General features: G+C 37.3%; 7 protein-coding genes, 1 long non-coding RNA gene and 1 pseudogene across 11 annotated transcripts; all 9 read right to left on the bottom strand.

Annotated features, from left to right (window-relative positions):
- The window catches only part of LOC110753213 (serine/threonine-protein kinase 52-like), a 1,616-nt pseudogene extending 1,103 nt beyond the window's left edge, over positions 1-513 (bottom strand).
- Positions 514-17,954: 17,441 nt separating this feature from the next.
- LOC110753222 (uncharacterized) lies at positions 17,955-23,859 on the bottom strand. 4 transcript variants are annotated; one of them, XM_021954073.2, is made up of 19 exons: positions 23,536-23,853; positions 22,250-22,287; positions 22,134-22,156; positions 21,699-21,805; positions 21,560-21,611; positions 21,388-21,472; positions 21,012-21,102; positions 20,576-20,614; positions 20,352-20,419; positions 20,176-20,238; positions 19,893-19,948; positions 19,733-19,806; positions 19,538-19,630; positions 19,349-19,456; positions 19,109-19,189; positions 18,889-18,980; positions 18,737-18,752; positions 18,386-18,496; positions 17,955-18,296 (listed from the first exon to the last, which is right to left on the bottom strand). In XM_021954073.2, exons 1-19 carry the CDS (start codon positions 23,626-23,628, stop codon positions 18,186-18,188), a joined length of 1,401 nt encoding a protein of 466 aa, XP_021809765.1. In that variant the 5' UTR covers positions 23,629-23,853; the 3' UTR covers positions 17,955-18,185. The 4 variants fall into 4 exon arrangements, 2 of the variants coding, with proteins under 2 accessions (XP_021809765.1, XP_021809764.1); XM_021954072.2 differs by having other exon boundaries at positions 19,100-19,189; positions 23,536-23,851; XR_015832821.1 differs by lacking the exon at positions 18,737-18,752 and having other exon boundaries at positions 23,536-23,859.
- Positions 23,860-24,230: 371 nt separating this feature from the next.
- Positions 24,231-27,206, bottom strand: LOC110753223 (Radical SAM superfamily protein). Its single transcript, XM_021954074.2, has 9 exons — positions 26,887-27,206; positions 26,711-26,787; positions 26,522-26,624; positions 26,314-26,411; positions 26,000-26,130; positions 25,793-25,901; positions 25,383-25,574; positions 25,146-25,282; positions 24,231-24,917 (listed from the first exon to the last, which is right to left on the bottom strand). Exons 1-9 carry the CDS (start codon positions 27,128-27,130, stop codon positions 24,629-24,631), a joined length of 1,380 nt encoding a protein of 459 aa, XP_021809766.1. The 5' UTR covers positions 27,131-27,206; the 3' UTR covers positions 24,231-24,628.
- A 517-nt stretch (positions 27,207-27,723) lies between these two features.
- Positions 27,724-31,448, bottom strand: LOC110753216 (Transducin/WD40 repeat-like superfamily protein). The gene is made up of 2 exons (XM_021954060.2): positions 29,530-31,448; positions 27,724-28,014 (listed from the first exon to the last, which is right to left on the bottom strand). Exons 1-2 carry the CDS (start codon positions 31,293-31,295, stop codon positions 28,008-28,010), a joined length of 1,773 nt encoding a protein of 590 aa, XP_021809752.1. The 5' UTR covers positions 31,296-31,448; the 3' UTR covers positions 27,724-28,007.
- A 376-nt stretch (positions 31,449-31,824) lies between these two features.
- Positions 31,825-34,444, bottom strand: LOC110753188 (protein CORTICAL MICROTUBULE DISORDERING 4-like). The gene is made up of 4 exons (XM_021954022.2): positions 33,354-34,444; positions 33,017-33,220; positions 32,837-32,928; positions 31,825-32,750 (listed from the first exon to the last, which is right to left on the bottom strand). Exons 1-4 carry the CDS (start codon positions 34,122-34,124, stop codon positions 32,024-32,026), a joined length of 1,794 nt encoding a protein of 597 aa, XP_021809714.1. The 5' UTR covers positions 34,125-34,444; the 3' UTR covers positions 31,825-32,023.
- A 665-nt stretch (positions 34,445-35,109) lies between these two features.
- Positions 35,110-37,579, bottom strand: LOC110753181 (uncharacterized). Its single transcript, XM_021954013.2, has 3 exons — positions 37,333-37,579; positions 36,627-36,745; positions 35,110-35,486 (listed from the first exon to the last, which is right to left on the bottom strand). The coding sequence occupies exons 1-3, from the start codon at positions 37,506-37,508 to the stop codon at positions 35,467-35,469; spliced, it is 315 nt and encodes a 104-aa protein (XP_021809705.1). The 5' UTR covers positions 37,509-37,579; the 3' UTR covers positions 35,110-35,466.
- Positions 37,580-39,898: 2,319 nt separating this feature from the next.
- LOC110753191 (polygalacturonase 1 beta-like protein 2) lies at positions 39,899-42,389 on the bottom strand. Its single transcript, XM_021954027.2, has 2 exons — positions 42,191-42,389; positions 39,899-41,895 (listed from the first exon to the last, which is right to left on the bottom strand). Exons 1-2 carry the CDS (start codon positions 42,263-42,265, stop codon positions 40,111-40,113), a joined length of 1,860 nt encoding a protein of 619 aa, XP_021809719.1. The 5' UTR covers positions 42,266-42,389; the 3' UTR covers positions 39,899-40,110.
- A 4,397-nt stretch (positions 42,390-46,786) lies between these two features.
- Positions 46,787-48,209, bottom strand: LOC148297807 (uncharacterized). Its single transcript, XR_015832099.1, has 2 exons — positions 47,489-48,209; positions 46,787-47,077 (listed from the first exon to the last, which is right to left on the bottom strand). It is a non-coding gene; the product is annotated as an uncharacterized LOC148297807 (long non-coding RNA).
- A 704-nt stretch (positions 48,210-48,913) lies between these two features.
- LOC110753170 (polygalacturonase 1 beta-like protein 2) lies at positions 48,914-51,287 on the bottom strand. The gene is made up of 2 exons (XM_021953994.2): positions 51,130-51,287; positions 48,914-50,992 (listed from the first exon to the last, which is right to left on the bottom strand). The coding sequence occupies exons 1-2, from the start codon at positions 51,199-51,201 to the stop codon at positions 49,166-49,168; spliced, it is 1,899 nt and encodes a 632-aa protein (XP_021809686.2). The 5' UTR covers positions 51,202-51,287; the 3' UTR covers positions 48,914-49,165.
- Between the last annotated feature and the right edge of the window lie 2,836 nt (positions 51,288-54,123).

Below are 54,123 nucleotides of genomic sequence, written 5' to 3'. Positions count from 1 at the left end.
TAGTACCTTAGTAATGTTAGGATGATCAAGCTTATGCCAAATAGAAACCTCCTGCCTAAAATCTTTCTTCAAAGAAGCTATTTCAGATTTTGTTCGGACGTCTTCTCCCCACTCCATCACTTTGACTGTATAATCAAGAAAAAAAATAAAAGATACACCTTCAGTGAATTTTGACAAAATTATGTACACAGATATATATACAAATGAATTTGCGCGTGTAAACATAGATATAATTACCGTACCTGCAACTTCTTGTCCATCATAGATGCCTTTATGCACAGACCCGAAGCCTCCACTGGCAAAAACTTGTTTCACGACAAGTTTTTCTCGAATGATCATTTTCCATTCTTCTTGAGGAGCTTCTTTGGCCGCCACGGCTCTCATGTAGTTGATGACTTCGTAGCTTTCTTTGTCATGCAACTCTTTCTTCTTCTTGATAGAGTACAGTCGGTGGAGATTCTCTAACTTTTCGTCCAAACTTTTCACGTCAATCTTGGTTGCCAATGCCATTTCTTTAGTATGAGAGTTGAAGAGAGGTTTGAATTCGAGTTTGTGGTGTGTTGTAGTTGTGTATATATAGTCGAGCCACAAGCCTATTCCCTTTCTAATAGTAATCCTTGTAAAAACTGTTTTCATTCACCTAGCATTAGAACTATTTATTTATACAGACCCCCAAAATATCAAAAAGGGTCCTTTATATTACATTGTCTTTCCGACTAGATCCCTACAACTAAGCGATTTATCACATTTGTGTTCGGCCCATCAATGATGCGTACAAAAGTAAAATTTATTTATTATTTAAGAAGATAATCCAGCCCAAAATTTACAAAATTTTGAAAAAAAAAAATATTACCACACCATTTGCTGTTTGGATTGGTGCGTGGTATCTTTTTTCCATAAAATAAAAATAAAAATAAAAAACGTAAATATACATCTTATTAAGCTAATAGGAAAAAAAAATAGTGGAACCATACAACTCACGACATCTCTTGCACCCTTGGCTTAAGGCTTAAGCTTCGCTTCTCACATACATATGAGTAATCTAATTGTATATATCATCGAAAACAGGGGAAAACTCATGATCTTGGAAACCCTAATTCCTACTTTCACCAATAAAAGCTCATGTTTTTTGACACTATTATTTAAACTATCGGATTAAGTAAGTTTCTGTCTAACACTATTTAAACCATCGACTAGGATTGCATTTGTATGGATTATTGACGAGAGTTTACACACACACACACACCCTCAAAACGTTTCCAACGAATTCCCCATTGAAAAGAGTTTTGTAGCTTAACTATTTTCTTCTTCATAACATTTGGTTGCTGAAAAAATACAAAAAATATTAGGGCCCAGAGAATTTAATGATTTCAAGGAGTGAAGGAAATAAAGATTTGCCCGTGGCGGTCCTACCCTAATTTTTCCCAAAAAAATATTTACCCGTATACAATCAAATCTATCCTACCCAAACTAACCCCAACTCTGTTTTATGCATTGTTATTTGATAAGATATATGAATTAATAAGCTTCTTTAACACGTGGGGCTCTACACATCAGCCAAATCCCGTGTTTACTTTCCTCGAAATAATTAAAAAATAAATATAAAAACATACACAGCCGGTCCAGTTTGGTTCAGTTCGATGCCAATTTGTTGACTTTTTAGTCCACACAGATTTTTTTCGAGTTTTTCTATCCGGTGCGACTCGGTGTTCCGGTTTTCCGATCTTGATACCCACCCTTAATGCAAGGCATATGGAGTGGATCCTACAAGCTTATTTGAGGGATCTCTCAACTGAAACTCTTTACCTTGTAGTCATATAAACCTTTAAATTTGGAATCACATCATTCAAATGGAATCTAGATTACATTGGCGAGTTGTTTTTTACGGGTTGGGATCTGTTGTCCTCAAATTTCATATCCCCTTTTGTACCTTATGTAAAATTTTGACACATGTCCCTTTACTTATCTGAAGCTAAACTATGTTAACTCTTATAAATAAATACAAATACAAATTTACACCATATTATCTCCTCGGTCCTTTCGTCTTCTGTCCACCATGGCAAATGATTGTTTTTCAAATCCTTCTATATGTTGTAAATCTCTTTAGAGCATCTTGAAGGAGATGTCAAATCCAATGTTGAAGCCAAATTAGCTGTAAAAAATAGCAAAAAACACTCCAACATCTAGGTGGAATGTCGTCGCCCTTCACGTCGTCAAAATTAACGCTCCAAACTCCAGGCATTATTTACATTAATTTCTAACATTTTAAACCAAAGGGCCCACCAAGTAATTCTTTGGGCTTTGTTACTAGGAGTGGGATCGGTTTGGGTTGGTTCGGTTTTGGGTTCAACTCGAACACCGAATCGTAGGTCTCGGTTTGGCTATTTTGGAAACCGAAACCAAACCATAGTGAATGAAAACCGACCACTTCGGTTAACCGGACTTAGTGGGTTGGTTTGGTTGGGTTTGGATTTTTTGGCTTTCTTAGAGAGAGAGAGAGATAGAAGAAATAAAAGTGATGGAGAGAGGAAAGAGGGAGAGATGGAGAGGAGAAGAAGAAAAAAAAAAGAGGGAGAGATAGAGAAGAAGAAGAAGAAGAAGAAGGAAAAAAAATTGAAACTATGTATTTTCTATATATATATCAGTCCTGATCTCTTGGACCACAGGAGTCCAAGAGATTATGGTCACCCACCATTGGATATTAATCTAATGGTTCAAAAAAGTTTCTTAAAAGGAGTGTAAGAGTAAGTGAACCGTTGGATGTAAACGGTGAGTGACCACAAATCTCTTGGACCCATGTAGTCCAAGAGATCAGGACTGCTATATATATATTTCTTGTAATAAAATATATATATATTATTTTTTTAATACCATCGGTTTGGTTTGGTTAAACCGTGATTTTGAATTTTGCAAATCGTAAACCGAACCATATATTTCGGTTTGGTTTGGGTTCAAACCGATGACCAAAAAAAGTTTGAAAAAAAACCAAACTAACCCGTCGGTTTGGTTTGGGCGGTTTGACTGGGTTATTGGTTTGAATGCCCAGCCCTATTTGTTACGGTGTGCTTTTTATTTTTAATTATTAAATTTGTTACATGAGCACCAATAGAGAATGCCACTATCTATAATTTACTATTATTTTACTCATGCTTTTCTCCTTCTTCATTTACTATTGCTTATTTTATTAAATACAAAAAATATATCGGTTGGAAGGAAAATGAGTAATATATGTCAAATTGCCACATAAGCTATCAAATTTCAATTTTACATTTTACATTTTTTATTTCCCTTTGAGATGCTTTTGTGATTTTGAACGTTTTCTTTCTCTTTTTTCCTCCATCCAAGAAATCCAAGCAGAGTAATGCTGCTTAATAATGGTGAAGTGCAGCCCATAATCCTACTATAGCCGATCTCAAAAATAGAAAAGGAAAATTGGGAATGAGAAACAAGAGTTTGATGATGATATAAATATGAATTTAGGAATAATTATAATCATGGACCAAAATATTTTAAAACATATCCCTACAGTTATCGTCTATTTATCGATATTTTCAGCAATAATTTCGGGATAATTTCTAGGGCAATATTATCGATAATATCACGATATGGACCTAAATCGAAAAAGAATGAAAATTGCTGAAGCTTGCATGCACACAGGGTGTTTCCAACTTTGTTTGAGCGGCTTATCCACCACATTGCTGGTTATTTTCGTAATTATATGCTACACCATGTAATATTTATATTGTCTCTACAAGCTGTTTTTTCAAAGAAATATAATTTCATATGACTTTATTTAGGTTTTATTATCCCATATTATTACTTAATTACTTAAATTCCTATAATTATTTTATTTACTTCCTATTTAACTTCCTTAGGATAACTTTATTTAGGTTCCCTTGGATAATCAGTACAGTACTGCTATTTTTTTTAACATTATAAACCTTTCTATTCGTATTAATGAAAATTTACCGTCGTTTAGCCAAAAAAATAAAAGTACCTAATTTCCATAACAAATTAATATAGGAACTTTTAAGATGTCTAGTGGAGGAAATAGACGTGACCTATTTGGGAACATTGAGACCCACTACATGGAAACAAACATGGCACGATTTGCAAATATTGTGGTAAATTTCCATAAATAAATTATTATAGTGTGTTTAATCTTCTTTCATTACTTACTATATATTTTCTAAAATTACAGTTTTGTCAACTTGCTATATAATCAACTTAAATCACTCAAACCCACAATGCAATACATTTCTTTCCAATTTTTTGTGATAAAATCATAGAGAATTGATTAGATAAACATACTATAAAGTTTCAATAAAAATTTCCAAGTTTTTCTCACAATTTCCATAGTTTTTATACAAATTTTACCGATATCGATTTTTTCCCGAAATTTCCGTGTTTTTGGATCACCAATATTTCCAAAACTCCCACTACTAAAAAAAGGACTAAAAGAGACTGAGGCTAATCAGTCCCTTTTACATTCTTTAGGGACTGAAAACAGTATCTAATGTAGTAATAGGCACTGATTTATAACAGTGTCTTTTATAGGGGTCCTCTATTGCTAATATGGCACGGATTGCAAATCTCCGTGACTTATTTTCCCAATGGGTCCCACATTCTGTCCAACCAATACGCGTACATGCATTCCAAATACATCCGTGCCTAATAGAATTAAAAGGTATAGAATGCTTATCAGTCCCTAAAAACATAAACCTTTTTTTTATTATAAAAATATCTGATTGTCCCATAGCGATTTTGTTGTTTTAATATGTTTTTTCTTGGGTCAAAGTTGTTTCAATATGTTGAAACATCGGTTCTTTAAACCATTCATTGGTTTTCTCTTTCCCGTTCGGTTTGCAAACTGTCACTCTTGTAAACCTTGTACTCTGTCAAGCTTAGAGAACCTCCTCCCCAAGAAGAATTTTTTCCGACCATGGATTATGGAGATACACCGGAAGAGTCTTTGCATGTTGAACTGAAGGAGAGAGCTCATCTTCTTGAAAAGCAATAAATATCTAAGATTTAGGACTAAAAATTGACCATTTCAAAAAAAGAAAAGAAAATTAGTGTTGAAAAAGGAGTAGAAATTCACCTCTGCCCCCGAGAGCATTAAGGGTATGTTTGGTATGCTTCACTGGACTGGACTAGGCTAAATAGCACTCGAAACCCATGTTTGGTAACAGACGGGACTAACTTAAATGAGACTATATAGTCCAATAGTGAAAAAAAGGCCTCACTCGCCCATCTAATATAGTGAGCCCGAAAAGTGGTTCTCTAAATAGCACGTTCCTAAATAGAACACGCTAATCCAACTCCTCTCTTTAAAAAATATTAGGATTTTATTTGTTTTCTTTTTATTATTGTTTTAAATTTTTAATTGGGATTTTTAGCATTTATTTATTTATTATGTCAAAATCCGTATTTAAATTTAAATATTACAAGAATTATTTTGATATTGCATTTGACCACATTTGTATTTGGAAAATCAAACTATAATAATTGACAAATGCTTGATATTCTTTTTATATTGAAACAAGTTTAATAATTCATGATGTGCTGGAAAATCAAACTATAATAATTGACAAATGCTTGATATTCTTTTTATATTGAAACAAGTTTAATAATTCATGATGTGCTGCTTTCTTTATCGCAAGCAATTATTACCTTGTCAAATTATATTTTTCAGTTTAAAGTCAAAAGTCAAAAATACAAAAATTATACATATATTCTTTTTTTAAATTATTTTTTACTTGGTCTTCCATGAAAGACGTAGAATTATATAGAGTGAGTTTAGCTCCTTAGTAATGTTTCGACCAACAAAAAATAGAAGATTTGTAGTAGTCTTGGGGCAAGGCTAAGGAGCAACTAAGATAAATCTTGAGAAGCCAAAAAAAAAAAAATCAGAATTTTATTCTTCATAAACAATCATAATTTTATTTGTTTTATTGTTTTAAATCTTTGAATTGTGTTTCTTTGTAGCATTTACTTATTTTTAGGTCAAAATCCCAAAATAAATTTAAATATTACAAGAATTATTTTTTTGTCCGACACAGCACCAAACATAGGTCTTCACTATTTTTACAATCCAGCTTCTTAGTTCGACGCATCACCAAACGTAGATTAGAAATTAATCCAGCTTAGTCCAATCCGAGCTAATCCAAGACAGTCCCAGGATTTAGTCCAGTCCATGACAGTCCGCCGTACCAAACGACCCCTAAGCCTATTAACCGCATCTGCACTACCATAAACATAAACACAAATAAATCCTCAAAATTCAGAAACACAAATACCCACTAAAAAATACAAATAAATTTATGATTTTGACAGAGAGTGAATTCATTGATGAACAAGAGAAATTTCATTAAATTACCTTTCAAAAAGATTCAATATGCCATCAACAACAGCAAGAACTTGTCCCATACGTTTTATTTCTACAACCAGTCAAACAAAAACCATGAGTCGCTAAGCAAAACTCATTCAAATGAAAGATTTGTAAGAGACATAACACAGATCTAGCCCAAACCGGACAATGGGTTAGATTTACAAACACAATACCAAGAATTAAATTTAAAACTAGACCAAGAAATCCAGACACAACACAATACCAAGAAAAATACGAGAATTAGAAAAGAAAAAAAAAATAGACAAAAGGGGTGCGTATAGATTTGAAGGAGAGAAAAAGAGAAGTTTCAAGAAAGTTGTTAAGAAAATATAAGAGAGAGAGAGAGAGAGAGAGAGAGAGAGTAATGGAAGGAAAAGAGGAGGAAAAGGAGGAAACCGTAGCAATCTTGGGAAGTAAAACGAGAGTGTGGTTATGAAAATAATAATTGAAGAGAGAGAGAGAGAGAGAGAGAGAGAGAGAGAGTAAGCAGAGAGAGGTAGGACTCTTGGGATCAGAAAAAGGAGGAAAGTCATTTTGGTATACGTATAATTTCACTTAGTTGGTATAATGAGTCTTTTATTTATATATTTTTAAAATTTTAATTAAGTTTTTGTGTTGATTCGTGCCCGCTACTGGAAATGGTGGACAACTTAGGCACTGATTAATTTGACAGTGCCTTATTTTCTAATATATATCTGACATGAAAGTATTATATATAATTTCTTTAATACTGAAGGCACGGATTTCCGAGTTTTTAAATTTATTAGTCATGGAAAATTATTGAATCAGTCCCTTTTATCATTTTATAGAGACTATTTCTATTATCAGTCCCTAATAGCAATCTATTGAGACTGTTTTTATTTTAGTCTCCGATAAAAGGGTCCCTGTTGAGCGTTTTTCTAGTAGTGTCCCGATATTTTAGACCTTGGTCCTAACCCATTAAATTAAAGTTGAAATTTGAAGAGACAATAGATATAGTTGTGTGTTTTGATCGCCATTGGTTGATGACAATGGAGAAAATGGTTCAATTTTGCAGAGTTTTTCCATGATTGAAAGAAGATGAAGCGGCGACCAAGTGTAAAGTTTGTTTCTTAAAAGACTTATATAAAAAGACATTTGTGATTCTTAAAAAAAATGACATTTGTGTAAATTTACACTCGGTCGTCGCTTACACATTTTGTTTCTTATTATCGACTAGATCTCTATAATAATGGGCATTTGGTTCATGGGAAATCAAATATTCAGTAAGTTTCAGCATGGAAAATGGTTACCTAACACATGGAAAAATAAGGAGGAAAATGAAACTGTCCTCCCCTCTTAGGTTTCATTTTCCATTCCCATGGGAAACTATGGGAAAATGAGCTAGCATTAAATGCACATTTCTCATAACAATTTTGTCCCCATTGACAATTTAGAATGAGTGCTGCTAATTACCCACCCACCTTATCTTCTCACCCACCATGTAAATTTGAAAAAACACAATCTTATCTTTTCACCCACAATTATTTTTAAAATACCCACCTTATCTTATCTTCCTATCTTTCCACACAATCCTATCTCTCAATTTTCCAGTTTCATGAGGCTCTTCCCCAATATATATGCTACACACATAGAGTTCAACAATATGCTGAAGTTCTTGAACATTCAAACTACTAAAAAACCAGTTTTTCAGACACATCAACCAGTAGAGAGCTTAATTAGCACATCATGGACCCACCATGTTCTACCGATTCAAGCATGGGATTCTATTAGCACATCAACCAGTTGATAAATGATTTCATCATAAACATAAAAACCCTTGATTTGACAAACTTCATGCAATAATGCCAATCAGGTAGCATCACATGCATGATAAGTTCTACGATGCCACAAGTATATTCCTTCGTTCATGTCTCTTCTCAGCAACACATCCTGAACTGCTCAATGGGTTATCCAGACTGGATTAGACCTTACGGCCATGTTTGGTATGCCTCACTGAACTGGACTGTGTTAAATAACATTTGGGACCCATATTTGGCAAGGGAGAGGTAACTTAAATGAGACTGTGTAGTCCAACAGTTAAAATAAACAAGGACTCGCGTGTCTAATATAGAGAGCTCGAAATTGGGTTCGCAAAATTGTGAGCGTGTTATTTTGAACACGCGAGTCCGGCTAGATTTCCTTATGGCTTGAATCAAAAACCCATCACCAGAGACCCAACGTCCATTTAATTCTATAACAAAAACGAAAATTGTGAGAAAAATATGGAAGTTTTTAATGAAATTTTATAAGATGTTCATTTAGCCAATTACCTATTGTTTTGACATAAAAGAATTGAATAAAATGTAATGCATAGTGAGTTTGAGTAATTTCAAGTGACTATGTTAGTTGCTGACAAATATTGTGACTTAGAAATGTGTATTAATTAATATATAAAAAATATTAAACACATTCTAATTTTATTTATAATAATTTAGTATAACATTTTACACTTTATACGTTGCATGGTAAATTACATAAGTTGATTAGCTATTAATTATCATAATTTAAAAAAACAATAATAAATAAAATACTAAGAATGTTTTTTTAACTAGGGGGGTGTATTCAATTAGGATTCTAAAGCGTTTAAAAAGATTTTAAAAATTCGGGTGTATTCAATTTGGATTTAGACAAACTTTTAAAAAGTCTATAACAGTTTGGGTGTATTCAATCTAGACTTGTTTGAACGTTTAAAATGTCTATCTAAATGTGGGTGTATTCAATTAGGACTTGAAAAAAGTCCAAATAAATTTACCTGTATTCAAAAGGAGATAGATTTGGAAGGATTTAATTAAGTGTTGGAGTTTGGAGAATTTGTAGGGTTTAGGTATAAATAATAAAGGCCAGCATAAGTCCAACCTCCACCCCAAAGATTTCAGACGACATATTTTTTTCTCTCTCTGCAGAAGACGAACCACTCTCCAAAGGTACACTCTCTCAATATTCTTGTTGGTTTTCCTTCTTCTTCCATGGTTTTTCTTGTTTGTTACTGTTCGTTGATGATTATTGGTTGATGTTTTTCTTGTTTTTATAGAGGTTTTGCTTGTTATTAGAGTGTAGCTTGTTTTTAGGGTTTATCTTGGGGTTAGGGTTTATTATACCTCCAACTATTTGTCTTATGTTATAAATATTTACTGAAAATATGTTAAATTTTTATAGTTGTTTGGTTTCTGCACTTTATGTAATATTGCTTAATGGGTCTCGTTATTTTTTGTCTGGTTATATGGATGCATACGTAAACAGCTACTTATAAAATTTTCTTTTTTTGTTGGCTTGGTTTTTATGTGTTGGTATATCGTAATGAGTCTGTTGCTATCCTTGTTTGTATAACTAACAATAATTTTGCTATCGTAATGAGTACATAATTCATTACTAATAATTATTATTTAATTGCTGTTTTGTAGTCCCACCCAACCCACAGGCATATTCAAACAAAAACTTGTGAGGACTATGAGGATTTGCAAATTGTCATTGGGAATGCAACTGCTATTAGAAAAAACTCATTAGGATTGGGTGATGGTACTGATGCAAGAACTTTTGGGGTGGAAGATAGACAAGTTGGAATAGAGGACTTTGTTTATGATAATGACACTCAGGCCTTTGTACCAAATAATAATGAAGCATCACACCAAGGTCCACCACTCGGACATTCTTCTTCATCCTTACCTTTTCAGGCCATTATTTGGACAGGTCCCTCAGAAAGCTCAAGCTAGAGAGAACGAACTAGACAAGAGCATGAAGGGAATGGTAGCCAATATGACACATGTATGGACAGAATTAGTTTTAGCATTGATTCAATTGCTACCGACTTCAAGGGAGTCCATAGCCTATTGGAAAAAAGGGAAAAAGACAGGGAGAGGCAGAGTTATATATGGGAAGCTATTAAGGAGACCCCAAATGTGGATGAATGTGCTCGTTATAAAGCCCTTTCTTTGTTGAATACTACTACAAAGAAGGAAGCATTTTTGTTGATGTCCCCTGAAGAGCGCTCAAGTTGGATATCTTACAATTTGGAATGAGTGGTTTTTGGGAATGAGTGGGTTTTGGGGATGAGTGGTTTTTTGCTTGATAATGCTTTAGGATTTATCAAACAGTATGTTTAATTTTTTTTTTTTTTTTTTTTTGCGTATGACATATTGAGAATTTTTATTAAATTGATGATGAACTAGTTTATATTATATTGATAATGAAATATCTTTGCTTGGTTATTGTTTTTATTCCAAGTTCTAAATTACGCTCTGGTTGATTTTTTTAATGTCTTTGTTTGTAGTACTTGTTATTCCAGGTGGTCGAATATCAATATATATAATGGAGGAAGAACAAATCGAAAGGCAAGAAATTGAGAGAGAAGAACTTTATGAAATCATTAGGTATTTATTAATGGCGATCCAAGCAGTAGCTCATGCGTTGAATGAGTTTATGATTATCATGCGTAGTGAAAATGTTGAACGTCCATTAACTCGGCAAACAGTTACTAGGAAAGGATATAACTATTGATCGGTTCATAATTGTATATCATTTTGTACCCTTCTAGCTTATGATTTGGTTATGTTATTGAGTTAAACTTGTGCTTTTAATCCATTTTCTGTTTCGATAAGTCCATAATTTCATACACTTGCTTGTCTTCTTTACTTAGTGATTTTGCTTAGTTTCTCTTTATTTTGAGTCACTTACCTATGTTTGTGTGTTTTGTAGGTTAAGATAGCAAGAGATCACATTTGATGCAATCCATGCATGTTAAGGGCTGATTGGGATAAGAGCAAGAGCTTAAAGACAAAACCAAAGTTGGGCCACACTTCTTGTCAGTCCAGTTTCGTAAGTCACCTTGCAGGTCTCATTTCAGCAATCTACACAACTCGGATGAGGAGACATTCTTCATAGACGTTGTTCAATTGGGTGTCTAGTATAACATATCCAAAATTCAGCCCAATTGAACATATGTGGAGTCCTTAGCCCGTCCAACACTGAACCATGCTCAGGAGGATTTGCAGCTGCCAGCTTTGAGCCTTGTCTCCTCCTTTAAGCTATGTGCCTCACCCATGCTGCAACTGACTTTGGATCCAACATAATGAGTGAAGTGGGGAGGCATTCCAGCTATGAAAGTCTAAAGGATCAAGTTGGTACATGCTGGAGTTATTATAGAGAAAGCATGTGCATGCATGTGAAGCAAAAAGAAAGAAATGAAATGAAATGAAGTCAATTCCAGTCTCTGTTCGGCAGCCAACTTGCAAGGCCCAAAACGCACACTTCTACTGCTCCGATGGGAATACTTTCTTCATAGAAGTTGTTCCAATGGGTGTCTAGTATAACATATCCAAATTTGAGCCCCATTGGATACGTTTTGAAACCTCTGTTTAGGAACAACTTCTATGAAGAAAGTATTCCCATCGGAGCAGTAGAAGTGTGCGTTTTGGGCCTTGCAAGTTGGCTGCCGAACAGAGACTGGAATTGACTTCATTTCATTTCATTTCTTTCTTTTTGCTTCACATGCATGCACATGCTTTCTCTATAATAACTCCAGCATGTACCAACTTGATCCTTTAGACTTTCATAGCTGGAATGCCTCCCCACTTCACTCATTATGTTGGATCCAAAGTCAGTTGCAGCATGGGTGAGGCACATGGCTTAAAGGAGGAGACAAGGCTCAAAGCTGGCAGCTGCAAATCCTCCTGAGCATGGTTCAGTGTTGGACGGGCTAAGGACTCCACATATGTTCAATTGGGCTGAATTTTGGATATGTTATACTAGACACCCAATTGAACAACGTCTATGAAGAATGTCTCCTCATCCGAGTTGTGTAGATTGCTGAAATGAGACCTGCAAGGTGACTTACGAAACTGGACTGACAAGAAGTGTGGCCCAACTTTGGTTTTGTCTTTAAGCTCTTGCTCTTATCCCAATCAGCCCTTAACATGCATGGATTGCATCAAATGTGATCTCTTGCTATCTTAACCTACAAAACACACAAACATAGGTAAGTGACTCAAAATAAAGAGAAACTAAGCAAAATCACTAAGTAAAGAAGGCAAGCAAGTGTATGAAATTATGGACTTATCGAAACAGAAAATGGATTAAAAGCACAAGTTTAACTCAATAACATAACCAAATCATAAGCTAGAAGGGTACAAAATGATATACAATTATGAACCGATCAACTATATACATAATGCTTTGAGTGAGGATCCTGAGCATTTCCGACAAATGTATAGAATGTATCCAAATATGTTTCACAAGTTGTGCAGTATTATTAGAGAAAAAACACTGTTACAAGATACAAGGTTCATTTGTGTAGAAGAAATGCTTGCGACATTTTTGCGTGTAGTGGGTCAAAATAACAGATTTTCTGTAATACGTGACACATTTATGTAATACGTGGATTTCCAAATCGACGTCAATTTTTGGCTCCATTTCGGGGTGTTCGATATCATCTCCAAGAGTATGCAGGTCAAGGTCGTGACCCTACAAATGAAGTTGAGTTGTTCTATCTTCGTCATGCGTCCTTGAGGAATGTCATTGAGAGGATCTTTGGCATATTTAAATCACGATTTACAATTTTCAAGTCCGCACCTCCATTCCCATATAGGACACAAACAGAGCTAGTGTTAGCTTGTGCTGGACTACACAACTTTCTTCAAAAAGAATGTCGATCAGATGAGTTTCCTATTGAATTGGAGAACGAATCTTCTTCATCTTCATCATTACCAATTAATGAAGGGGATCCTGAACTAGTTTTCCAAACACAAGAACAACAACGAGCACATGCTAATGAATGGAGAGTTGGTATAGCTTTGAATATGTGGAGAGATGTTGGCCACAATGACAACAATGAGAATTAACGATATCGAATGAATGTTGCACATTTTTCTTTCAACATTGCTTTCAAAGAAGTTATAAATTTGTCACTATACTTTCATGAACGCCAGTTACTTTGAATTTCTTATAATATTTGCTTTTCGTGAATTTGTGGTGGGTGTCTTTGAATTTCTTATAATATGCATCCTCATATACAGAGAATAGTGTTAGAAAATTTTCTACCGTTTGACAAAACAATGCACTAAGCCATGCACTGACCTTGGGTGGTTACAAGCCTCCTGTATTAGGCAAACCTCCTCGTGGAATTCCTCAAATTACAGTGCTGTTGGTAGACTAGTGGAAGTGGCAATTCCAAGATCATGATATCTATTTTCATCCAAAACATCCTCAAGTTTCGAAGGGACAAGCCGGTTGAGGAGAGAAAAGTATAACAAAAGAGTGATAAAGTCTATGCAAATAGATCACTCTATAACAAAAGTTCATACAAAAGTATGGAAGTCTATAATTAAAGTCTATACAAGTTTATTAAAAATCAGGGTAAAACCTATAGGAGTTATACAATTTCAGGAAATCTGTCACTTAAAAAAAATCTTTCAAAATCGTACACAATCCTAATTGAATACAACCCCCTAAGTGCATGAAAATATTTAAAATAAATAAATAACATTAAAAGAATTAAACATGAAAGAGAGAAAATAATAAAAGGAATTCAAATAATTAATTAACAGTAATAACAACAGCCCATGATTCACATAAGTAGGAAGCTTTTGGAACAAATACACAAATGAGACTTCAGTGTATTGGTTAAGGTGCAAAAGACAAGGAGAGGGGGTAGGAGTTTGAATTCCCCTGTTTTAGACAAATTATTCACTTTGGAAAGCAGCCACAACACATCACTTTGAGTCTTTCACAGAACTCATTTTCATTGATTTTTTATCCAAAGATTGATGATTTTATACCCAAAAAAAAATTTATACAAATGGCAAAGTTGGCATTTGAGATTGGATTGCATATGCTTTATTGAAGTTAATTTTGTCATTTGCATAAGTTTTTTTTTTCAATGAAATCATCAAATTTTGGACAAACAATTAACAAAAAAGGGTTTTGTGAAAACAAACTGAAACCTTAGAGGGTGTTCATGTAATTTTTGTGACTTAAGGGGGTTTTGTGAAAACACAAGAAATCTCAGAGGGTGTTAGTGTAAATAATCCAGTAAAATCACAAAATGAAACATATTGAGAACTAAATGGTAAGAAACGCATTCGTTTTTTCAAAAAAAAAAAAAAAAACAAGATGAAAAAACGTGGATACATAAAAAAGAAAGGCTTAAGTGCTACAGTGCTCCCTGATACATTTGTCAATTCCCACTAAAAGTTAAAGTAACCAACTTTGCCCCCTTGACCGATGTTTTGTGTCTCACTTTGCCCTTCACCGTCAAGTCTGTTAAAAATTCCGTTAAAAATGCTGACGTGACACCAATAGGACCCACTATTTTGCTAAACTACGTGCCATGTGTGAAGAAAAAAATTAAAAATTAAAAATTGTATTTAAAAAAACTTAATTTAACTATCAAAAATATAAAAAAAATACTTTAAAACCAAAAAATCCGACCCTTACATATAAAAAAACATAGAAGGGATCAAACGGTTATGCTACCATATACGCATATACAGGCATATATAATACCATCTTTCAGTTCATCTAAACTGTCAACAACAAAAAAAAAAAAAAAAAAAAACCGAAAGAAATATCCCAAAAAAATTTTAAAAATTATATCAAAATTTTTTTGGCTCATTTTCCATGACAGAAGCCAAACCAGTCACCATCTTAACCCCAGTCTGAGATCTCTTGGGCTTCAACTCCGGCGATTTCCATTCCTTCGCCACTATCGTCTTCTCTTCCTCACCCAAACTGTGATCGTCTTCTCTTCCTCACCCAAACTGTGAAACCCTGTATTTTAAATATGTAACAAAATATTTAATTTCCCAAAATATAATATATATATATATATATATATATATATTATATTTTGGGAAATTAAATATTTTGTTACATATTTAGTTTATAACTTATATAATATATATAATTGTCTTGGTATGTCTTATATTTTCAAAAATTTATCTTATTAGTTATTAAAAATAGTAATATTTATATGTACTGTTTTTGACAGCTTTATCTCTTTGTTTTTTGCTGACCAAGTTCAATAGCCTAGTTGTTATCCAAAACATACTTTAGACTCCAAGTGTCATTGTACCTAGATGAGTAAGCTCTATTTGAGCAGGAGGTGTTGGCACTCCAGTAACAGCTATCTAAACTTGGAGCCAAACCTTATCAACTGCCATACATTGTTCCAATTGAAGGAAAGTAGTTGCCACCTATGTAGTAGTATAAATAGGAATCATTTCCTATTATTGTTTTCATAGCATGCGTAGTAGTACATGGAGATAGGTAGATTGGTTGTCTTGCCAATTTATTTTAAGGGGTCTCATTATCGAGGTGAGTGGTTTATGTAATATGTTCTAAAAGTTCTTATTTGTGATAAAATATGAAAACCATGAATTATCGTGGATTTGTTCTATTTACAAATATCTCTCTATTTCAAGTCAAGCATGTCTAATTTGGTGCAATCTTTTACACTATATATACATTGTTTGGAATATTTGTGAAGTATGTATTATTCATGGAACATGAGAACTTCAATGTTGGAGTATCCGAGGGATAGATGTACCACACGGGGACATAGGGCAGTGAGGCCAATAAGAGTCACGTGGTTGGTTACATGCTATGAATGATAACCGAGATATGAAGGGATGATGTGATATGATATGGATTGGTGCATCTTTTCATGATATTTTCTAGAGTGTAAAACGGCATTGCTTGACTAGCATATTACATAATCTACTCATTGAGCGGTGGTTGCTCATCCCTCACCCTATAATTTTTCAGATGAAGTAATGGGCAAGACAAGGAGTAAACCAGTTGAGGCGGAATTAAATGAGAGTGATAGAGCTTGATTTATTTATTGTAAAGTTGTAAAGATTTTGGAATTATTTTTATAAGAGAAGTTTATTTTAAATCCAGGTTTCAGTTCCTTTTCTTTTTTTTTTCTCACGCACTAGGCGCGGAATTTCCACCAACCCCTGGGTTCAGGGCGTGACACAAACTTTCCAACAGCTCAAATACCGACTCGTCGAACTCAGTCTCAACCGCAGAGATCGTGTGAGGAGATAGCCACTTGGCCTTAATGTACTATGTTTGGATCTAACATCCACCCAATGCCCTGCGCTAGTGGATCTAGGTGGAGGTTATGGGGGGAGGGTGGGTTGGGGGTTGGGGGTTGGGGAAGACGAGATGGGGGTGGCGTTTTCTGGGTTTGGTTTGATCTTGTTCTTGTTTTTACTTTTTTCAATTTTTTGTTATTTATTCTTTAAGATATATTTGTTAGAGTTTTTCTGTTTAAACCCCACATTTTTCTTTGTTCACCCTAATACTTAAATCATTAAGCTTTTAAGTTTTATTATTGTGTAAAAAGACAAAAAAAGTCATCTAACTTAATACTTAACCCTAGTACTGCAGTACATCTATACACACACCCCACCTTTCTTAAATTGCGTTGATATGAAAAAGAAACATATGAGACTAGATCAAGAAAGATCATTGAGTAAATTGTAACCTTATAAATCATTGTCACAAACACTGGAGCAGCAAGCCCAAGTACTGTTAGAAATTCTTCAGGTGAGGGAAAAGAGATGGCATAGGCATCGACCAAAAAAAAAAAAAAAAAAAGAGATGGCATAGGCATTGTATCCTTTCTTGTTTAGAGCTTCAGTCATCATATATCCTGCAACAACCTAAAGTCATACCAGTCAATAGTAATGGAAAAGTTAATTGATGTGTCAAGGACATATGACAAACAAAATTCAAACCTTATGTGATATATGTTAATATGTTTAGGTTGTGTACATCTAACAGACACCCTAGTTGTGAGGGGCAAGATAGTGGGGTGTGGGATGTTGGGTGTAAGGTTGATGAGTTTTTTTTTTTTTTTTTTTTTTTTTCTGCTGGTGTGTATTTAGGGGTAGTTTAGGAAGATACTAGGGTTCTCTTAGAATTATGAAATTTTGAATTATGAGTTGGGGTGAACTTAGAATATAAGGTGAACAAAGAGAAGTGCAGGGTTTAAATAGAAAAACTCTATTTGTTATTGTTCTTGTTTTTTGTTTTAAATTTTTGGGTTGTTTGGAGGTTGCAATGTGGTGGAATTGGTTTTGGCTGGGTTTTTTTTTTTTTTTTTTTTTCAATTTGAAGATTTTATCTTTAAAATGAATGAATTTTTAAAATAATTTATTGATCAAATTACCCCTTCACAACTAACAGAAGTTTAAAAAAAATGACAGAAATTAAGGATTGCCCTTGAATTGCTTCAAATTGAAACTACAGGGACAAAATTGACCAAATTGAAACGACAATGACTAAAGTGATAAAAATGGCAAACTACAGGGACCAAAAATGACTTTTTGCCAATTTTTAAAATTTTTTTTACATATGGCACTTAGTTTAGCAAAATTGTGGGTCCCATTAGTAGCAGTGCCACGTCAACATTTTTAACGGAGTTTTTAGTAGACTTAACGATAAGAGGCAAAGTGAGACAGAAAACATCGGTCAAGCTGTATTTGTTACCAAAAAGGTGGGAAAACTCATGATTTTGGAACCAATTCCAAACTTCCACCAATTAAAAAAAAAATTGTAAACAAGCTTCGTCAAACCATCATTGACCATATCCATGTCGAGAGAGATACACGATTATATGGATTTATGCATTTTCTCATGGCTTCCAGATATATTCATACGTACATTTACAAAGTTGCTGATATCCAAAATAATATGCGGTAGGATGTTTACGTTTCTTTACAGTCAGATATATGGATATACACAGTGGTTACTGACGGTCATTTTGATATTGCTATTCCAGTTGTTTGCGTGCCTTCTTTTTGTCAGGAGTTGCATGTACCTGGGCTTTACATCCATATGTCTCCACCTGATAGTTCTCAAAGGCCTCAGCAACTGCTTCCACCTGAATGATTATAACTCATCAGTCATATATGCTTCAATTAAGTTTATGATTTAATGACAACAAGGACAACATGTATTAAGCGCACGAACCAGTTCCGGCTTCTTTGCGTACACCCTCACTATCCTATCTTGGAAAAATCTGGGAAGCAAGTGACTTATGCGATCATCTGGGATTCGAAATTTCTCAGAGCTATCATAATCCTGATAAAAACCAACCTGTCTGTCAATTCAACATGCACTACTATGAAGATATAGTAAATGAACAATTGAATATCAGCAGTGTCATCGAATTTTAAACTATAATCAGGTTAAATTTGATGATTTGCTAAATGAAAATAATCTTATTCCAAATAATCAATCTTTTGGTAGCTGTTCTGTTTCCCACTATGTCACAGAGGGCTGATAAGATATTAGCATCTAAGCCATAGAGGAGAATTGTACCTTGAAAAAATTGATTCTGGATGCGCAGGGTACAGGCATGAAAAAGATAAACTTATTTGTCAAATTAAATTACTAAAAGCAAATTCAATCAATACTATAGGAATACAAACAGTGGCTCGATAATGATCATTATTTGATTTGGTTTCAGGTACCGTTCAAGAGGGTTCATCCTTCCATGAGTCAAATCAATTTTGACAGTGCTCACAGCAACATCTTCTTCCTTCAGTGTAACACCACCAGATTTCTGGATGGAAAATTATACATCAGGTATAATGTGTCTACTTGCTAAGCATAAGGAGAGAGAGAGAGAGAGAGAGAGAGAGAGAGAGAGAGAGAGAGAGAGAGAGAGAGAGCTTATAATACATTTTGAACCTGTGAACAAATTATATCTTGGGGTGTGATGTCTTTGAAATTCTCTAGCTTGTCCTTTGGAACAGAAAACTGATTGCAGTACTGCCAAGCAGATAAAATTGTTACAAATCGGATTGCCTTCAGTCTTCAGCTTGTATTAGCAAAACAATGAATCACACTAGGACAAGCTAAGATTCTGAGACACTTGAATCGTTTAAAATATCATGCCCCATTTCTTGTAAGGTGAACATATTAGGATACCTGGTACAGATCCCTTTTACGGATGCGTTGGATTAAATTCCTAGCTTCCTTGAGGCTAGGGCTATCAGAATCAGAGGTTTCGATCCATTTCAAAATTGAGTCATCCAACTGCACTTTAAGATGGATACATTAGTGCTATAATGATAAAAGCCTTAATCAAAATCTCTTAATTAATAAAGATCTTAAAACCTTCCAAAATTCAGATGGTTTTTGAACTGAAGCTGCAATGCCAAGATCAGCATTTGCATAGCACAGAGCATCAACAACCATGAGTTCAATAGCCTGAGAAAGAATTTGATGTTCGGAGGCATATCAGAGAAGTCCAAATATGGTACCATTATAATTCAGATGTTTCAACTAAAAATTATTGGTTCTATCTAGGACCTTCACTTTTGGATGTGTGTACACAGTCCGATGAAGATCAGCACGAGTGGCAAATAGCTTGTGGAGTGTCAGATCTGACCAAGATATCGAATAAAATTTACAGAACCATAACTACTATGTTGCAAGAGTGATGGGAGGACAATATTCAAGATATACTGACAGTCATTAGCGCGATAACATATCTCATCCTCCATCACTCTCATTGTTTCCATCAGCCTGCAAGTATGAACAACGAACAAGGTTCTGTCAAAAGCCACAGTATGGATATGGAAAAGTATAGTTTCCTAAAAGTATGTGCAAATAACACAATACACCAAGTTCAAAATTCTGCAGAAATGGAAATGTCACAAATTTTAGTGTACCGGACAGAGGAGTCGACCAAAGCAATAACCATAGATCTTCACTGAATTTATGCCCTCTGGAAATTATTAATTTATAAATACCTTTCAAATTGAAAACCAGAACCAATACCGCATGCTCGGGAGTCACGCACAATGTAATCAAACCTGTATACAATTGGCATATGTATCACTTAGTATTGTCAGATAACAAGTAGCAATTTATAGAATATCCACATGGAATGCCAAACAAAAATATAAAAAGAAATCAAGTGACCTACTTGTCAACATCTATTTCAGTTCGCCCATTTGCAACAATATCATACAAGAAACGCTTTTCTGTCATGCTCTACATTTTAAGAAAATTGCAAAAGGGGCTAAGAATAAATGACTAAAGGAGTCCAATATAGAGTACAAACATTAAGGGGAAAAATAAGTTTGTAAGATGTTCTGAGGTACTTGAAGAATTCTCAAAAATTTAACCTTAAGCATTATGATAACTTACTTTTTGTGGCCCATGTTCAGAGCTGGCAAGGATCATTTCCTGTAAAGATACATAACAGTCCCAAAATATTAAATCCTAATTCATTCTTATTATTGTACAAACGTCCCCCATCATTCAAGTTTGCACATATTGAGCCAACAAAGACACTTTGAGAAGGTGAAGTGATCTCAGCAGTTAAAAGTTGCAAAGAAATGAAAACATCAATGAGGATACAAGGAAGGATGCCAGAATGCAATCAAAGCTGAAAGAATTCATCCCAGCCTTAAACAAGTGAAAAAAAAAATGCTCCTGCTATTTTTTTCCCTTCAAGTGGCAGAAAGTTCGAAAATGTTGCATCTTTTCTGCCTAGATGATGGGATTTGAGTGACTTCTTCTCAGAGTATTGACAGTTGGAAGAAAAACAGCTAAAGATAACGTTGATGGAAGACAATCTAACCTTCGCAGTCTTGAGGATTGCAGAATCAATATCAATACAGTGCTTGTCGACAATGTAGTCTATCATCTTCACAGACATATCCTCATGAGACCTAGAAAGTACAAAAAATTCAACCCCAAAACTGTACTAGATATCCTAACTAGAGCAGATACGATTTACAGCCACCAAACAAACATAAAGCTCCCTGTACTGAGTTGCACAATATGTTCTTAAGTCTCACCTAAAGAATAAGGACATGTTGCATGTGAATGTCATAAATGCAACAGAACATCAGTAATATTAGTTTCAGAAAGGTTTAAATCCGTGTAGAATGCAATCTTCTTTCTACTATAGAGAAAAAATGGAGCTAAATTCACTTGAAGAATGTAAGAATCACCATTCGTAACCATCAAGAACCCGAGGAAGAAACTCGCGCTCAAACATGTGGCTGAAAGGGCCATGGCCAATATCATGCAGTAGTCCTAGAAAGAGATTTGACAAAAGAATAGATATGTGGGACAATCTTACTTAAAGGAAAGCATTTATTATGGCAGGTACAGTCTGATTACCAGCAAGTTTTACTGTGTTCCTGTCAAACTCCTCAATTCCAAGCTCCTGGCCCTACAAGGATGGCAGATGAAATAGGAAAGAGTTCTTGTTCATAGGTTTCATAATGGGAATGACTAGGCCGTGATGAAAAATTCCTACTTGGTAAAAATTAATTTTATTGACAGCTTCACCAGCCAGCCAATACACTCCCAGTGAATGCTCAAATCGAGAATGTGCAGCCCCAGGGTAAACCATGTGTGTCAGACCTGGATCGGAAGTAACATTAAAATCAAACCTGATGTTTGTGTGATGAACAACAATAGATATACATAAGTAGAACAACTACTGAGATAAATGTAGAAGGTGATCTAAGACTGAAGATATAAATAGATAAAGTACATTTAATGCCTATGTATGTGCATACACACATAGACACAAATGCACACCCATTGGTCACAATCAAAATGAAACTGGTACCCGTTATTAGGCTATGTCAGAATATCTACAACAATCAATATCTAGAAATTTGGTGTCCTAGTTACTTATAAATCTAATATTTGTTATTGATAATTCACTTAGTGAAGTTCAACTCACCAAGTTGCTTAAGATCACGAAGCCTGCAATAGGCAGTAAATTTATCAGATAAAAAAGAAACACCAAAATTTACTCAATGGCAAAATGACCGTTGCATAGAGTTTTATCAAACTTGCCTCTGAAACTGTTCAGTGTCAATGAACTGCAAGAATAGCTGCAACAAACCATACAAAGATTCATTTGATACGATTGTATAATGTAACAAAAATCCCATGAACAATAGAGAATATTTTAAGTTAAATGCAATGCACTTCTGAAAGGAATCCATACTGCACGTAAAGTGCAGAAGTAAATCTGAAAGGAATACATCTTTAGAAACTTCCCTAGAGAATTTTAAAATTAAAAATCACATCAAACATGAGATCTCAAATTATTAGCCCTAATAAATCATTGAGCTGCTGATCTCAAATCCAACCCCATCTTCTTTTCGAAACTTTTCCAATATTCCGTTTCCTTATTAACTAAAATTCAGTAAAAGACACTCTGTTCCAGATCTGCTACGATTTAGTGACTTCCGTCATATATCAAAAGTTCAATTTCACTTGTTAATTTATTAATCTGAGAATTTAAGCTGCTTCTTCTTCTTTGAGCTTTATCATTAAACAATTTCAATGCTCTGTATGAACTTTGACTTGACATCCTTCATGGAATTAAACGAAGAAATCCAGCCTTAGGTCCTCAAATTGTCAAGTAAAGGTTCTATCATTCATGAGAAACTATTCAAAAAATTTGAATGGCTATGCAGCTCCTTTATTCAACTTTTCAAGACCAAACTACTCAAATCCCCTGACGAATTATCAATCTGAGAATATCAAATCTTCACTTGCAGTTTTTTACCAAAGCATCTGAACTTACAAATTCCCCCGAACAATTCTACATCTGTCTGATCTTTAAACAAAAGCAGAAAACAACTTTCTGACAAAATAAAAATTACATTACGTATAACTCGATCAAAAACAAAATAAAAACCTCGATTCACAAGCTCGAGCTGATATCCAGTATTAATTCACCAAACGACTTCCTAATACTCTGAGACAGGAACCAAACAAAGCACAAATCAGCGCTCTCTATTATAGCGATTTCTGAATCGCCGGCGCATATTTATCTCTTTAAAGTTAAAATAGCAATTAAACAGCTCTAAATATATGAAAATAAGATTAATTATACAATATGCGTTTCTATGAACTACTAGCCGAAGCAAACAGTTCACGAGGCGAAATTGCAACGTTTCACCTCACTAAATTCAACCACGAATTTAGAGCTCGAAAACAAATAGACTTGATAATTTAAACTACGATTCTACATTTCTAGGAGCGAGGAACAAATTCAAAGCAGGAAACGGAAACAGAAACGATATTGCGAATTCGCAAGAGAAGTTAAACGGTGAAATCGATTCTCATACCGGCTCGAGGTAGATGTATCCATGAACGTTGTCCAGAACATGCTTCATCGATCTCCGATCCCGATAGATCCCATTGTTCGTAGTAGCTCTCATTGTTGGCTCACAACTGAACTTGGAACGCTGACAGAGAAAAAGTAGAGCAATGGAGCTCGGAGACTAAAATCTAACGATTTCGACTCTGGATAGCTAGCAAGGGTTTGAGAAACGGAGAGGGAGAGTTGGTTACAATGATGATACAAAATTACAGAGGGAAAGGGCTGGAGTAGCTTTATATAGCTGCAAAAATTTTGGAGTGGTGGTGGTGAGGGAAGAGATGCCGCCAAAAAGTGTTTCGTGTCTCTACCGGCTTTCTTCGGCGCGTGGCTGTAACGATCCAATTATGAATTTAAACTGTATTCGCCAGCTGGCCCGTTTGCCTCTACTTAAATATTCGAAAGGTATTTTTTATTGTCTTTTCCAAGAGGAAAAGGGAAATGAAGCGTGCTGTGGCGATTATCTCTCAGCCTTGACTAACGAACTTCTTTGCTTAAGTTTGAAAATTGATTAACGAACTTTTCTTTACGTTAAACAGGGATTAACGAACTTCTTACCATGTAGGAACGTTGACTTCAAACTTGAATTTACCATATCAAATTGTTGATCATTGTTTTGCCTTTTTTGGCCTTTATCATATCATGTATCATGGGTTAATTGAATTTGGCCCAAAAAAAAACACGATGAATTAATTAAGGCTTTAATGTTTAAAGACTCATAAATGGGGAATTTCGCATCTCCCGATACAGAAGCTACATTTACCGTATGCAGAAGACATCAAATATTATTCCTAGCCAGGCTTTTCTACTTAGTTTGGTAACAGACCCGCTGATACAGCAATGAGGTGGATGCATACAAGAGAAAGCTAAGATTGAACATGCACGCCATGGTGATACGAGGCGGGAGGGAAGATAGGAATCCCAAAAAGGCCAGATACCCCAAGTTTGTTCGATGCGACGCCAATGCACCACAGGAGACAGCTCCAAGGCTAGTAATAAAATTAACGCATAGCTTCTGCTTCATTTATAGGCTTTGGGAACATAATGTTGAGATGATCGGATCACACAGACACTTCCATTGCCATTTTGAATTGCTCTGGCACACGGAGCAAGGGAGCCTGGATTGCACCAGGATTTCCAAGCTGACCACAAGCAGCCATCTGATCATCACCTCTACTCGACCGCATGAAGACAACACACCCTGCTTCTGCCAAAAGATTGCGAAATTCAATCATCTTCTCGTCACTGGTTGGTCTGAATTGGGATCCGCCATGAGGATTAAATGAGAGAAGATTGATCTTGCATGGAATTCCCTGAACGAGATCAGCAAGCCTCCTTGCATCCTCAATGCTGTAACATGCAAAGAATAAATTCATGACCAGAAAGGGAAAAGGAATCCCTAATTGGGAGCAAACAAATATTGCTTCGAACAAATCCTAATCAAATAATTTGAGCTTGCATGGCATTAGATTTACAAAATAATAGCATGCAACAGCATTCCATGAAATACTGCAACAAAAGAAACTTCAGAAATGACATATTCAAGTCAAACAACATGAAGTATGAAACTTCATTTACCTATCATTAATTCCTGCAAGCATTACATATTCAAAAAGAACTTTGTAGTTATTCTTGAAGCGAAGTTCCTCCCTAAGGGTCTGAAGAAGCAAGCCTATGTTATATTTCCGGTTAATTGGCATGATCCAGTTTCTGACCTGCGAATCCAATGTTTGTGTAAGGAAGGTCATACCACTGTGCGGTTCTAATTTCACGGACATATTGTTCACAAGTTCAAATATAACTGAACAGAAATACCTCATCAGTCGTTGCATTCAAACTAACAGCTAAAGCACAATTAGATTCTTTGAGGAAACGCCTCAGCTGGGGGACAAGCCCACTTGTTGAAACAGTGATCTTGCGAGGACTGAAATGAAGGCCTTGATCGTGTAGCATTATGTCTGTAGCTTTAAGAACATTGTCAATGTTCTGAAGTGGTTCTCCCATTCCCTAGAAATATAAATTTAAGCCTATTATCAGAGAGGAAGAAAGTATCTGTTATCAGATCAAAGCTATATTTTAGTGACCTAAATCAGCACAAGCTGTGGTAGTACAGGTTCAGCAAGTTACTTGGGTCTAGTTGACAGAAAAGGGAACTAGGATTTTCTGAATCTAATTAAAGAAAAAACTCAAATCCATTTGAAATGTATCCCGAACTGCTAACCTACCATAAATACAACATTTGTAATGTCACCAACTTCACTTGTAAGCAGGCACCGTGCAAAGACAGCCTGCTCCACAATCTCAGCAGCAGTCAGATGTCTTCTTAAACCCATCCTGCAAAATGGAATGATTTTGAACTAACATTCAGATTATCCGGCCTAATTGAAATACCATAGAATTCTTAGCTTAATTACAGAGCATGAAAAACTTGCCTGCCAGTGTAGCAGAACTGACAATTCATGGCACAGCCCACTTGACTTGAAACACAAACAGTATTCCTGCAACTATCGGAAGGTATGACAACAGTTTCTATCACCAATCCATCTTCCAAAGTGAACAAAATCTGAAACCTCCTGTGAGTTTCATAATCAATGAGAAGGTTCTCAAAGAAATACAAGGAACGACCTAAAGCCATATATGATATATCCCAAAGTAGTTTTACACTGAGTATAGTAGCCCGTGTATGAAGATAGTTAAAAGATGATAGTTAAGCAATACAGAAACATAAGGAAATGATTTCATGTACCTTCCTAGTTCCATCAGCGGCAGTAATAACTTGTTTCAAAGACAATGCCTTGAATTCAGCATTCTCACTCAACATCTTCTTAAAATCTTTATTCAAGCCTGCATATCGAGAGAGAATGAAACATAAACCAATTTGCTTACTAAAAATGATTGTATTGGGGAAGCGTGGAATTGGGTTAAGAGAAATAAGGCAAAGTAGGAGGAGAAACCTTCCAGCTGATCACTATGATGCGCCCAGATACCGTTCCCATAGAGACGTTTCCATATCATTAAAGCCTGGCCAGGCCTGTAGCCATGAGACTGAACCCATTTCTGTCAAAGCATTACAATTATAAGCAACATATTTCAGTTAACAAGCAAAAGTACGAAGCCAGTTTGGCGAGATAAAAAACAATTACTTCAAGCTCATCGTATGTCATGCCCTTGAGAAGAACCTTCAAGCCCTTGTTTGAAGTTCCAACGCCGTCATCTCCTCCTAACCACAAGGCAGCCAAAATCAGAATAAAGAAGAGGAACCCAGAGTAGAAAAATCAGAAATCAGCGACCTTGATCAGTGAAACAAACGAATGCTCACCAAAATGGGAAGAAATTCCATCGAGGGAAACGAGAGGATCCGGAAGAGAAAAAGCTGTTGCTGTTGAAAGAGAGCGACGGTGGGACGAGGCAAGAGGAGCGAAAGTTGGTGGTGATGGTTTCAGAAAGGGAGAGGAGATGGGCTTTTGGGGTGTCGCAGGCGTTAACAAGCAGGCCATGGGAGGCTTCAGCAGAGGTAGAGAGTTTTGTCTGAGTAGGATCCGTCTCATCCACATACGACCCATATCTCGCGACACGACAGTGGTGACCAGTAAGGTCCAGGGATGGAAGAGGCTTAAGGTCGCTAACTAGGTTAAAAACGACATCGTTTCGAGGACTAGTCACTGGTCTATGTTGTTTGCTGAGTGCTAATTATATTTTGGTCTGGAAATATTGATGACTAGAATTCTTTTTTTTTTATACAGCCAAATCGGCTAGGTATAAATCAAGCCTAATATCTCGGGAGTATAAGTAAATATTATTATTACTTGTATGCATCGGGCGTATAAGTCAATATTATTTTCACTTGAATGCATCGGGTATATAGGTAAGTATTCTTATCACTTGTATGCATCGGACCTAGTACCTTGGATGCAAGGGAAACTATGCAAATTGTCTTTAGAAAGAGTAATTAATATAGCTTCTAAACTGCCATGAAGGTTTCAACAAGTATATCTCCAACATGTTATGGCACCAAATGCAACGTTGCTGCTAGAGAGCAAAATTTAAGATAGGTTAGGTGACCATACAGATCCATCAATGCCCAAATAAGACGGAAGAAGACTATCCATGAAGCTGTCAATTTCTCTGAGTCTTCTGAACTACAAGTACACCAGACTTTTGCAAAAATATTACCCTTGTTAAACTTCTAAAAGTCTTCAAAAATACAATTACAGAGCGACAAAAAACAAGAACTTGGGTTACAAGTACATATCCAGCATGACTGGATGACATTGGTGATTGTAAGATAAAGATATAAGTAGAGCTTGTCCTGCAATCTTATAAGTATCCTTGTGTCCGGCCAAATCCCCAACATCAGACGATAATGGTGCCATACCCGTACTGAGCAGAAAAGGGTGCATCAAATTATAGTACCCTTGTCCAAACCGAACTAAAATGTAGCTAGTCCCTGCATCCAGACAAGAAGATTAGTCAGACTCACCAAATTCAATATCAAAAGGAGAATGCAAAACATATTGTGTGTTTGTGTAAGCAACTGCAACAGTTCTCCACGAACTATGAAGAGCAAGTAAGAATCTTGGTTTTGTGAAAAATATCCCTCCATGTAATATAACTCAAATGTGTGAAACCAATGGATCAATTGCAAGATGGCATCGACCATTAATTTTGATGGTCACACTTTGCTTGCTGACCCCTATCTAGATTGGTGAGGGGAAAGGTGAAGTACTCCCCTGTATTAGCCTAGTATTTGTCCCATACGGGGGGAAAAGAAGGAACAACTTTCTGAACTTTTTTGTGCAGAGATAGCACCATAAATAGAAAGAAGAAAAGCCAAAATGGAAGTTCAGTTAAACTACCAAACATGAGATGTGGCAAACTTGTTTCGTGCAATACGTTGCATGCTAAAAGAAATATGCTCCATTCAGCTTGGTACCCTTCATCCATTTGGGTTTCATAAAATAAAGACATTAAATCAAAGACAAACACACATGCACAAACACAAAAGAAAGAGAGTTAATTGATGCCAAGTCATTAGGGCATAATTAGGTAGGAAAGGGATGCGAAAGACTAGAACTTGTCTTCTAATAGTTACCATGCTACTTCTTATCAGACCAGAAGTCTCCTAAAATTCTTCAACCAGAAGTTATGAAGATTCGAGCGTTTATAGGCCTACGAAACAGCTGGTAACCATTAATAAATAAAAAAGTATACATAACTACAAGTTCCTTGTGAAGTCTAAGTCAAAGATGGAAAAGTAAGGAAAAAGGACAGTGTACATTTTCCCTCTCTAATCCAGCCCCATAAGAAAAGATTTCAATTCCTACATTGTAAGGAAAAAGGACAGTGTAAGTCCTCCCATCCCTACAACCATATTTAAAAAGAAAAGGGAGAACTCCATTTTACTAAAATGTGTCCTAAGAGGAGCAAATTTTTTCTTTCTAATCCAACCCCATAAGAAAAGATTTCAATTCTTAGTACACAAATTTGCTCCTAAAATGTGTAGGAATTGACGTGGATAGACTTGCTGACTGACATATTTCAATTTTTTCTTTCTAATCCACCTCAATTCCTAAAATGTGTCCTATATATTCATGAGGTGGATAGAGGAAAGGAAGTTTCTTCTGGAGGGGAAAAACACAAATATGTCAGTCAGGAATCCTACATTTCTGGTTCCCAAACATAATGGAGCTTATGTGAACACGGTCAAGTATGCAATCTAGCTAATTCGCTAAATACATGAAATACGTTAGCTTCATACTACTTTATAAGCTACACTAGGCTATATCAGATACCAAGTACAAAAGTCGGCATTGGCAATTGCAAGAGTTTAGCAGAGATGAACAAATAGGCACATCCTTTAGCATCAAGTAAATGAAACTACTCAAACAAATAAAAACTAAACACTGCACATACAAATGATTACAGAGTAGCATAAAGTGTTATCAAATGAAGCTTTACTTACCAATACTTAATCAAGCCATCCCAGCCGCATGTTGCAACTTTACTCTGCTCTAAGGGATGCCACGCAGCCCCAATGCATACCCCCTCATGACATTTGAGAGTTCTGAAGACTTTGCATGTCTTCCAATCCCAAAACCAGCATCGACCTTCACCATCACCCGACATAACAAACCGTCCATCTGGTGAGAAATTGACTTGGCAAGCATACCCAGCAACGACATGCCCAGCAAACCTTTTCTTCTTATTCAGCTGAAACTTCTCTCTAGTGCTATAAATCAGAATCTGATTGTCCATACTTTGTGCTGCAAGCCAATTTGAATTGGGGTGCAGTGAAATTGATGGCATAGAATGCATGTGAGGCTCACTAATATACTTAATAACCACAGGGATCCCAAACTCCCATACTCGAAGCGATTTGTCATCACTGGAAGTAACAAACCTCCGGTTATTATCAACAAATGTAATCGTATTCACAGCACCCAAATGTTGATCATACTCTTGATTGATCTTTCCCTCGTTCATATCCCACTGAACAATCTTCTTATCACTCATCCCAGCTAACAACACATTCTGCTTATCCTCATCCGGGTTAAGCTTAACCACATATGGAACCTTCCCGGTCGAGAATGTAGATATCACTTGCCCGGTTTCTGTATCCCAGTACTTAATATTCTTATCATAACTAGCAGTCAGAAATTTACTCCCATCATTATTGAAACATATATCCCGAACTGCCTTAGAATGACCCATGTAAGTCCTCATACACTTACCAGTATTGAAAACATCCCAAATTTTCACCTTGGTATCCATCCCAGCAGAGAGAATCAAATGCCCGTAATTAGGGAAGAATCTAATAGCAGATACACCCTTTGTGTGTCCACTCCAAGTGTGCACCAACCTCTTTGGAATATAACAGTGATCATTAGATGCCTTAGCATCTCTAGGGGGCGCAATCCAAGACCTACCCTGATAATCCCTCTCTTCTTTCCCATGAAATGTAGTTTTTTCAACCACAACCTCACCCTTATCACCACCACCTCTCTCTTCACCTTTCTTCTTCGCATACTCCTCGGCATACTTCTTCTGCTCCTCTGTGAGCTCCGTTGGCGGACCGTCCTTCTTGCCCGCCCATGGGCTCTTCTTATTCTTCATCAACCACACATCACTGGCCGGGTTTTGGACCTCCTCTGGGTCCATATCGTCATCCACACCCTCATCTTCCTCTAATTCCTTCCTCTTTTCTATCTTCCGCTTCTTCTGCTCGTGCTGGGGTATGTTATATACCGAAACGGCATCATTCTTCTGCAAGGCCTCAAAATCACCAACGTAATTATACCCAGCAGAGGCTGATGGGTCGGCCGCGTAGCCATACTTGTGAAAAGTATTGTACTGCTCATCGAAGACGAAGGGTTCAATAGAGGCGTCCTCAACGAAGCCGAGCTTGTGGTTGCGCATGCCCTGGGCGATGCCGTCCTTGGCGTAGGGATGAGATGGGCCGTAGATTGGGGCCCATAGTTGGTCGTAGGTGGGGTTGAAGCCGACGATATGTTGGGTCGGGTCAATTGGCCGACTCAAAGACCGATGGCCATCAGCCACCGTCAGGGCCAGCATCGTGTCGTCGACATTGGGCGCGGCGGACTTGGCGGGGAGGAGCCGAGGAGGTGAAGCGTCTGGGGACGATGTTGTTGAACTAGGGTTTTGGTTTTGCTGCTCTGGCTCGTTCAATTCTTCGTCGTTTTGATCAGAGTAGGCTCGGAGAAGATCCATTCATAGAAAAAAGGGATAACCCTAAACCCCAAATTTGGTCCTTGTGTTGAAAATTTGAGACTTTATTCGTGAATTCGAAAGGCAAGCACCAAAAATAACAAATCACTCGTTTGAGGAACAATGAGATTGGGATCTGAAAGCTACTCACCGAATTTAAATCTCTTGCTTGGCACGGGTTTATTTTTCGGACTTCAATATTTATGGGTTTTCCAGGGTTTTCGTTTGTGTTCGAAGAGGGCGAGAGGGAAATTATCGACTTCGTATAGGAGAACGATATCTTTTTTTTATTTTGGTCGAAAATTATAGGAGGAGGATATCTTTTTTCAGAACGAGCTAGTACTGTATAGGAGAAGGATATCATAGTAGCTGTCGTTTTGAAAAAAAGACTGAGGGTATTATCGGTATTTCCAGCCTCATCAAATTGTTTTTTTTATGACCATTTTATCCCTCACAAATTTTCTCACCCCTAATCAACTTTAAGCCTTTACGAAGTTTAAACTTTTGATTTGAGTACATGCTGAGATTCATAAGAGATTCAACAAATGCGTAGAGCTTTTAACAATAGAATTAGAGCCTAATTATATCACTAGTACACGCTGACAAGAGATTCAAATGCAACAACAGAATCTCCAAAAAATGGTAAAAATTTCACAACATAACAGCAATGCCTGCCATAAGAAGTTCTCCTAACTAAGCAAAATACAAGTCCTGGTGGGTTGTTCAACAGTTCAAGGATTCTTCATCTTGATCCTCAACTTTCGAGCTACATGTGCAGCTTTTGGATGAACTGGCCGCTTACTGCTATCGCTTTGTTCTACTTCCACCCAATTAATCACCTTAAGTATGAGAGACTGAGGTACTTTCCTTGCATCCCCATCTGTTGTTGTGCCTTTGGTTTTCTTCATGCCTGTCTCCAGAGCCTTCTCTATAAACTCCATGAACCAGTTCCCAGCTTCTGTTTCAATCTGCTTGCCCAATTTGATTGTATTGGTTATGCTGCTAAAACTGGTTGAAGCTGGTTTCTTGTTTTCATCATTCTCACCAATGGTTGCAAGACTCAGCTTTCCAAGTGGAGTGGATGGTGCTTTTCTTTCTGAAGTTGCCTTTTGATTTATAGAGCTTCTCAGGAGCTTCTCAAAAGTCGTCTTCTGCTCGTTTCTTTCTGGAATGGCTGCAACTGACTTGTACAAGGCGCACCTTCTCTTGGATAAGGTTAATTTTGAGTTCATGGAGTTGTGAACGATTTCGTTTAAGACTGAAGAGTCTTCATCTTGATCTTCGTCTTTCTGCTGCTTAACATTTGGAGTCTGAGTCAACTCAGAAGCTGAAGTAGCTGCTTGAATTGAGACCATACCAGTCACTTCTTGGACAATTTGGTGATGGAATTCCAGAAATTTATCAAAGCAGGTTGCCGGGGCATCTGCTCTAGCTGTTCTGCACAGGTTGGAAAACATCCTACAAAAGCAACCATATTGGTCTTAGCAATTGAGCAGACAAATATTATATGTACTAAAACAACAAAAGTGAGGAATTGGCCATACTTGAGAGATCTAACTAAGGTTTCGGTAGCTTTAGCATCTCTTAGCGCATTAAGGGCAATCTTTTGAGCAGTCTCTCTCTGCTGCACAGCTTCCTGCAGAAAACATAATATCAGCTCAAGGAACAAAACAAATTGGTTTTGGTTAAAACCTAAAAGGCACACTTGGAGATGTAGGACTTACTTTGCCAAGCATGCTGAGCCGTCCTGGCAAATTCATGGGGAGGCTAGTGCTGTTTTCATTGCCCAAATTACCAGGCTGGGGTTGTGGCTGGGAAGCTGTGTCCTTTGAGTTGGAGGATTTTTGTGCATCTCCAGCCACATTGAGTGAAGTTGCCACTCTTGCATTTCGTAATCGCGGTGGTGGAGTCGAGCTTTTCTTTTTTTCCTGCAACATGAATTTGAATTCTCAGAAAACAAAATCCAACAGTCTTCAACAAAGAAAAAGGCTGATTTTATTAGGGAAAATCAATTTCTGCAGCAGAGTAAAATCACTAAACAAAGAGGAGCAATGTACCTACAGCTGAGTTGAAGGGACTAATAGGGATCTTTGGCTCTCTGTCACACACACTTCTGCTCCTTGGAAACTTAGACATAGAGGGCGTAGCACAACTTTTTCTCAGTGCAGGACTTTCACCTCCCTTTGAACCCGCCATCTTTGCCAAGAGTCCACCACCAAACGAACTCCGAATTCCGCCATTAAAGCCTCCATCTCTTCCCACTCGCCCCCTAATCATTGGAGACATGGACCCATTTCTACCACCACGCTCCTTAATCGGAGTACACTGATCAAAATCCAAAGGAACAGGCTTTAACACCATGGGAGATGAAACACCGTCATCAACCCCATTTTGCCCTGTGCCCCAAGACCCCCTTCTAGAAGTCTTTGAATTGGACATTGTCTCACTTCTCTCTCCCTTCTTTCTGAGACCCATTAAAGGTTCCGGAGTACCCATCAGAGGGTGCCGGCCGGGAAGTGGTTTTGCGCCTTTAACGACCGGTACCGGAGACCCGGGCTCCAATCTGTCGACGTAGATGAACTGACCCAGTTGCATTTTGTTGCTGAGAACAAAGTCATTGTGTTCAGAGGGAAGGCTGACATAGATTGAGTGAGAAGAATCGGAGACTTTTATGTAGAAGCCCTGCGTGGGCCAGAGGCTTTTCTCGTCAAGGTCTGCAGGGACAATGTCTGTGACCTGCAAAAGCGAGTTTCGGTGCTCGCTTGTGGGCTTGACCCCTGTGTTCATTCCATTCACAAGCTTCAATAGAATTCCCGGTGCCAAAGCCGCCATGCCTGGCCTTTTCGATGTTGAAGAATTAGGCAAAACGACGATCGAACTTGGAAATTGAATACCCAGGTGACGATTTTGGCAGAAAACCCCCCAATTCGACCAAGATCTCAATCAAGATTGTTGAAGATAGTTCTTAGTTCTGATGGAGGAGGGTTTTTCTCTGTTGTTGGGGACTAAGAAGCGGATGATGTTTAAGTTGACCGTTGGCAACGGGACGTAGGTACCAAAAGGTAACTTTTTCAAATTTTAGAAATTTCGAACGTTGCGGCAACGGTCACATTTATGTTGGTGCGTCACGTAATGATCCTGAATTATTGGCGTATAAGAAACATTCAATAAATGTTTTTTCTCAAAATAAAAAATAATATTTGACAGCACCAAAATGAAAACCACCACGACTTGCTCGTGCCATGTGATTCAAATTTCGCTTCATCCGATTCTCAGAAAATCCTTTATCACTACACTTCAAAAATAAAATAAAAAATGTTGGAAGAAGTTAATCTTTATATTTGTTTGATTTTTGTTTGGAATTGATTTGAATTCTCGTCCAGAATATTAAATGTTTTTTTTTTTTGGGTCTGAATCATGAGGTGGTCCTGAATGGGTCCCAACTATGAGTGGCACCTTTAAGCCTTAACCACAACCCAGACTAATCCACACTCACACCGGGTCGGCCCGTAAGGGGTAAAGTATTGGCCAAAGTAGTGACTCCGTACGAGAGCAGGGATCGAACCCCTGACCTCTCTTAAGGAATGAGAGTGCCGAACCACTCACACCAACCACCTTGGTTTATAATATTAAATGTTTGAGTGCTAAATGGCAAGGACTAATAATTGATAAAATTTAATATATTACATGGGAAGAATTAAGGGTTTGAAAATGTGTTCAAAACAATCCTTGGTCCATCAAGAATCCTTTTATGTTCTTGGCGGTAGTCTTCTTTTAGCTGTGAAAATTGCATCCTATAAAGCTTGCAATAATGTGATACAAAAAATTGGAGGTTTTATTCATCAAGATACAATAACGTACTGCAAATTTATTGCCGATGAAACCAATAAGCATCAAACCCGATTTACCAATTGTCTCAAAACCACCATTGAGCTAACTCCAGAGTTTATATCACGATAGTCGCGATCTCTTGTGTGTAAAATTTCTAACCAGGGATTATGCAGAATTTCAGGTTATCATAACTAGAGTCTGAAAAACCTTGAGAAACAATGAAACGATCATCTACTTTTTCAGGTTACAATAAAGTTCAAATGCAATCAGAAACCTGCAAAAGAAACAAAATCCGCTATTCATGATCTCGCTTGTACCTAGAAACAGCAGCTCACTGGCCATGCTATAGAGGAGTTGCAAAACCTGCATACAGGTGCAATGTACAAGGTGAGACATTGAAGGGAACCTAGAGGATAGAGTCATGATTTGACAAGCCTCAGTGAGATGGTATTATCGACAATCTCTGTTCGCAATCACCCGTCAGTGACAAACCCAGTTATTAATGGGGCAATATGAGAGAATGAACCACTGGAAAAGTAAAAGTTGCAAGGAGTTTTCATGAAGGAAATTCCAACACCATGAATAAGCAGAAAAAAAAAAGTATATGAATTAAATCAATTGGCATGTCAGTCTACCTATACATAACATAACAACCTCCAGATATTTCTCTCTCTTCCTCCCCAAGTCACCTGATTATCTGTGAAGAATTCTAAAAACACTGCATTCTTAGATATTTCTTTTGGTGTAGCAATTTTTCAACACAAGGCATTCTGCTGAACCCAATGCACTAGAGAATTATTTTTCCCTCTCCATTAGAGAGATTTAGGGAGATCTAAGAATTTGAACACGCATGAAAGATGCTTTCTGGTGAAAGAAATGATGTTGATATTCTGGTCTCATCTAGGTATTTAAATTAAGTGATAACATCTCTCACATTTAGATCCAATATGAATGAGATGCAACTGGTCTATAAAAAAAAAAGGAAAAACAAAAATCTTCTATTACTTAAGTTACCTACTCAGTAGATTGATACTAAGTAAAAGACGAGGTCATAGTTGGTAGTTTCACAGAAATGAACAGGCTAGGCATTGCCTTCAGCGAGAAATCTTAATCTGACATTTGATGAAATTTCCACCACAACTCTCTCTCTCTCTCTCTCTCTCTCTCTCTCTCTCTCTCACACACACACACACACACAAAGGTCCAACTCAACTCACTTGAAAAACATGTAAAAGAGAAACAGGTGTCTCCTAGGTAAACCCTCTTCTGCAATAAACATAAAAGAAATAAAAAGCCTTTCCATCCATAGCATGGTAACAAACATTTATCTTGGTAATAAACTAAAACCCCATTCACGTTGTTTCCACAGAAAATGTCATTAGCCAAAGATTATGGAAGAGGGGTATGCTATGGATTCTCAAATGATAATGTGCAACGATATTTAAAATCTTAAGCCACAGACATAGCCACTGTATGAAAACAAAAGTAAACTTTGAAGAGTACCTTCTGATAGGCATCCCCAGCTGTTATTGTGCAAAGACAGGAGCGAAGTGAACAATGCAGAAGCAGTAGCACTGTGCAATGGGATCAATGACTGCACACCAGCCAACTCCACAGGAAATCTGAAAGTGCGAAACAAAAATTCTTTAAAGGCTCCTTACACATGATGTTTAATATGCAGAAGAAGTTCATTACATGGAAAAAAATCGATGCTTGGCCAAATCATAGCAAGTTTAGTAACAAATTCAGCAGTATTCCCAATAATGCTCAAGACTTTCGGAACTACTATCACAATCATATAAGATTAGTAAATAAACAAGAAAAACTACACACACACACATATATATGAACATAATAGAACTGAGCTAGAGGCACTGTCATAATGAACTGAGCTGTGAACATTTGCAATTATCACAAGTAAATGAAATATTGAACACCAATATTCAAGCTGCGGAATTCAAGGACACAAAGAGACTGAACTCAATCAGCTTAATACAAGTATTATCATCAGTTGGAGCTAGTTCCATTTATCATTTTTCACATAACTAAAAAGAATGAAAAAAAAAACCCGTGAGCACAAAAGACCCAAGATTCAGATTTTCGTTTCTCGGAAGCCAAACAAGTCACAGCGCTCTTTTCCATTCTTCTAGAATCAGGCGATCAATTTCCAAAGTATTCAAAATTAAAGGTATAAAAAAAGTAATCGAACCTTGATAACTTGAGCTTCTGAGCAGCGAGTCGAGGAGCAGAAGTGGGCCTGACGGCAGTAAGTTCGATAAGGTTTGAAGCTTTGGAGGCGAAAGGTGAAGATGGTGTACAGCACAAAAGGGTTTTTGCAGAAGATGAAGAAAATTGTAGGGTTCGTCTCGCACAGTTAGCCGCCATGTCTATTTTCCTGTTTCCCAAAGCTCAAAGCTTTCTTTGTTCCTTCCTGGACTGGAAGTTAGGAACCGATTTCCCAGACAATGAAACTATGTGGGCTGAGTCTAACAACATATATGGATCAAAAGCCTGTTTTAGCCCAACAAAGAACTGAGAAATGGGCTTGTAATGAACCTTCGTAGCTTAAATAATGGCCCAAAATTGGAACTTCAAAATTGCAATGAAACGAAGAATCTTCGTGGAGAAAAAATTATAAAAAAACAGAGAGAGAAAGAGATACACAATATAATTTGGATTAAATGAAACTTGTTATAGGTTATGTTATAGGAATTTAACCCAAGACATAGGTTACAATGGTAGTGGTTATCCAACTCATGCATTTAAAAAAGATAAGTGACGCCAACAGATCTAATTAAGTGGAAAGGGGTTTTGATTTGCATATCAATTCTCTCATATTCAAATCCTTATGACACCTTGGAATGTGTGTGTGTGTGTGATAAACCCCCTTCCACTTAAAATTTAGACTATCACTTGTATTTATAAATAAATAAATAAGATACATAGGTTACAATGGTTGTGGTTAACTCATGCATTTAAAAAATATTTAGTATTAGCTAATTATTATGTCTCGCGTGATAACTTTGAAATATTAACCTTAAATTATAAAATAAATTCCAATTAGCACAAAGCATTAACAATAAACCAATAAAGAAGAAGCAATTAGCATGTCTCGCGGATAGTTTAGTATCAAAAGTGGCCTAGTGGACAATGATCTTGACTTGCATATCATGTTCGAACCTCTATGGCACCTTAGTAGTGTATGTGAAAAACACATGTTAATATAAACCATTAGAAAATTTTAAAATTATAAGGGATTTGTAGCTCAAATGGTTAAGAATATTTGAGCGTACACTAAAGGTGTTATGTTCGATTCCCCTTTCCCCCAATATTGTTAGTGTTCATAAAATAAAAGAAATTAACATGACTTATCCAAATAATAAAATTTTCAATTTTATATATACTAAAGCGCAATCCAACTAGACACTGTTACGATGTCGAAAATGTCCGCTTCTCCCTTTTGTTTTCCCAGCTGCACAGTGTAAAGCCAGAACTGCCCCCCACTTAACCCTTTCTTCGATTCTTTTTTTGCCCCCTCTCTTCGGATCTTAACACTCCAAATCCCGTAGTTCTTTTGGACTTTGTCTCATTCATTTGTCTGTTGGTTGAGAGATTTGTCATCGTTTCTTCAACCTTCGTTTCAGGCATCTTCCATCTTTGTTTGCTACGAGTTCTTGCATTGTTTGTCACCTTTTTAGCACATCTTTTGGTCTTCATCTTATCAAAACAAACATGTATTGAGAATTGAAATTCTTTGAGTTTAGCACTGATTCTGCATTTTTTGGTGGTGTAGAGTTATGAGAGAGAATTTTCAAATCTTTAATGACAACGACCATGCAAAGATAGTTCTTTTGGGATTTTGATTGTTTAGGGTGACTATTGATAAGGTAACTTATGATTGTTTAGGCATGTTTTTTTAAAAATAAAATAAAATATATTAATATTTGAATTGTTAGTTATATTTATAATTTGTTTTCTCTTCTGATCTTTCTTTTTGATCGTTTTTGTTGATTCATATAGTGATTGTTTTTCTTTTTTTATTGTTTGGGTTTTGTTTGATTTATGCTATGCTGAGCATGATCCTCATCTTAGCTTCTGTTTATGCTTTCTGATGGTTTTCCCATGCTTTAATTTTCATCTCTTCCTGTTTGAGTCGGGATCATTACAGTCATGGACACATGACCATTCCACAATTAATAATTACACAAAATGCAAAGCACAAATGAAGGACATGGAGTAGTTGTAAACAGCCTTTGGTTGCATTTTATTAATGTTTTGGGTTGAGATTCAAACATGTATGTTTAGCATAAAATTGGAACTTGTTCTTTAGATTGTTAGAAGAGACTTTGCAGGACCTGACAAGATATCCTTTTCAAGATTGGATTGGGTATTGAACTTAATCAATGGTTAAGCACATTATATATTATTCTTCTGGACCATGTAGAAAATTAGAGTGCAAAGAAAATTGCCCATCTCATATGATCATTAGTAATGGATCATGGTTGAATGAGTTTAAAGTAGTTCCATGGATATGAACAATTTGTAAGCACAGTTAATCAGTCATATAATTAAGGATACATCATGTGTCAGTATCTTTGCCTGCGTTTTTCTAATCTTGGTTGTAATCTTGTCGAAGAGCTTGGCTTTTGCAAGCACCTTTGCTAGTGTTAACAATAAACCATTGAAAAAGTTGCCATTAATGTATCGTCCCATGATTTATTATTCAAAGTGTTTTTATTTTTTTCATTGGCAATAACATTCAATAAAGCACTATATCAACGTACAAGCCAATATTCATTCATGGTGTCACGTTTTCAATTCAAATTACAATGTATTGGCGTGTATATAGAAGTAGTGCAACTCTAGTAACAATAAGGTGATTACTTAATGCTTAATTAAAAAAATAACTGATTAAAAATGAAATTAATTGGAGGTTAGCCAGAGGCTCGAACCTAAATCTACCCAAAATCACTAAAAAGCATCATCATCAGTCAGCCACAGCCCAAGTCATATCATTTTGGAAAATCCAGTGGCAGACCTCAATCCGACCGGGACCTGAACCCAAAGCAACAAAAGCTCCATGAGTTGGACTCCAAGCTGACGTGTCTGAATGACAGATGGCAACTCCATGATTAATCTTTGCCTTGGAAATCGGGTCCAAGAGATCCGCTTCGTATACCCGGACTTTAGGAACAGAGTGGCAGTAATACAGTAGGTAAGGAAACAAGCTCTGATGGCAAGACACAGACTTCGTGACATTTCCGCCGTTTATTCCTTTGACCGATCCAATCAAAACGTCGTGGCTTGATCCGTTGACGTTGTCCGTGGTGCGAACGACGACGTTTGCGCCTAGAACTGAGGTTGCAAAGTCGATCATATCCTCGGCCGACGCAACGCAGCGTTTTGTCTCGCCAGCGCTCGGAGCTCTCTCGCATTCTCGCAAGGCGTCCAGCATGATCTTCTCCATGGTGGAGTTATCAGGCGCCTGGAAAATTCGCTTGAGCTCGTAAATTTTGGAAGTGGCAAAAGGTAATTTTGAGGAAATGAACCGGGGCAAAAACGACCTTTTGGGCATCTTATCTTGGATATCGGGCATGGGCATCACTATCCCCTTCTTGAGCATAGACTCCCGGAAGAATTTGCCCGGCTCAACCCTCCTTTTTACCAAACTGCCACTGAGTTTTGTGTAGCCTTTGAACGTTATGCTCTCATTCTTTGCGTAGTCTGAGAAAGAATTGTTCACACCGTAGATCTTGAACCCGACAGACTCTCCACGGGCACCCTTACCGTACCCGGTAAACTTATCCGACCCTACTTCGAACGACTTGCCGTAATTTGCGAAATTGACCTTCTCGCCGTCGGAGTTCTTGGCGTACGACTGAAACGAGTCGTCGCCCACATTGGCACTGTCTCTGTAGCTGGTGAAAGTCTCCACTGCCGCATTGCCGCTGTCGCCATAGCTCTTGAACTTGTTCTGCGGATTGTTCTGGTTGTTTCCGTAATTATTGAACTTGTCATCGGCGCCATTCACCGCCTCGCTGTAACCCGTGAACCCGGACCCGACGGAATTCGCCTCTGTGCCGTAGCCCGTGAACTCGTTCGGGGCCCCGTTTCCGTGTTTGGAGTAGCTTGTAAACGATTGGTCGCCGGCGTTGGCGTTCTCACTGTAGGCAGTGAAGGCGTGGGCCCGCTCAGTGGAATCATCCGAGTACGAGTTGAATCGGAGGTTGGGAACGTTCACAGAGTCGGCGTAGTTTTTGAACTCCCCGGTTCCTGCTACGGCTCCGGTGGCGTAGCTGTTGAAGCTCTGGTCCACCAGGTTGGCTTCCTGGCCGTAGCTATTGAAATCGTCGGTGTGGTTGACTGAGTCGCGGCTGTAACGCCTGAACGAGTCGACTTGCGAAGTGTCGCCGACTGAGTAGTTCTTGAACGAGTCGACTCCTGCCCATCGAGCCGTCCCGTAGTTTGTGAAGTTCTTGGTCGAGTAGGCGGTGAAGTTCGTGTCGCCGTCGTGATTTTCGAGGCTCTGGCCCACATCGGGGAAGCAGAGGAGGTTCGCGGAGGAACAGAACTCCTGCAGCCGAGTCGAGAGAGCGTTCTGAGCCGCGAGTTCTGCAAAAGCCGCCGAGTCGACTGCGCTCAACGGCGAGGCCTTCGAGAGCAGAAACGACGGTTTCTCTGCGTCGTTTTGGACCGCTTTGTTCCAGTACCGAATCAGATGGGCCTTGGGCGTAAATGGGCTTTCCCCTGGGCTGGACGTCGCGAAAGTAACCTGGATTTGGACATAACATTGTTTGTGAGAGGATGAATAAAATATGAATCAAAGAATGAATTCAATGAAACAACTAAAATAAAATAAAAAATTGCGTAATATAAGATTAACAATTCTTTCTTAAAAATTCAAAAAATTTAAACTATTTTCAATTAATTTAATCTACGAAGAGAAAATTCGAACTTTGGTGCAAAGGACATGCCCACCGTGCGAATAACAACCCAATCTTCTCTAAGAAACAACACCAACAGAAAAGAAAAAGTATTATCTGAGTTGAGAATATGAGATGGCTTACATTTAGAGATGATAACAAGATGAAGAACAGAGAGACTAGAGGAGTCACTAGGGTTTGTTGTTTGTGCTGCTCCATAATTTTCCCTGCTTGTTTTTCGATATATTTCGTGAGCTCTGGGCAACCTAAGCGAGAGAGCTAGGGTTGAAAAGGTTGGTGGATTCTTTGGGGGTTTTAAGAGTGTATTTATATGGCTTCGAGGATAAATTTTGCAGGAAGAAACTGGATTCTATACTTATTATATTTTTGATATTATGCTTGCGATCAAAGCTAAGCACTAATAACAGGAAATCAAGCATGAATGCACTTTTGTATTTTATTGGAAGTTTTCGTACATGGTTTAAGATCTAAACCCTGAATAATTTATTGTTGATCCTTGGCTAATGCAAAGATAAGTGTACAATTTATTTCTCAGATGGTAGAGACTAGAGACGAAGAATATAATTTTGCATTTGGCTGTAATGTTAAGATTATAATCTCAGACATTTAATGGTTAATCTTGCAGCTAGATATACAAATAAAGATATTGATAATGCAAAAAAATCCAATTCTACACTTAGGGTGATTCACAAAATAATGTTGGCACATGAACAAATTCGACTTACCCTTTTATCTCTTGGTACTTACTTTCAATCTCAAATTTATAAAAACAATCCAAAAGTCAATAGGGTCTAGTCCAATGAAAAAAGGGCATTGATTAGCAGACCCGTGGTCCCATGTTTGAATTCTCATAACACCTTGGTAGTGCCAGTGTGTGTCGGAAGCCTCCTTCCCCTTGTACTATCGCTTGTATTAAAAGAATACACAGTCCAAAGAGTTTGTACTCCTTGCTTCAATAAAATTTCCCAAAAAAGACTCCTCTCTCAAGGGTCCTTGCAGGCTCAAAATAGTTGTTTGTTCAACAAACTTCAAAGTGTGAAACAGAGACAATTAAGAGCTGGACAGCATGGCCCATATATCAATGGTGGGCTTGCAAAACGACGAACTATGGGCTTGTTGGGACACGTTCGTTTAAGTAATGATCCAAGATAAAATAAAATTAAAGAGAATAATGGGAATTTGGATTTTCATAATGTTTTATTTAAATGAGTCCAAGTGGATGTATTGGATTTTGATTTCGATTAGGTGCATTATTATGATTGTACATACAACGTACCTACAATATTATATTTTTAAAAAACTTGATAAATGACTAAAATCAATACTTAATCTAACACCAAAGTTCAATTAAAAGTTCGTAATCTTATTTAAAGATAACAATTCTTTTTTTCTTTTTTTCTTTTTTTCTTTTTTCAGTTTGTTGCTTTCCCTTTATGCAAGTTGTCTTCATGCATGGCAACCACAAATACCCAAACAGACAACAACAATCTAAAGATAAACGTATAGATTCCTGACCAAACTGTTCCAAAAAGTATAAAGAGTAAAGCATTAAAGAAGTGAAGAGCATGCCATGGCCAAAATCATTGAACGAAGCAGTAGATCATCCTAGGGGCATCAAACGGGATCTAACCTATTTAAAATCGGGGTAGAAATGGTACTCATTCTCCTTTCGAATTTGAACTTGATGGCATGCATACTAGGCGGTGCTTAATGGGCTGATGACATGTTTGTAAAGAAGAGGGAGCCTCCCAATATCATTTAAATGATAACTTTTTTATGGTATGTGAGGCTCCCGATATCATTCAAGATGTTTTGATAACATATACTTTGTAATTCTTTATTATCTTAAATTCATAAAGACATGAGAAGAAGGAGCCTCCCAATATCATTTAGATGATAACTTTTTCATGGTATGAGAGGCTCCGGATATCATTCAAGATGTTTTGATAGCATATACTTTGTAATTCTTTATTATCTTTAACCCATAAAGACATGTTTGTAAAGAAGGGGGAGCCTCCCAATATCATTTAGATGATAACTTTTTCATGGTATGAGAACCTCCCGATATCATTCAAGATGTTTTGATAACATATACTTCGTAATGCTTTCTTATTTTTAATCCATTAAAAATAAAAAGAAGGGGAAAAAGAAGATATATGTAATCATTGATGGGAACACAGAGATGCACATCATGGAATATTAGGCATAATAACCAACAGATTATTGGAAGAATTTCGCTTTAAAATATTCTATGCTCATCTACTCATCTCCAAATCTTCTTGGATAAGATGTGCACAATTTGCACTTAATCATAAATGGTGTTTTATAATCTCATTTAGTTGACCAAATTAAACATGCATTTGCAACCCTGTTAGTGTTAGTGTTAACCCTTCTGATCGCCAATCAAACTAACATTCTTAAGACTAGGAAACATAAATTGTGCTGGATATCACCACTTTAGGCCTGTCTTTGACTTTGAGCAGGTGATTGACTAGCTAAAACAGAAGCTGTAGCCATACATACAAGAACTCATGTTTGGACCTCATCTTAGCAATATTCTGGAGTTAGGTTTGCTGTTCATTCCAGACTGGACCCAGATTTAACAAGGAAATTGATGAAGAAATTTTGGTTTATTTTTTATTTTTATTAAGTACATATATTTGTTACATCACTCACCCACCACAGAGGAACAAGAGTTATGGAAGTCTATAACATGCAGTGAGTTGCATTCAATCCTCTCTGGGTCTGGGAATCTGCTGAGATTGACCTAACAAAACAACTCAGAATGAAAAACCATTAAAGCAGTTTTGCCCAGCAACCAACATGATCTTTAGCCATCACCATCTTTAAACTACTTGTGCTCTCTCTCTCTCTCTCTCTCTCTCTCTCCCTGACCCAGTGCCCCTGCACCAGTTGTTCTGTTTTTCTCATCCAATGGCAATTTTGTCTTTTCATCCTTAGTCGGATATATCTCATATACAATATGTAATGAGAAGAAGAAGAAGAAGAAGAACCCCCTAAAGAGGTTGAATTATGATATTTTGTCTCACTCACTCTTGAATTTCATTAATTTCCCTCTGTTTTTTGTGTTTTTCAACAGAACCTAACCAAGAAAACAGAGTCATAATTTATAATACCAGTTGGAAGATTCAGCAAGTCAAATAAAAAAGAGAGGGCAAAAAAGTGGGAAAAAAATAATTAGTGAAATGGGATTTTTCAGCTTTGTGAAATTTATGATACTGCAGAGAGTAGTTGGTCTGATTGATCAATGTCCAAAATTTGGGCATATGTTTTATGATATGTTGGGAAAGCAAATGTAGAGCTTCCCCAAGCATAGGGGTTCCCATAAACGACTGCTCTGTTTCGTAGCTACCAAATTTATGGCAACTAGGGATGGTCTTGGTTTGTCTGGTCTGTGGTCCTCCTATATATCCAACTCAGTAGTTGAGAAAATCCCAACCTCTTCCTTTAAAGCTCCCATCTAATCTAACCAACTTAATCGAACTCGTGAGCAAGAGGGCAGTTTTTTATGCTCAATCAAAATGCCCCAGTGAAATCTAGGTTATATTACTTTTCTATCAGATCAATGTTGCCGATGGAGATGAAATATTATTGGTATTTAGGACATTGGTACATGATTGGTTGAAACTTGAAAGAAAAGTACTCTCATAATTTTCATTTCATAAAAACAGTTGTCTCCCCTGTCTGCAGTGTGACAAATCTGCATCTATTTGTCCTGGAGGGAGTTAAAGAAAGAGGTCCTTTTGAATGGTCCATGAATTATAGACTAGCTTCACTTATGAATTATTATTAACATTATTTGTAATAAGGGTATAATTATAAGTTGACCTCAATGAGAAGATCAGTAGAGAGTAGGAAGAGCCATCTATGTCATACGCTTGAAAAGCAAGGCTAATTCTTGAATGTTGACTTAAAAATTGAACAATCTTTAATCATGAGATGATATTTGTGGAATGAATCCATACGAGTATTCGCTCAATATTATATTAACTTACCGACCGAATAGCGTTTGAATTTAAACCTTGATCACAGTATCCGCCGTACTTTCGCTTTCCATGATAGTTGTTGTGCATCAACGTCAACATTAAGCCAATATTCAAACCTAATTTCAAGTGGATCAATGACTCAATACACAAAAGGTTTCATCATATAATTAATATATTACTAATAATTAGCCTTGTATCCTTTAGTTTAGAAATTAGATATCATTCCAAACTGAAAAAGAAAAAAAATTTGCTTTCATTTCATTTCCCTATCACTTTATTATGGTAGGCAATATAATATCTTCATTATTCTTTCATTGATTTTATACAAAACACCCTGACAAAGCATAAAACAAAATATGCAATGAACCTCTTCCAAAAGTTCAAAAAGAAACATTAAAGAATAGCTAAACATACAATCACGCACGCTCACACCATGCCCACAAGTTGTGTTTGTTTGCAGCCTTCCCTAGTCGGCACCATCATGTTTGCATTCTTTGTTAGCTTGGATTTCAAGTCATTTATATGTTTTTTTTCCTATTTTTTCAAACATACATTATTTATCATAATTATATTATGTAAGCGGCTTATAACTCAAGTGATCGAGAGCAATTATATCTACACCATAGATCATATATTCAAATCCCCATATTCCCAATATCGTTTCGTATAATATAAAAATATATATAATTAATCATAATAACCAAGGCCGAAAAATAAAAAGGATATGTGATACAAAACAAAACCTTGTGTTGGTCGGTATCGAAAAGCCAAAAACTTTGCCATGTATCCTGTAAATTGTGAAAGTCCAGGAATATGGACACTTTTCTTTTCCAATAAACAAAATAAGAACACCAACAACAGCTGGCCCTCATGAGTCATGGGTCGTGGCATTTTGTAATTCCCACCACATTACACAACACCCGCAGAAACCGTGTGGCCCCTTGGACCACCTCATCTTTTAGCCACATTGCCAAATTGGCCATCGCCTTATGTTTGTATATACCTACGTAGAGTTAGAGATTATTATTATACAAATTATATTGGAGGAGAAGGAATTCGAACACATATGCCATCGTCATTAACACTTTATTTTCGAAATTCTCTCAACGTCTTTGTGTTTTTTCCGATACTTTTGCTTTTTTGTTTTTTCATGCGGAATTTAGTCCTACTTCCAATTAAAATGGACAACTCACTAAAAAATTCTAAATTATTTAACATTAATTGACATAAACAACAACAATAACATATATAGCTTAAACACATTGTTGGGGAAGAACCATAAACATGTACTAAGGATCATATATCATAATTAATAATATTCCAAATGTAGAAAGAAAAAAAATAGAAGGGCTTATTACATACTTAATTTGATTAATTAAAAATGAACTAACTCGAGCTCGAGCCATGGGCTAACCTTTCTTGGCCTGGCCATGGGTTCGAACCCAAATGGACAATGCTTGGCTCCTGACATATAAGGAGCCATTCCTCCTCATACAAGATGTGGCCTTTCTAAAAAATGACACCTGTTTTTTTTTTTTTTTTTTTTTTTCTCACTTACCCTCCCTCTCTCTTCTCCTCCCCAAGCTCTCTCTTCTCCCCATCTCTGTCTCTTCCCATGTTTCTTTTTTTTTCCTTTTTTTTTGTTTCACTGATTCTCCCTCTCTCTCTTCTCACCCACTCGCCTCTCCTCTTTTTTTTTTTTTTTTCAGACTCTACCTCTCTCTCTTCTCACCCACTCTCCTCTCCTCCCCCAGCTCTCTCTTCTCTCTTCTCCCCCATCTCTGTCTCTTCCCCTGCAACTCTTTAGAAGAAATTTTCAGCCCCTTTCTCTTCCCATCGCTGCTCCTCCATCATCATCACCCAAATACTATGTATTGATTTCTCTCCTTTTTAATTTTATTGAGTTATTTATTTGGAAGTTTTGGAAATTTTGGGAATGGTGGAAGAAAGAGATGGAGAGAAGAGAGAAGAGAGAAGAGAGAGCACGGGAGGAAAGGAGAGGCGAGTGGGTGAGGAGAGAGAAAGAGAGTCTGAAAAAAAAAAACAAAAAAACAAAACAGGTGTCATTTTTTAAGAAGGCCACATCTTGTATGGAGGGAGGAATGGCTCCTGATATATCAGGAGCCAAGCATTGTCCAACCCAAATTACCCAAACTACTAACCCTCTCTCATCAGTCAGTAATAGTCCAGGTCATATCATTCTGAAAGATCTAGTGGCACACCTCGATTTGACTCAAGCCCAAACTGAGAGCCAAAAAAGATCCATGGGTCGGGCTCCAAGCAGACGAAGATGGCAACACCGTCGTGGTTAGTGGCGGAGTTAGATATTCATGTCAAAGAGTGCATGTTAGACCATATGAAAAAAAAATTAAAAAAATTAAAAATATATATATATCAATTTAAACAAAACACTATATGAAAGAAATAGACTTGGTATACAATCAGAACACTAGGAGATAAATTGAATGTTTAATTTGCACACAAATGTTCTTTTAAATTTCTATCCTAGAAGTGTGAACAGCCCGAACAAAATATATAAAAAGCTCAATGGCATCAATTGGGGCAACAAATTTTAATGGGTTGAGGTCCAAAAGGCAACATATATAAGTAAAAATCTAAATTAATAAAAAGAAATATATGAGAGGGGTTTTGGGCCCACCATGGTCCTTAGGTGGCTCCGCAACTGACCGTGGTTGATATTGGCCTTCAAAAGTGGGTCCAAGAGATCCGCTTCGTAAACCCGGACTTTAAGAACATAGTGGCAGTAGTAGAGTAATTAGGAGAACAAGTCGTATTTCTAATTATTTAACATTAATTAACATAAACAATAATAATAATATAGCATAAACACATTGCTCCATTAGATTTGGCTTCTAATTATTGAAGAAGCAACATAAACATTTACCAAGGATCATATATCATAATTAATAATATTCCAAATGTAAAAACAAAAAAAAGCAAAAAGAAAAGAGACTTATTACATACTTAATATGATTAATTAAAAATGAACTAACTCGAGCTCGAGCCAAGGGCTAACCTTTTTTGGCCTCAGGTTCGAACCCAAATTACCCAAACAACTAACCCTTTCTCATCAATCAGCAATTGCCCAAGTCATATCATTCTGGAAGATCCAGTGGCACACCTCGATCCGACCTGGACCCGAACCCAGAGCCATAAAAGATCCATGAGTCGGGCTCCAAGCAGATGTGTCCAGATGACAAATGGCAACACCGTGGTTGATCTTGGCCTTCGAAAGCGGATCCAAGAGATCCGCTTCGTAAACCCGGACTTTAGGAACAGAGTGGCAGTAATAGAGAAGGTAGGGGAACAAGCTCTGGTGGCACGACACAGACTGCGTGACCTTGCCGCCGTTGATTCCTTTGACTGATCCGATCATCACGTTGTGCTTCGCTCCGTTCACGTTCTCGGTGCTGCGAACCACGACGTTCCGGCCGAGGACTGTGGTGGCAAAGTCGATCATGTCCTCGGCCGACCCAACGCATCGTTTTGTCTCGCCCGCGCTGGGAGCTCGTTCGCACTCCTGCAAGGCGTCCAGAATGATCTTCTCCATCGTTGAGTTATCATCCGCGTGGAAGATTTGCTTCAGCTCCCCCATTTTGGAAGTGGCAAATGGTAATTTGGAGGATATGGTCCGGGGCAAAAACGACCTTTTTGGCATTTTATCTTGAATGTCGGGCATGGGCATCACAACCCCCTTCTTGAGCATAGACTCCCGGAAGAACTTGCCCGGCTCAACCCACCTTTTTACGAGACTACCACTGGCCGCCATTGTTGTACCCTTGCCAGAGCTGGCCTTGGTGTAGCTTTTGAAAGATACGCTCTCCTTCTTTGCATAATCTGAGAAAGAATTGTTCACACCGTAGATCTTGAACCCAATGGACTGTCCCTGGGCTCCCTTACCGTACCCGGTGAACTTATCGAACCCGACATTGAACGACTTGCCGTAATTCGCGAAATTGATCTTCTCACCGTTGGAGTTCTTGGCGTATGACTGAAACGAATCTTCGCCCACATTGGCCTTGTCTCTGTAGCTAGTGAAAGTCTCGACCGCAGCATTGCCGCCATCTCCGTAGCTCTTGAACCTGTTCACCGGATTGTTCATGTCTTTGCCGTAATTGTTGAACTTGTCGCTGGCGCCGTTTCCGGTCTCGCCGTAACCCGTGAACCCGGACCCGACGACATTGGAGCTGGTGCCGTAGCCCGTGAACTCGTTCGGGGCCCCATTGCCATTTTTGGAGTAGCTAGTGAACGATTGGTCGCCAGCGTTGCCGTTCTCAGTGTAGCTCGTGAACGACTGGGCCCGCCCATTGGAATCGTCCGAGTACGAGTTGAATCGGAGGTTGGGAACGTTCACCGAATCGGCGTACTTCTTGAACTCGCCGGTTCCGCTGGTTGCTCCACCGGCGTAGCTGTTGAAGCTCTGGTCCACGACGTTGCCGCCGGAGGCGTAGTTGGTGAACTGATCCTTGTGGTTGACCGAGTCATGGCTGTAGCGCCTGAACGAGTCGACTGGGAGATTCTCGTCTAGCGAGTAGTTTTTGAACGAGTCGACTCCGGCGAGTCGATCCGTACCGTAATTGGTGAAGTTTTTGTCCGCGTAGCCCGTGAACCTCGAGTCCTTGTCATGCTTTTCGAGGCTCTGACTCAAATCGGGGAAGCAGAGGAGGTTGGCCGAAGCACAGAACTCCGGTAGGCTGCTCGAGAGACCGTTCTGGGAGGCGAGCTTGGCAAACGCCGCCGAGTCCACAGCGGTCAATGGCGAGGCCTTTGACAGCAAAAACGACGGCTTCTCCGCATTGTTTCGGACCTCTTTGTTCCAGTAACGAACCAAGTAGGCCTTGGGCGAAAAAGGGTTCTCCACTGCGCCGAGGTTTCTACCGGCGGCGGATAGAGCAACCTGCATTGGGCATAACAATGACAAATGGGTAAAAACAACTGATGGAACCCAGAAATTAAAAATACAAATTATTAAGAGAATGCGTGGGATAAAGAAATGCATTATATTATCTGGGTTGAGAAGTTTAGATGGCTTACATTGAGAGATGAGAACAAGATAAAGAACAGAGAGAGATGAGTCACAAGGCTGAGTTGTGTGTGCAGCTGCATTTTTGTTTTTTTGTTTTTAATTTAATTATTTTGGGGGGGAGGGGGGGAGATCTATCTAAGTGTGAGAGAGAGAGAGAGAGAGAGAGAGAGAGAGAGAGAGAGAGAGAGGAGGGTTGAGAATGTTGGTGGATTGTTGGGTTTTAAGCAGTTATTTATATTGGTGTGGAAGAGGGACTGAGTGAGTGAGTGAGTGTGCGGGACTCAATGGGTATGGGCTTTTGATGCCTCTCTCTCTCTTTGCTTTGTGGTAGTAGTTCGATTACTTGGCCTACCTGCAAATTATACGAATGTGGCTCCATAAGTTTTGCATGATGATTGATTTAGAGAAGAGAACGTATTGTTTACGGGTTTGACAAAACGATCTTCTGAATTTCAAAGAGAGGGAGATGAGGGCAAATCAAATGGACCGATGCATTACTCTAATGTATTCTTTACAACTCTCAGATCTTTTTCTAAAACTGACGATAGAAACACTATTAACAAAACACTAAAAAAAATTCAACATCAAACTCTTATCCGTATGCGTTGAACCGCATAAATTTCTCAATATGCTTTATGATTAAAGCTGACCTTATTAGTACCCCGAATTGAATAGTTAGCACCTAATAGCATATAGCAATTCTAGCATTAATTTAGTTCTTGATTTTATTGGAAGAATTCACACACACAAAAAAGAAGAAGTTACTGTCCATTTGAGATGTACACTGGTAAATCCAGAAATGCAATGCCTGGAAATCCTATAGAAGCAAATGAACCATCTTGCTCTAGTGCAAAGGAAGCATGCAAACTTATTTAATGGCAAATCTTACAACATCACTCCAAGTTGAGGAATTAATTGTCCATGAAATTTATGGAAGAAAATATCGCAATTTAATTTCATTTCAAGAGGAAATCTAGCTGGCTGTAATCAATAATATCCAATTTAATTTTATTTGAATCACAGGGGCAGTCAATAAACATTCTAGAATTTTGTCACTGCATAACATATTAACATCTACAACGCGTCAACAATATTAATTATTTATTCAAAAGAATCACAAAAAGTTTTTTTGTCTAAAACTGAAAAATACAAGGCTACGAGAGTACAAAATTCGACCCCACTTTAAAAACAAAAACCAAAAATAATTATCCAAGAAAAATAAAATAATTTAATCTGATATTAATCTCAAATTAAAAAAGGCCATGTCATCGGTCCATGGAGTCCAAGGCTGCAAACTGAGCTCTGACTCTTTAGTAGAAAGAGGGGAAGGAAGAGCATAAAGAGTGAGTGCACTGAAAGCAGCGGCAGCCCTTAAAGCCCTGGTTAGCACACGTGTCTCTCTGGGATTGGTGGGGGGTCGCTGTTAAAATAGATTTTTGACGCGTTTAGCCGCTATTGTTTTTGTTCTCTAATCTGGAATCTTTTCGTGATCCATGCATTATTAGGGTGTTCTAGCACGAGCTGCATTATATCATGGACAGTGACAAAGCTCGTGAAAATGGCAAATCTTTGTAGTTCCGGCAATAGTACAAGGTCAGTTTTGGGAACTCCATATATATATATGAGAATGAGAGTCAATTATCTAGCTTGTTCGGATCCAAAACCGCATGAATATGGGTGGGTCAATTAGTACTTGAAACTATATATGTTTGGATCAATCAACTTAAATTGGGTGATGATTGGCACTAAGTATGCTTGGCCTCATCATCTATAACGATGTTTAACCTACCCAGAGTCATATCAAATCTTAATCCCATTAGGTTTTTTGTGATCAGTGATTAATATATATTATGATCAATTTGTAACCCTGATTTGTTATTAACATATCTTTTCAATAACTAATGTACATGATTATTAAATTATATGAGTGTTCCAACTTGATATATAGTTAATTAGCATGCACCCGAAATCCTGTGTTCCAATTCCCACTTTTTCAATCTCGTTCTGTATAAAAAAAAAAAATCATTCAACAGACATGTGCTTAGTCAAGTTGGATAGAGTGGATGAGCTTCCCACTTTGCACCCGAATTTGAACTTCCCTCCACATAATTTGAATTAGGTTAAAATAGTCGCGTGGTTCTAATTCATATTTATTGAAATGATTAATATTTCATATGACCAACGAACAAAAATGAAGAACTTACAGGATATGAAATAATGAAGACTTTTCTCTGATCGATCTGGACCTTGCGGACTAGGGTTTTTGTTTTTGTTTTTTTGGTGTGTATGTGGGTGTAGGAATGGGAGTGGATGAGAAAGCATGCCATGGCCCCATTTATGTTAATTATTATAGGTCGAACATGCATGATTGTACTGCTCCGGTCGAATTATATGATTATGTTTTAATTTCTGCGTGCAAAAACACGCATGCGCTTTCCTTTTCTCATATGTCTCAATTTGGTCCATCACTACATCTATAATTACACTCTTAAATCGTCACGTAATGTTACTAATTCACATATTATAGTATAGATGGACGGCAATATTAATGTGTCATGAGTTAAAAATTTAGTATTATTGAATAAATTCAAGTGTTATAACATGAATGAAGCGATAACATCACATTGATAAATTGACTATATATGCATGTGCATATGTATATATCGTTTGCATGATTGGCATTTGTAGAACGATTTTCATTGCATGGAGATGATATGTTTGGCTTTTAGGATGGTTTGTCCACATGCATACTTGAAATTTCACATCTAATTAAGATTGGATAAATTCTTTATCAATGTGACCAAAATTAGAACATGCTACCAAAACTAATCAGACACCACCACAGCCAGAGCCACCTCATTGTTGATATGAAATTCGTTTAAATCCGTATTTTGCAGTTGAAATATGTTCAATTCTGATTGGCAGAGAGGAGGGAGATAATAGTACGCAACTATTACTTGATTATGAAATTTTACTCTTTTTCTTTTGTTGGTTAAAGAGAG

This window comes from Prunus avium, chromosome 1, assembly GCF_965620075.1.
Source record: "Prunus avium chromosome 1, drPruAviu1.hap1.1, whole genome shotgun sequence".
Classification (NCBI taxonomy): Eukaryota; Viridiplantae; Streptophyta; class Magnoliopsida; order Rosales; family Rosaceae; genus Prunus; species Prunus avium.
Note: the sequence above shows the minus strand (reverse complement) of the source record. Positions and strands in the feature narration are given on the sequence as shown.

What these genes read in the sequence shown, in the direction of transcription:
- LOC110753222 (XM_021954072.2), bottom strand. Translation starts at nt 23,628, where the DNA reads ATGAGAGCTACTACGAACAATGGGATCTATCGGGATCGGAGATCGATG. An exon ending in GTTCTTGATGGTTACGAATG is followed by an intron (nt 21,103 to 21,387) that starts GTGATTCTTACA and finishes TGTACTTTCTAG; the next exon opens with GTCTCATGAGGATATGTCTG. An exon ending in CAATCCTCAAGACTGCGAAG is followed by an intron (nt 20,615 to 21,011) that starts GTTAGATTGTCT and finishes GTATCTTTACAG; the next exon opens with GAAATGATCCTTGCCAGCTC.
- LOC110753223 (XM_021954074.2), bottom strand. Translation starts at nt 27,130, where the DNA reads ATGGGTCGTATGTGGATGAGACGGATCCTACTCAGACAAAACTCTCTA. An exon ending in TGGAATTTCTTCCCATTTTG is followed by an intron (nt 26,788 to 26,886) that starts GTGAGCATTCGT and finishes CCTTGTGGTTAG; the next exon opens with GAGGAGATGACGGCGTTGGA. An exon ending in CCGCTGATGGAACTAGGAAG is followed by an intron (nt 26,131 to 26,313) that starts GTACATGAAATC and finishes AGGAGGTTTCAG; the next exon opens with ATTTTGTTCACTTTGGAAGA.
- LOC110753216 (XM_021954060.2), bottom strand. Translation starts at nt 31,295, where the DNA reads ATGGATCTTCTCCGAGCCTACTCTGATCAAAACGACGAAGAATTGAAC.
- LOC110753188 (XM_021954022.2), bottom strand. Translation starts at nt 34,124, where the DNA reads ATGGCGGCTTTGGCACCGGGAATTCTATTGAAGCTTGTGAATGGAATG. An exon ending in TTAGTCCCTTCAACTCAGCT is followed by an intron (nt 33,221 to 33,353) that starts GTAGGTACATTG and finishes TTCATGTTGCAG; the next exon opens with GAAAAAAAGAAAAGCTCGAC. An exon ending in GGCTCAGCATGCTTGGCAAA is followed by an intron (nt 32,929 to 33,016) that starts GTAAGTCCTACA and finishes TGTTTTCTGCAG; the next exon opens with GAAGCTGTGCAGCAGAGAGA.
- LOC110753181 (XM_021954013.2), bottom strand. Translation starts at nt 37,508, where the DNA reads ATGGCGGCTAACTGTGCGAGACGAACCCTACAATTTTCTTCATCTTCT. An exon ending in CAGAAGCTCAAGTTATCAAG is followed by an intron (nt 36,746 to 37,332) that starts GTTCGATTACTT and finishes TCGCACTTTCAG; the next exon opens with ATTTCCTGTGGAGTTGGCTG. An exon ending in CTGGGGATGCCTATCAGAAG is followed by an intron (nt 35,487 to 36,626) that starts GTACTCTTCAAA and finishes ACCTGTATGCAG; the next exon opens with GTTTTGCAACTCCTCTATAG.
- LOC110753191 (XM_021954027.2), bottom strand. Translation starts at nt 42,265, where the DNA reads ATGGAGCAGCACAAACAACAAACCCTAGTGACTCCTCTAGTCTCTCTG. An exon ending in TCTTGTTATCATCTCTAAAT is followed by an intron (nt 41,896 to 42,190) that starts GTAAGCCATCTC and finishes GTCCAAATCCAG; the next exon opens with GTTACTTTCGCGACGTCCAG.
- LOC110753170 (XM_021953994.2), bottom strand. Translation starts at nt 51,201, where the DNA reads ATGCAGCTGCACACACAACTCAGCCTTGTGACTCATCTCTCTCTGTTC. An exon ending in TCTTGTTCTCATCTCTCAAT is followed by an intron (nt 50,993 to 51,129) that starts GTAAGCCATCTA and finishes TGCCCAATGCAG; the next exon opens with GTTGCTCTATCCGCCGCCGG.